The sequence below is a fragment of the Saccopteryx leptura genome, chromosome 3 (genome assembly GCF_036850995.1).
Source record: "Saccopteryx leptura isolate mSacLep1 chromosome 3, mSacLep1_pri_phased_curated, whole genome shotgun sequence".
Classification (NCBI taxonomy): Eukaryota; Metazoa; Chordata; class Mammalia; order Chiroptera; family Emballonuridae; genus Saccopteryx; species Saccopteryx leptura.
The window spans coordinates 279,191,111-279,263,199 of NC_089505.1; the positions used below are offsets into that span (position 1 = coordinate 279,191,111).

The 72,089-nt window shown below is 40.8% G+C and overlaps 1 long non-coding RNA gene across 2 annotated transcripts; it reads right to left on the minus strand.

Annotated features, from left to right (window-relative positions):
- Positions 1 to 10,989: 10,989 nt before the first annotated feature.
- Positions 10,990 to 49,941, minus strand: LOC136400985 (uncharacterized). 2 transcript variants are annotated; one of them, XR_010750443.1, is made up of 4 exons: positions 49,843 to 49,941; positions 15,182 to 15,222; positions 12,589 to 12,741; positions 10,990 to 11,202 (listed from the first exon to the last, which is right to left on the minus strand). It is a non-coding gene; the product is annotated as an uncharacterized lncRNA (long non-coding RNA). The 2 variants fall into 2 exon arrangements; XR_010750442.1 differs by lacking the exon at positions 12,589 to 12,741.
- Between the last annotated feature and the right edge of the window lie 22,148 nt (positions 49,942 to 72,089).

The window sequence follows — 72,089 nt, forward strand, 5'->3', positions numbered from 1 at the left end:
TGAAATAATTTTTGCTCTGAACAGTAGCAGAAAAAGCAATTTGTGCTGCTTCATTTGGCTAATCAAATAGTTCTCAAACATAAGACACAGACATTGATAAAGAAAGAGAAGGCCTATAGATTCTCAGCATTGTTTTGTTATGATATTGTTTAATAAATATAAAACTAGTTAGAGTCTCTATCCTTACAGGTTTTAGTCAACCATAAAACCAAAACAAATTTTAAAATCAGTACAAACAAAAGTACAAAAGCACACATTTATTAAATTATTTAGTAACAATAACAAATTGTTACACCTGATGATATTGTTTTAGGGACATGAAATGACCAAAATGGTTTAAGGCTTAGTTCCAGTTCTAGATTTTGACCTTGGCAAGCGATTGTAGAGAGTACTTATTAGTATAAGTATACTATAAAAAGAATTTTCTAGCTCACGATGAACAAACTTCAAATTTAAGAACAATAATAAGTTCTGTTGGTGAGCAATCCTCAGATGCCAGTTTTGATGATCTATCGCTTGATGACCATATAAAGTTGCCTTAAATGCTCAAAGAGGAGGCTACATTTGTGGTATGTTTGAAAACCTGCATTTCCTGGGAATCGAATAAAACTGTAGTGTGAATCAGAAACAGAAACATTTCCACTATGCATTTCCTCTTCATTGACTACAAGCTGGTATAAACAAAGATATTTGCTCATTTCCTACAGGAATAGAAGTCAGTGCTGCTTAGGCACGCCTATGTCATCATGGGGGTGTGTTAACTCAATGCCCTCACCCCACCCCTTTTTTCTGCCTTGCAAAACCTTCATTCAAACAGTGTGGCATGTCATTGTCCTATGTTTGATGCAAATATGAACAGAAAACAACATTGCAATGCAAGCACTGAATGTAGCAGTATTTCGTCATTATGTTGTTATGGCCTCAATGTTTGTGTCCTTCACAAAATTCATTCACTGTCCTTCACTGTCTGATTTCAGTGCCCTGAAAATCATTATTTCATTTAATTTATGGTCTTTTTTAAGGTTTTTCCTTTTTCAAGCAGGCAGATGATTTCAGTCCCTATTGCCCCATCTTAGCCAGCAATAGATATTCCCAAACTGTTTTAGAAAGTGGCTCTAGCACCTACACTCCAACCACATTGCACAGGAGTCCTTGTTGCTCTACAGCAGGAGTAGTTAACCTTTTTATACCTACCGCCCACTTTTGTATCTCTGTTAGTAGTAAAGTTTTCTAACCATCCACCGGCTTCGCAGTAATGGTGATTTATAAAGTAGGGAAGTAACTTTACTTTATAAAATTTATAAAGCAGAGTTAAAGCAAGTTAAAGCATATAATAATAATTACTTACCAAGTACTTTATGTCAAATTTTTGCTAAATTTGGCAGAATAAATCTTTATAAAACAACTTACTATAGTTAAATCTATCTTTTTATTTATACTTTGGTTGCTCTGCTACCGCCCACCATGAAAGCTGGAACACCCACTAGTGGGCGGTAGGGACCAGGTTGACTACCACTGCTCTACATCCTTACACTCTTGTGTAGAGCTTTCTAATTGTTTTAAATTAAACAAGTTCACATGAGGGATTTGATGTGATTTTGGTCACAGAAAAATCTAAAATTTAAAGGAGAGAGGAAATTTTTAACCTAAAGGAATGAATCTCTAATTATGAAATTTCAGGCAGATGGGGAAATATGTTAGTACTGAGGAAATTTAGTCCAATACTCTTTACCATTTGTTTATTTAAGGGAAGCAAAGTGGTTAACTCATTAAAGCTAATAGTTCTGTGAAAGGGAGGTAACATTTAATGTCTATTATAAATCACAGAATCTTACAAACATTTAATTCCATGAACAAGAGAACCCTAGAGATTTTTTTAAAAAATTTTTATTGAACATATTGGGGTGACATTGGCTAATAAACTTACGCAGGTTTCAGGTGTACAGTTCTATAATACATCATCTCTATACTGCATTGTGTGTTCACCACCCCAAGTCAAGTCTCCTCCATCACCATCTATCCTCCCTCTCCCTCCTCCACCTCCCCCATCCACCCCCCTTTCCCTCCTGCATCCCCACTCTGTTGTCAAAATTTTCTACTTAAATTCCAGAGGAAGACCCAAAGATTAAGTGTACGCATGCACACAGGGTATACTTGGTCAGGGGAACAGCGTCAGCTGGCCACTTCGGTCATTTTGGGATCCTTTCTCTCTCTGGGGACTTGATTGCCCCCACTAAAAGCTCTTATAATCGTTTCTTTGAAAAGGGCAATATTCTCCAGAGAAACTCTCAAAAAAGGAATCTAATTAATTATCTTGAGATTATTAAATTCTCTAGGTAACTTCTTCCGGGTAGTCAGTCTTTATTTCATTTTAAGAAAGGTTGTTTGCTATCACACATAATGGGCTGTTTTGTCCTCCCCCTCCCATCATGGTTTGGAGAGAGAAGCAGTGGAATTCATCAGTTCCTCCTCTACACCTGGCCCTCATCAAACTCTGCAAACATCCAACGCTGTGTAGAAGCATTTGGGTTCCAAAAAAGAAAAAGCACAGGCAAAGCTTTGGTACTCATTAAACTAGAAAAATGTCTCTATAATCTTCATTTCATTTCAGTTTTAGTATTTGTACATCCACAGTCCTCATTCTGCAATAACATTTGTTTTGTGGTTGCTGACGGATGTGATAAAAGAGTCCAAATTCTGCTTTCCACAGTTCTTTACAACAGACCAAAATAGCATTCTTGTTCACGCTAGGATACCCTAGTGTTGGCATGCATTCTGGCCAGCTAGCCAAGGGTGAACAGAACCTATGCAGTTAATTCCTTAGTGCTAGAATATCCTCTTTATAGTCACAAAATTGCTTCCTCCAAGGGAAGGAAAAAACAAAGCTGCTTTATGCTACTTTATTACTTGGTCTAACTCAGAGGGTACACGTCACAAGAAACGGGAGACAAGGGCAATCACAGCATTTGTTTCTGGAAATAAAATAGTCTTACTTCCTTGTAAATGTGAGTTCCAGGAGTTCACTGATGAAAATTAAGTAAATGTTTTCCATCAAAGAACTTTATTTTGGATGCTTTAAAAGTCAAACTGCCAACAAGTCTTCCACATAATAAACCATATTTTGACGTTTCTCAGGGCTCTTTTTTAAATGGTGATCTGCATCTTTTACATACTCCTCAAGTAATATGTGTAGCAGAGAGAGGCCATTTGCAGACATGATTAGAGTTTTGTCTCCCACTCACTACTGCTTAAACACAAGGAAGGAGAGAGGGCGGTGGGGGTAGTGGGAATAGTTCAAACCATCATTAGTTCCTATTCAGTATGCAATTTGCCTCTGAAAAAAAATCTTTTCATATTCAAAAACACAAAAGATCTTAAAAATGAGTCTCTAATCATGGCATTTTCCTTCTTCAAGAGAATCTGACACATTCCAAACTTGACTACAGGGTTCTCAATCAGAGTGAAACCACTCATTCTAAAATCAAAAGGAGCCATTCTTGTCAAATGGATCTGGAAGCTCCAGTATTAATGCTCGCCCCATCAGAAGCTGGAGGAAACTTCAGAATCACCCTTAATGCATCCTTTGCTTCCTCCCACAGTCCTACTTTAAAAATATCATCCACTCCCACCGTGAGCTGCTCTCTTCTGGTCCTACCTTTGCACATGTGCATATAGGCCCCAAATGAGTCCCTCTGCTTCCTGTTTCCCTATGGTCCCAACAGAGTGGCCACATTGGCCTTTCAGACACGTGCCCAGCGTTGGATCACTTCTGTGCATAAGTGTCTCCCTCCCACTTTGTCTTGCAGCTTGGCTTTTAGATAGTCTTTTGTAGGGAGCTCCTAAGAGCTAAGCCAAACGAACCCCAATCTCCTTCCCTCCAATTCAAAGGAGCTGCTCCTCCTCTATCTCTTGTATTTTGGATCTTGGCTGAAATATTTCATTGAAAAAGAAACATGTTCCTTAAACAAACAAACAAACCTACAAACCAGTGGCCACAGGATAAAACCCAACTTCCTTATCATGGCATAGAAGCTCCTCTACAGACAGCCCATCCTGTCCAAGGCCTCATCTCCTACCAGGAACCTCTGCTCCAAGTCTCATCAAGGGCATGATCTCTGATATGTCAGAGTTCCCATGCCCCTTGTTGGAAGTAACTTTCTGCATTACCTCCCTAGAGAACTCCTACACAACCTTGAAGACACTGCCCATTTGTTACTTCTTCAGTGAACTTTCCTCAACTTTCCCAGTTAATTATTCCCATCTTCATACTCCCATAGTATTATAAACCTTTCATCATTGCAATATTCTATATGTTATTGTTATTTTATTTGTCTTTCTTCTTGGGACTTACTGTGTCTCTTTGATCTTTGAATCACTGGCATCAAGCTCAGCCTTCTTGGCACATAGGCATTCTTAAGGTAATTAATGCTGTGATGGTATATAAAATCAAATCTTCTCATCACATTTATTAATGTCTGTGTATGAGACTTTCAAAATTCAAGTTATCAAATAAACAAAAAATAAATCCACGTATAATATTCTAGGAAAAGAAGAGAACGCTGGAAGAGGGGGGAAATGTGGGGTAACTGAACAAAACTAGAATCCAAACTGATAAACTTAATTTGAACAACCAACTGTGACCTTTGCAAAGGCCTGTGAGTAGTGCACATTTAGAAACTCCCAGGAGTTTGGAAGTACCGGAATGAGCCTCACTAATTCACACTAAAATGTGGGACTGCTGAAGCGATGAAAGTCTTGATTACAGGATGTTTCCAATGTAGTTGATGTTTTAACACTTTAGACTTAGTTTAATAAAAACATGGGACCATTTAAAATGTATGCATTATATGCAAATTAAGTTGTTAATCACTTAAGAAGAGTCTAGTCTACTATTTGTCTGTATCATTAATTCTATTACCAACATTATTTTTCAAAGATACGTCAGAGGGAAACGCTTCCTAACGCTTGTTCAGATGATCATGATTCTGAACTAGGCTCATATGAATTAATAAGATTTCAACGTAAATGACCTTTTTCAGCAAATATACATTAATGCATAGTATTTGCAGAGGCTAGAACGAACTGGGTTAGGAAGAAGCTGCTCTGTACTCACTTCATGTTTCCAAATTATTTTCATGGTGAATTTAGCCAGTTTTCCATAGCTCATGAAACTCCAGGCTGGCTTGAGTTTCCTGCTTCCTTCTTTGGCAAGACCATACCAAACCTTTTCAAGAGATGTGTTCTTACTTAGAGGAAAGGAAATATCAGATCCAGGCTATTTTACATGCACTAGATGCCAAGCACCAAACAAAGCAGCTCTCAGCTTTTCAAAGGTTTGATATTGTAAGTGTAGCCACTTCAGCAAAAGCTCCGTCCCAGGAATGGCCAAGTTAAATAAGGCAGAATTAGGGAGAATTAAATCGATCTCCATGTCTAGTGCTCATAAATCTGCATAAAGAAGTTCTGAATCAAAGAAAATAAATTAAAAAATGTTTAATACTGGTTCACGTCCAATGGGCCTGCGTGTTCTGGAGGAGAAACACATGGCTTGGTGTTACCGGGAGGACTGTCTCTTCTCAGTGCAGGTTGAGTTTCCGGCTGGTTGTTCAGGGGAAGCCAAGAAAATGCTGAATTCTAGAATGTAGCACCAAAGGAAATCACACACTTGGAATCCTTGCTTCTAAGTGAGGAAGAAGAAGGAATGGTCCCATAGAAGCCTTAAGAGCCATCATGGCATTGTGGTGGCTTTCAGAGAGGGAACACGGTAGCTCTACTGTCTCAGCTCTCACCAGATGTTCATCTCAGGCACAAGGACACAGCACTATGAAGAATCAGACAGGTGCCATAGGTCTGACACATTGGAGGAACTTCTGGCCCTTGAGCAGAGGACACTTACTAAGTCTGCTAAGTGAGAGGGAGTTGTACTGAGAAGGAGGCTGATTTTCTAGCAACTACAGTGCATTGTGCATAGTAAATGCCTTTTGGCTATCAGTAAGAACCTCCCACAGAGTAACACCACTGGACATCAGTCACATACAATTCAATGTGAAAAGTAGCCCTTAGAGTTGTGCATTTCAGAGTCCCCTCTCCACAACCCAGTCTAACATATGACTCTATCCCCTCGGCTGCAGTGGATTGGAGCAGTGATGAAAGCTTGACCATACCGAGCCTATCAGAGCAATCAGATTCTTTCTTTAGGAATTTGGACTTTAGACTGAAAATTTTCTAATTAATATATAAAGACAAAGTAAACTTTTATCTTCTGAAACAGGGTGTATGTGTTAAGTGGTGATTGGGAAAGGAAAACCTTCTCTCTGAGGCTGCAAGTTCTGCAGAGAGGAAAGAGAAAGTAGGCAATAATTAGAGAGGAGTATCAACAAGAGATGGAAAGAGGACCCCAACAAGGCTCCTCACAACTTCTCTCTTCCTGGCTGCAGACCTCTCCCGAGGTCCAGTTGCATTTCTGTTCTTAGGTTCCATGAGTTATCTCTGTCTCCTTAAAACAAAAAGTGTTACTGAAATTCACGTAAGTTGGTGGTAGTTACTAGTAACCAAAGAGTTCTAAGGAAGATATTAAACAAAAGTCACTTGTGTAATACCCGCTCTTGTTTCTGAAAGGGTTTATCCCTTTGTAAGACGCTAGGCTCTGAGAGAAATAGATGTAACCAAATAAGACTTTATATTATCAATTCATTCTTAAGAACCTAAAAGAGGCCCTGGCCGGTTGGCTCAGCGGTAGAGCGTCGGCCTGGCGTGCGGGGGACCCGGGTTCGATTCCCGGCCAGGGCACATAGGAGAAGCGCCCATTTGCTTCTCCACCCCCACCCCCTCCTTCCTCTTTGTCTCTCTCTTCCCCTCCTGCAGCCGAGGCTCCATTGGAGCAAAGATGGCCCAGGCGCTGGGGATGGCTCCTTGGCCTCTGCCCCAGGCGCTAGAGTGGCTCTGGTCGCCGCAGAGCGACGCCCCGGAGGGGCAGAGCATCGCCTCCTGGTGGGCAGAGCTTCGCCCCTGGTGGGTGTGCCGGGTGGATCCCGGTCGGGCACATGCGGGAGTCTGTCTGACTGTCTCTCCCCATTTCCAGCTTCAGGAAAAAAAAGAAAAAAAAAAAGAACAGCTATGATATATTAACTATAAAATTTGGATTCATAGTTAATAGGTCTTTCTATAACAAGTTTCTTTAAATTCAACCTGGGTGTTACTTGCTACAATTTTGACCTCCTTCTCCCTGGTTCTCATCTAAGTGGATTTGGAGAATAAATGACAACTACCTGCTCTTGGAATAATAACTTTAAGTGCTAGACATAGAAATAGGCAGAAATTTTAAGCTAACTTGGTTCAACCTTCTAATTTCACAAATGAGGAGTCTGAGACCACAGAGGCTTATGTGATTTGCCCAAGGTCACATGTCTAATTGCGGCTAGAACCCAGATTATAAACTGCCCCAAAGCCAAGTTTTATCCAAGAGAAATGCTAAGGGCAAAGCCAGTTATTTTTCTGGTTGTTAATTTTAACTTCCCAGTTATATGACCTGCATAGCTTCTAACTCTGGGACATTTTCATGGGTAAAACTCCTTGGCACATGACTGACTGGTTTCTCCTTTTAATTACTGACTCAATAATATATAGTAGTTAAGTCATTGAGCTTTTAAGGTCATTCTTGACAATTTTGTACTTGTTAGAAGAAAAAGAACCTTCTGAATTTTGAGTTTATAGATATTATTGAAGGAGTATGTAGTCAAGATGTTAGTCAAATTTCAGAAAAGTATACACCACATTTAGTTAAAATTGTTCTAAACCAAAAAAAAAAAAAAAAAAAAAAGGAAAAAGAGAAAAGGCATTTACACTCTTAACTATGTGTTAATGATGTGCTTGTGAGTTATGACCAAGTCAATTTTCAGTATGCATTACAAGTGGAAATGGCTCTTATTATTACCATTTCATATGATGTGGGTTTTAGATGAGTAGAGAAAACATATGTGAGGTGATCTAATTCTGTTAAGTCTATAATGCTTCTCTAACATTACATTATTCAGAGAAAGCACCAAATCCTGAGAAAGCAAATGCATTATTCTTTGTTCAAAGAAATAAATTAGGTCATTGAAACACAAAATCCTTATCTTTTCAAATTAACATAGAATATTGTATTAGCAAATACTTTTAACAAAGGAAAAGAGAGAAAACCTTTAATAATATTTAGAATCTAGGTTTAGTGTATAATAGAGGGAAGAGTCAGAATTGTGTGTGTGTGAAACTTGGCCTTCAGTGCATGGTGCTTTCCTTTATAGACAGGTGTTTGGGCTGGCTTGATCGTGGTTCTGATCAAGTAGGGAGGGAAATGGGATTTCTAGCATGAAGATAAGCAAAAACACATCCTAGATAAAGCTCAGCATGGTAAAAAATAAAAAGCAACAGAAATTTGTTTAACTCTCTCCACTTTTCCCAAAGCACAAATAGCCACAAACATGGGGAAAGCGATCCCCCAGTCTTGCTCTTATAGCCCATGCCAGGGTGATTAGTATGAGGTTACCCCAAACCAATAGGCCAGAATCAGCTGAGGAAACTGAGGAGACATGGGGAGGGGAACAGGGTAATCTAGAGATGGAGAGAAGAAGGAAGGATGGAAGGAAGGAAGGAAGGAAGGAAGGAAGGAAGGAAGGAAGGAAGGAAGGAAGGAAGGAAGGAAGGAAGGAAGGGAAGGAAGGAGGGAGGGGAGGAAGGAGGAAAGGAGGGAAGAAGGGAGAGAGGGAGGGAGGGAGAGAGGGAAGAGGGAAGGAGGGAAGCAGGGAGGGAAGGAAGGAAGAAAAGGAAAGTAAACAACAGATTAAAAAGCCTTGCCCGCCTGACCAGGCAGTGGCGCAGTGAATAGAGCATCGGACTGGGATGCGGAGGACCCAGGTTCGAGACCCCAAGGTTGCCAGCTTGAGCACGGGCTCATCTGGTTTGAGCAAAGCTCACCAGCTTGGACCCAAGGTCGCTGGCTTGAGCAAGGGGTTACTCGGTCTGCTGTAGCCCCACGGTCAAGGCACATATGAGAAAGCAATCAATAAACAACTAAGGAGCCGCAACAAAAAACTAATGATTGATGCTTCTCATCTCTCTCTGTTCCTGTCTGTCTATCCCTGTCTATCCCTCTCTCTGACTCTCTCTCTGTCTCTGTAAAAAAAGCCTTGCCCATTTTTGCCCTGCTGAGAATTTTCTGTGTGATCTCTAGCTCTTCACTTCATCTCTCTGGTGACCTTATAGAATATCACATTAGAAAACTTAAAGTTTCTACTAATTTGATAATTTTATGATTCTGGAATATATATTCTGAAAACAACAATGCTAGGTCTTTAAGATAAGCCATCTGATAAATAAAAGGTGTTACCCAAAAATACAAGTAGAATACTGTACGTGACAGAGAACAACCTTACGTATACTGTATACCAGGATAACATGTATTATACACATTGGACCTTAGTGTTCAATAAGACTCCTTGTCAATTTGACCCTTACTCAAAATGGATAATAGAAAATGAATGCAGATCAAAATGATATGAAACTTTCCCATGAGTAGCTTTCTTTATAAGAAACCTCTTTAAAGAAATCCTCAGTGACGGGGCAGCCGTCACTGTCCAGTGAGAACACCATCAAGCAGACTGCTGAATGTGGGCTTCCCCTCTCCTCAGGATGCCTGCCTCATGCAAGGTGGTTGGTTCTTCCACTCACTCCAGCCAGATAACCAGCTTCCATTCCTTCTGCCTGCCCTTCTTTCTATTTCCCACGACCAACCCCACCTCCCATTTACACACACACACACACACACACACACCACTTATTCTTCAGGTTTTGGCTTACTCATCACCATCTCTCAGGAGCCTCCTCCTGTATTAGGAGCCCCTCACAGACTTGCCTGCATTGGACCTAGTGGATCAGTCAGTTCTTGCTGTGCACATAACCAGCTGCAGAATCTCAGTGGGGTACCATAATAAACATTTATTTTCTCTCTCCTCCATCTGCAGATTGCCTGAGACAGCCCCTGCTCCATGCCTCATTCTGAGGGGTATGAGTTCACCAGGGCACTTATCTTTCTCATGGTGATAAGTAAACTCTAGAACTCAAGCCCACTGCTTGTGCCCCATTGACCAACGCAAGGCATGTGGACAAACCCAGAACCAATGCCAGGGAAGTACACTCCACCCAATAGGAAGCCATGAAAAGTGTGGATATATAACAGTAATACTACAGGGAAGGGAGGAAGTGTAGCCAATATATCAGTCTGCCTGATCTATAATAATAGTACCAATTATAATGTATTGTGATTATCTGTGTGAGATATCCCTCTAGACTGTTACTGTCTTAAAAGCAAGAACTATGCTTTTTGCCTCTGTATTTACAATATGGAATATCGTAGGTATTTGGAAATATTTAAATTATGGATAAATGAATGGAGACACACAGTACTATGCCGGGTTCTGTCCCTGGTCCTTCAGAATGCCCCTTCTGTGTGCCTACCAAGTGCCCTTACTACTGTCACTAAAAAAAAAAGAGTGAGAAAATCAGTATGGATGAGATCTGGGTTCTGTCGAGTGAAGAGTGAGGGAAAAGGGCCTTGCATCTTAAGTCACCTGACCTACTCTGGCCCATGTCCTTGACTGCCACTGGCAATCTCTCCAAAAAGAGTTCTCACTATGTTTAACCTAGTTGGGTCATGAGGTCTGACAGGGTCCCAGGCGAAAGTGGTGGGGCTCTAGAATACGTGGTTAAAAAGTATTTCAGAATCTGATCTGCTACTCAATAATTTAATGTGAAGAAAACAGAGGAAATGGAACACATTTCTAAGCAAATATTTCCCTGATTACTTACACATGCAAATTCAGGCACTAAGTTTAGATGTGTAATTAAGCATCCAGTGATTTTTTTTTAAAGATTTTATTTATTCATTTTAGAGAGGAGAGAAGAGGAGAGAGGAAGAGAGAGAGAAAGGGAGGAAGACCAGGAAGTGTCAACTCCCTTATGTGCCTTCACCAGGCAAGCCCAGGGTTTCGAACCGGCAACCTCAGTGTTCCAGGTTGACGCTTTATCCACTGCGCCACCACGGGCCAGGCCTAGCATCCAGTGATTTTTGAGCCCACACTCAGAGGCCAGAGCAGATGCCCACAGGAGTCACGTGGTTGGTATATTTCTGTGTTCCTGCTTGCATTCTCAATTCTGGGCTCTCACCTGAAAATAAATGAATAAATAAATAAAAAACATTAGCTCAGGTCTCAGTGACTCACTTGTGGTGCTAAAAGAACAAGATGATTCAAGGGCATGCCAAGTTTTGTGGTTTTAAAAGTTACATCTGATCAGAACGATGCTTCTCTGGGCAGAGAAGTGCAAGGTGATGATTTCCTCTTAGAGAATGGAAAGTTGGGGCGCAGGAGGCTCCCCCTCGGCACAGCTCTGACATTTGTGGTGAACAATTGGTGGTCAGCTAACCAAAGCCAATATAGGTTTCCCTCCTTGCAATTAGATTTTTATATACTTTCACAATCCGTATGAAAATGTTAGCGCTGTGCAGTTAAGTACTAAATGACATGCTCGGATGCCAGTTTTATACATGCAAAACAGATGAGTCGTTTGGAAAATGTGTACCCATTGTTTCTTTGCAAGCAAAAGGCATTACCTCCTCACCACCTGGTCACAGTGGCCAACATTCACCTATTTGCCTCTCCTAAAAGCCCCCTTTGCTTAAGAGTTTCTTCACAGAGCACCCACTTCACAATTTCATTACCTGCAAGGATTCTGTGACTGAGAGCTCGTCAGTGAGGGTGTGTACATACCTCCCTATGGCATCGATGGTCTACTTTGCCCTGACTTCCTACATCAGCACTGGGGAGAAAAGCTCTCCCTTGAGAGACCCTCAGAGACAATGCCCTGTGCTGTCTGCTCTGTTTTTAACTGTCTCCCCTACCTCTCTGACTCATCCCCCCCCCCCCCCCCCGCCGCCCTGGAAGCCTCCCATGGAGGATGATTCTATTGCCCATTCTCTGCTAACTAAGAAAGGAGGTTCTTTGTTTGTAAGAGAGTGTGAAGCCCATGCATGATGTATGTAATTTTTTTTAAATATCATTCAGTGAGAACGTACTACCTGCCAGGTATTTTGTTTACAAACATTAATATGTTTGTTCCTCAGAAACAACTCTAACAACTCAATAAGCTGGACATTGTTTTCTCTGTTTCACAGGAAAGGTGAAACAACTATTCCAAATCTCTGGTTAACAGAAGAGTTGGGATTCAATCCCAAGCCGGTCTGAATGCAAAGCTCTGCCTCTTTGCCAGTTATTATAAGCCTCCTCCCCCTACCCCATAGGTACCCAGAGAAACATTGCAAAGCCCAAGCCCGGTTTTGAATAAAAATAATACTTGTAAATAATGCCTTCCTTACAAGACACTTGATTTCTTCATTGTGAAATATTGCCATATCTGAAAAAACAGTACACTCAATTTGGTGGGCACTTTCTGAATGTATACTTTTTTCTGAATATCCAAAACCATGATTGTAGGCCTTTGCTTGCTTCTACTTTCCCCCAAGGTAAAAACCTTATGACCATGTAGAAATCTTACATTCTCTTATCCACTGCATTTTAACAGGTGGAGGCAAGTAATGAGAGCCTCAGACTGTAATCTCCACATGACATGGTGCATACAACTCAAACGCATCAACTGGCATGTTAAACAAGCCTTTGAAGAGTTACTCCTCATGCCTTGAGGATGACACTACAAGCAGAAAAACGTGGAGTTTATGACTTTTCAAAACACAGTCTCATTTCAGATAAGAAGGCTCTTTTCTCAGTTTGTAGTTAGTACCCCTTTGGGTCCATGATGGTCCCATTGTCTAACACAAGGATTCATTAGGTTTCCAAGGTGGTGGAACAGTGGGAAAGAGAGTCTGGCCCCACCCCACCGATGTGATGTGCAGAAGGGTTAACCAAGAAGGGGATGATGGAGACTGCTCATCTCAAAGCCTCCAGGCTCACTGAGAGCCTGCCTGTGTGTTTTGTACCCTATGCCTGACAAGTAGAGAATACAACATTAAGTCCATCACACTGGCAGAAGAGATGACAGGTGGAGTCAGGGGCTAATGTCCCACTAAAATGAGAAAGAAGTGTTTGTGCTAAAGGAAGCATCCTTTAGCCACACGAGTTGACAAGGTTTACTCTGCTTCCTTTTGTCAGAGATTTCCTTTCCTTTTGTCTCCTGAATTCAGGAGTTGGAAACAAGCCTGGTTGTGTAATTATTCTCGAAATCCCTGGGAACAGCTCGAACTCCAAACACCTTTTGCAGTTCCCACATTAACAACTCCTCTCCTTATTGAAGAGAAGTGAATTGTCTTAAACACTTCTTGGGTGAGTAGTTGCCATCTCCTATAAACAGAAAGGCTGAACCTCCCCAACGTAAACATGTGAGCAGCACAAACATGGTATGCAATGATCCGCAGGCAAAAATAATGAAAAAATTAAATTAACTTATGGAATAGACTATAGTCTAAGTTGGCCATTACACTGCTGCTGGGGTTTAAAATTTGTCTTCCTTTATCTTTGTTATTTTAAACTTATCTTTTAAACACAAGTCTTCTGTGCTTCAAATTTTATGTGCCCCCAAATCAATGGGTACAATGGAAATGAGATTAGCAAGGGTCCTTTCATTGGATGACACCTCTGCGGCCATGCTTGGATACAAAATACACAATATCAAGACTTGTTCTGCTGGGGCTTTAGCTGTGTGCTTCCACTGAAACTGTTTGCTCTGGAACACGGTCTACCTCTCAGCAACAACGTTTCCATCGTGGGCATCACAGCTGATAAAGGGAACTGCTCAGGCTTGCCTTTTCCCCTGGCACTCACTGGCATCTCTGTCGGCACCAAGGTGCTGATGGTGAACACGTCTCCAGATAGTTCAAGAGAGGGTTGTCACGGCTGCCATCACACTTATTTCTTCATCATGTGCCTTGCTAATCAGTTTCTCACATTTTCAGGAATTCGCTTATATAAGAATGGGCACTGGGAAGGAAATATCTTTTGTGGAATATTATTTCTCATTTATTTTCATTCAGAAAAATAAAATCCTGCATGTCCTTCAAGGTCCGGTTTGAAACGCCACCTTCATCATGAAGTCCTCACCAATATTAAAGTCAGAAGCTTCCCAAGTGCGCTGAGGGTATCTCAGCCATAGCACTCATCACATTTGGGCTGAACTTTTAGTTCCTGAGTGACAAATCTGCCTCTAAACTGTAAACTTCTGGTTGGCAATAAGTCCTGTTAAACTCTGGGTATAAACTGTACTTGTAGAGTGATCCCTTGCATGTAATAGGTTTTCAATAAATGTTTGCTCAAATGATTGAATCTTTGAATTTTTTTTTGAAATATCATATTACAATGATGCTAAGATGCATAGTTACGGTGGTTCTGAAAATTTTTATCACACATGAGAATCAATTGGAGGATATGTTAAACCTGGATTGTGTGGGTCCCACCTCAGAGGTCTGGGGTGAACCTGGATAATTTGCATTCTTAGCAAGTGTTCATGTGGTGCTGGTGATTTTGGTCCAGAGACCACTCTTTGGGGAGCACTGAACTATCTTGTTCCCATTTTAGTATCTCTAATATCAGGTTTGTCTTAAACTTGTTGACTTATCAGTTTAATCGACAAATGTTTACATTCATTGTAGTATACAAAATAAGTGCTTTTAAATTGACAGTATCTTAGATTAAAAGAAATGCAGTAGGTTTCTCATTACGGATTTTAATCTACATTATAAAGAATAACAATAAAATATTTAAAAATTTAGCATAATGTTTAAAAAAATGCATAAGATTGTGGCAACAAGAGTATATGGTTTTTAGGACCTCATATGAGATCCATAGAACAAAACAATAGCTCAATCTGGTTAGGGACATTAAGAAATGAAAGACAGGCATCTTCCCATTCATTGTTAGTGACTGGTAAGGCTAATGTCCTCTAAAGTTCCATGAGGTCAGGCTTATATCTGGTTTCACTCATCATTGTAGCCCTAGCTATAGAAAAATTCCTACAGAGCACTCAATAAATGTTTGTTGAATGAAAAATTTTGTTTAAAAAGGCCCGAGTTTCAGAGTTTCTTACCTTCTATAAATGAGATGAGTTAGAGTCATACCACGATTTCCTATAAAATACTTACCAACCAATGCCAGTACTTCTGATCTTTTCTTTCATCTTTTGCTAATAAAAACAAAACAAATCAAGAGCATAATGACCAAGAGACCTATTAAATTGAAAATATTTCAGTCAAACAAGTATCCCAAGGTTGTAGAGCAAAATAGGTTGTCCCGGGTTCCCTCCCTGCAAGAGTGGCCCAGGTTTACCCTCTGAAAGAAGAGCTGTTTCCTGGGAAGTGTGAACAGAGGGGTAAGAACTCCTTCCATGGATGCTTTTGTTAAGAAGACTCAAGCTCAGTCTGACCATCATTTCCATAGCCTTACTGAACTTGAGCCTAAAGAAACTTTGGTATTTAAGGCATGAGTCAATAAATATCATCATTTGGCCCTGGCCGGTTTTCTCAGTCGTAGAGCATCAGCCTAGTGTGTGGAAGTCCTGGGTTCAATTCCCGATCAGGGCACAAAGGAGAGGCGCCCATCTGCTTCTCCATTCCTCCCCCTTTCACTTCTCTCTCTTTTCTTCTCTCTCTCTCTCTCTCTCTCTCTCTCTCTCTCACTTCTCTTCCTGCAGCTATGGCTCAATTGGAGTGAGTTGGCCTTGGGCGCTGAGAATGGTTCCATTCTCTGCCTCAGGCACAAAGAAGAGCTCAATTAACCGAGTAATGGAGCAACACCCCAGATGGGCAGAGCATCAGCCCCCTAGTGGGCTTGCTAGGTGGGTCCTGATCAGGACACATGCGAGAGTCTGTCTCTCTGCTTCCCCTCCTTTCACTGAATTAAAAATAAATAAATAAATAAATAAATATAATCATTTTATCCCTTTTATGAATTGAGTAGATACAGGAGTCAGATAGGAAATACAAAAATACCTGAAAATGGGAGGAGTGCTCATATTGTTTCTCTAACTGAGATTCTCTAACATCAGAACACAGGGTGTTGGCACTAGTCTTCTCTCCTAATGAGAACTGTACTACAGGTTCCTTAAACTTAGAGAATTGGCAGTACTGCCCAAATAATATTACCTTATGTCTGCAAAGCATTGTAAAACTTAATTTATTTAAATTATTCCATTGACTACAATAATTACAAGGCACAGTAGTCATTTCTAGGTTAGCCTATAATTTTACACCAAGCAAATGAACCCATAGTCAAACGTTGATGCAAAGCATCATCAAGCACTACACATGTTCTTCAGCAATCCCAAGGGGCTACTGCAGTGGTGGACAGCACTCTGGGAGGGTGTTTGTGCCTTTCTGGTCTGGTGTCATTGTTGGGGGTGAGTTAGGGATGGGCGAGCAATAAAGAAATAAAGAAAAAGAGGCCCTGGCCAGTTGGCTCAGTGGTAGGGCGTCAGCCTGGCATGCAGGAGTCCTGGGCTCGATTCCCAGCCAGGGCACACAGGAGAAGTGCCCATCTGCTTCTCCACCCCTCCCCCTCTCCTTCCTCTCTGTCTCTCTCTTCCCCTCCCGCAGCCAAGGCTCCATTGAAGCAAAGTTGGCCCGGGCACTGAGGATGGCTCTGTGGCCTCTGCCTCAGGCACTAGAATGGCTCTGGTTGCAACAGAGCAATGCCCCAGATGGGCAGAGCATTGCCCCCTGGTGGGCATGCCGGGTGGATCCCGGTTGGGCACATGTGGGAGTCTGTCTGACTGCCTCCCCATTTCCAACTTCAGAAAAACACACACACACACACAAAGAAAAGAAATAAAGAAAAAGAAAAGAGCCTGACCAGGTGGTGGCACAGTGGATAGAGCATCTGACTGGGATGCAGAGGACCCAGATACTAAACACTGAAGTTGCCAGCTTGAGCGTGGGCTCATCTGGTTTGAGCAAGGCTCACCAGCTTGAACCCAAAGTCTCTAGCTTGAGCAAGGGGTCACTTGGTCTGCTGTAGCCCCCCAGTCAAGGCACACATAAGAAAGCAATCAATGAACAACTAAGGTGCCTCAACAAAGAATTGATGCTTCTCATCTCTCTCCCTTCCTATCTGTCTATCCCTATCTGTCCCTCTCTCTGTCGCAAAAAGAAAAAGAAAAAGGAAAGAATGAAAGGATGGTTCCTACACTTCACTCTCTTTGCAGACGAATCAACATGCATGGACAAAAAGAGCAGAGGAAAAAGAAAATCATGAAGAAAAGCTGGAGTGAAACAGAGAAAACCAAATAGACCAGAAAAGAAAATAGTAATTCTCAGGGGAAACGTAGTTCTTTCTCAGTGACTTACAGCCTGATGCACCGAAATCAGCCTTTACACTCAGGTGATTGTCATTTGCTTTTTTTACAGTGTCCCTATTACAAGGGGTCTTCAGTCCAGAAGAGGACTGGCTTTTCCAGGTTTTGGTACTTGCCCCTGTGGGCAGACTGATTCTTGGTTTAAAGGACATGATCAAAGGCAAGATATGCCACTGCGCTGGTAACTGCCACTGCGCCACCACCCCTGCAGCTTGCTGTCAGGGTGTAGTTTGTTAGCTCCTCTTACTCAGCAATGGGTTCTCAAGGTTTGGGAGGCTCTGCCTTCAGCTTCACAATTACATGCGCCTCCATGGCAACTGTGGTTCTGGGGCATGTAGTGATTGTCCCATTTGGAAGCAACTCTATTATTGTGTACTATTGGTGAGGTTGCACCACTTTGTAACAGGAAATGAGGAAATGGTTGGGCAGGAGGGGTATAAAAGTCTAATGAACACCACCCCTAACAGAGAAAGGCCTTGAGAAGACAACTTCTTGTAAGGGCTCTACTGTTTGTGTGGTTTTCCATCTCTGGGCAATGCACTGTTGCCTGCAAGGGTCATGCCAAGCAACCTAAGCCCAAACACCTGCATACATCATGACATGGAAGATTTGTAAGTCAAGACTTCATGAGAATAATAGAAAGGAGTAGTAAAAAAGGCTTAACCTCCACTGTGGAATGAGAACTGTATGTTATTTAGTTAAAGCGAGTTGTGATTTTTTTTTCAAAAAATTTATTTAGAAAGTTACAAGGGTAAAAGAAGTGAGCCAGCTGGGCTGCGTGGGCTCAGGGAACAAGGTACAGAGGCAAAGGAAGGGTCCTTGGATCTTAGGACAAAATGTGAAGGAGACATAGAAACAAAGTACATGGATAGATGAGATAGTACAGCTCCGTGTAGGCCCTGAGTATGGAGTGGGGCATTAGAGAAGCGACTAGGAGGACATCCTCAGACTATGACAATTTAAGGTTGTATATTTTAGTATTTAAAACAACTCCAAAAAAAAAAAAAATCATGCAGTGGCATTACAAAGAGGTAGAACTTAAAGACCAATACAAGAGATTAAATGAAATATTAGAAAAATTAACTGATTCATCCAGAAGAAGGTAGAAAAGACAGAATAAAGGGAGGGAAAGAGATGGGAGAAAGAAAAAAACAGCTTCAAAATACATAATGCAAAATCAGAAAACAGGAGAAATGAGAGGAAGGTAGTTTTCCAATCATACTAAATATTTTAACATCACCTTCTCAGTAACTGATAGAAAAAGTATGCCTGACCAGGCGGTGGCGCAGTGGATAGAGTGTCGGACTCGGATGTGGAAGGACCCAGGTTCAAGACCTCGAGGTCGCCAGCTTGAATGCGGGCTCAACTGGTTTGAGCAAAAGCTCACCAGCTTGGACCCAAGGTTGCTGGCTCAAGCCCGCTGAGTGCCTGTGGTCAAGGCACATATGAGAAAGCAATCAATGAACAACTAAGGTGTTGCAACAAAAAACTGGTAAAAAAAAAAAAAAAAAAAAAAGAAAAAGAAAAAGTAGAAAAAGATAGTGAAATTGCAAAAGGTTGGAATGCACTATCAATCAACTTAACCTAATTGACGTATTAGAACAAAATTCCCTACAATGGCAGAATATACAGGCTTCTTAATTGCACATGGACCATTAACCAAGACAGATGAAGTACACTGAACTATAAAACAAAACTTACTAAAATGAAAAGAATTAAAATTAGAGTACATTTTATGACCCTAATGATATGGTAAGCCAGTAGCCATGGCCACCATCACAGCAGCCTGGACCATGCAGGTTCGCATTAGATTCAGACAGATGGTAATGAAACAATGGAGCCAAGAACTGGTGGGCCATTAGCTTTAATCCTAGCTTTACCCAGTAGGCAAGAAATACTCACAGTGGAAAAACACTTCCCTTTCCATTCAGGGCTCCCAAAGCCAATGACTTATCCGAGTTTCCTAGAATCAAAGGTTTCTAACCTCACCAGTCTCATTCACCTCAGTTCCCCATCTCCTTCTCTCTGCACAACTCTGCACAAACTGGCTTCTCCTTCAACACTCCACCATCTTGGCTGCTTCTCTTGTCCCCCTCCATGTGGCTTTTCTCTGCTCTCCTACAGCATGGGTTTCTCTGTTCTCTCCTCTAATGCTAACCTCAGGAACCAAGATAGAGCAAGCTCCCAGTCTGCCCCACTTTATAGTATAGAAATCAAAACCCTTAATCCAATATACAAACAAGGAAGTCTCTGATACAAAGTCATTTATCTGAGGCATAATGGGATTCCTCATGAGAGTGCACCACCCCACATCAAGAAGGGTGGGAAAGACTTAGTCTTAAAACTAAGCCTTAGGCTATAAGAATCCTGCCTAGTTACAGCCTGTTCCCCACATCTAATGGAAACTATAAATGAGCAAACATATATATCATATTTACAAACTTATTTGACCAACATGATATTAAATAAAAATCAATAACAATGAGATATCTGAAAAAAATATTTGAAAGTTAAACAATATGTGTCTAAATTTTTAACATTACTAATCATCACAGATATGCAAATTAAAACCACAATGAAATATTATTTTACACCCATTAAAATGAGTAAAATATAAAGTATGATAATACCAAAGTTGATGAAGATAGATATGGTGAAGCTGAAACTCTCAAATATTGCTAGTAGGAATGGAGAATGGTACAAAAATGTAGGAAACAGTGTTTCAGTTTCTTATAAAATTAACTTCTACAACTATTCAATGACTCGTATTTCCCAACAGAAATGAAAGGCACAAAGAGACTTACACAAGAATATTCAGAGGAACTTTATTCATAATAGCCCTATGCTGGAACTAGTCCAAATGTTCATCAACAGGAAAATGGATGAACATATTGTGGGATATTCACAAACTGGAATACTAATCAGAAATAAAAAGAAAAAAAATAGTGATGATGCGGAAACATGGATGACTCTTAAGACTTCCATTTAGGCTAAGTAAAAGAAGCTAGACAAAAATGTGTAAACTGTACTATTTCATTTGTATGTTGTCCAAAAATAGGCAAAACTAATTCATGGTGAAAAAAAACACATGAATAGTAATTGCCTCTTGTTTGTTGTACTCAACTGTCGTGTTTTATTTGTTGTCAAAAGTCGTTGAATATTGAATCCTTTTAGATGGATTGTATGTAAACTATGCTTCAATTTTTAAATAGAAACCACATCTGGCAGGTATCAAATCAACTCCATAAGGTAAAGTTTGATCATAAAAGAAAAAAAATCAGTAACATTATGTTGGGAATACCAAGCTCTTTAGACATGATTCCAGCACCGAAGAATGAATTGATTTGGGGGAGAGAAAGACAAACGATTCCAAAATATTGGAAAAAGTGCTTTAATACAGCTATTGACTAGGGGTGTATATGAGAGCACCAGAGAGCAAGCGAGACGTTACAGAATAGGATAATGGCCTCTTGTCTGACCACACTGGCTGAATCATTGCTTGAGGAAAGAGTGAGACGTTGACTCTTATTTTGGGCTTTGGGGACTTGAGATGACATTTTAGCAGGTGTAAGGACTCTAAATAACAGTTTGCCAAAATTTAGGGATAATCTCCTTTCACAGTGAAAGATTGAAGAGATATTTTTTATCTCAAGGATAAACAGAAAGGGATCAAGACTTCTGAGTAATAGATTGAGAGGGAAACAGGTCTCTCAAGGCAGGGTCCCTGTGCCACGCTGCAGAGCAGCCCACAAAACACCCCAGAGGATGTGGGTTGCTGGCCACACCCCTTGGGTCATGACAACCCTGCCAAAGAATGTAGAGCCCCAACAAAGAATGTTCTGAAAGCCATTTAAGAGCCTTTCAGGAAAACCACAGCCGACAATCCACCACTTGCCATGTGTGTGGGTGGGCTCCTGTTTCTCCCTTTCTTCCTTGGCTCCTGTGAGCTTCCACTAAATCCCACCTCTGCTCAAAAGGAGGTCATGGCCAGGTACAATTTGTGTACTGGTGATGTAGAAGACAAGGTACCTGCTTGCAAGTCTCCAAAGATAGCACTGGGGGGCCTTCCTCAGCGTGCCTTCAGAGTTTTCCTTCAAAGCTCTGGCTCCTGAAGGTTTAGGGCTATGAGTCTTCACAGATGGGCCACCTAGAAAGACATGGTATTGAGGGAACTCCAACACCTCCTTTTCAACCACACCTGTATTAGTTTCCTGATGCTGCTGTAACAAATGACCATGAAGTTAGAGGCTTAAAACAACACAAATTTATTATCTTACAGTTCTGAAGTTCACAAATCTAAAACAAGCCCACAAAGCTGCAGTCCTTCTGGAGGTTCCAGGACAGAATCTGTCTGCTTGCCCTTTTCAGCTTTCAAAGGCAGCCTCATCTTTCGGCTCATGGTTCCCTTCCGCCATCTTTAAAGCTAGCACTTTCAATTCTTTTCTCTCTGACTCTCCGCTCTGTTGTCACATAGCTTTCTCTCTGACTCTGACTCCTTCTGCATCCTTGTTATAAGGACTCTTGTGTCTTCCTAGAACCCACTTGGTAATCCCGAATAATCTCCCCATCTCAAAAACTTCAACTTGATCACATCTACAAAGCCTTTCTGGTCATGTAAGATTATATCCACAGGTTCCAAAAATTAGGATGTGGACATCGTTGGAGATTGTTATTCAATCTACCACAACAACTCTAAACCGATCTTTCCTTGAGAACTACAATCATAACAAAAGGCATCCAACCATTGAGTGTTTACTAGGTCATGTAAATGTAGATATGAAGATAGCGATAAAGATAATTTTACACATATGTGGGGATTTTTTATGGTATTTTTTTTTTATTAAATTTAATTCAGTGACATTGATAAATCAGGGTACATATGTTGAGAGAGAACATCTCCAGATTATTTTGACATTAGATTATGCTGTATACCCCTCACCCAAAGTCAAATTTTCTTCCGTCACCTTTTATCTGGTTTTCTTTATGCCCCTCCCCTCCCCCACCCCCTCTCTCCTTCCTCACCCCCCCACCCCCCACCCCCCACCCCCCCCCCGTTACCATCACATTCTTGTTTATGTCTCTGAGTCTCATTTTTATGTCCCATCTATGTATGGATTCATATAGTTCTTAGTTTTTTCTGATTTACTTATTTTACTTTGTATAATGTTTTTTTTTTATTTTATTTATTCATTTTAGAGAGGAGAGAGAAAGGGGGAGAGAGAGACAGAGAGGGAGAGAGAGAGGAGAGAGAGACAGAGAGAGAAGGTGGGGAGGAGCTGGAAGCATCAACTCCTATATGTGCCTTGACCAGGCAGGCCCAGGGTTTCGAACCAGCGACCTCAGCATTTCCAGGTCAACGCTTTATCCACTGCACCACCACAGGTCAGGCGAGCTTCATATAATGTTATCAAGGTCCATCCATGTTATTGTAAATGATCTGATGTCATCATTTCTTATGGCTGAGTAGTATTCCATAGTATATATGTACAAAAGCTTTTTAATCCACTCATCCTCTGACAGACACTTGGGCTGTTTCTAGATCTTTGCTATTGTGAACAATGTTGCCACAAACATGGGGGTGCATTTCTCCTTTTGGAGCAGTTCTATAGTGTTCTTGGGGTATATTCCTAAAAGTGGGATAGCTGGGTCAAAAGGCAGTTCGATTTTTAATTTCTTGAGGAATCTCCATACTGTTTTCCACAGTGGCTGCACCAGTCTGCATTCCCACCAGCAATGCAGGAGGGTTCCCTTTTCTCCACATCCTCGCCAGCACTTATTCTGTATTGTTTTGTTGATGAGCGCCATTCTGACCAGAGTGAGGTGATATCTCATTGTGGTTTTAATTTGCATTTCTCTAATGATTAGTGATGTTGAGCATTTTCTCATTTGCCTATTGACCATCTGTATGTCCTCTTTGGAGAAGTGTCTATTCATTTCTTTTTCCCATTTTTTGATTGGATTGTTTGTCTTCCTGGTGTTGAGATTTACAAGTTCTTTATAAATTTTGGTTATTAACCCCTTATCAGACGTATTGTCAAATATGTTCTCCCATTGTGTAGTTTGTCTTTTTATTCTGTTCTTATTGTCTTAAGCTGTGCAAAAGCTTTTTAGTTTGATATAGTCCGATTTGTTTATCCTGTATTTTATTTCACTTCCCCGTGGAGATAAATCAGCAAATATATTGCTCTGAGAGATGTCGGAGAGCTTACTGCCTATGTTTCCTTTTAAGATGCTTATGGTTTCATGGCTTACATGTAAGTCTTTTATCCATTTTGAGTTTATTTTTGTGAATGGTGTAAGCTGGTGGTCTAGTTTCATTTTTATGCAGGTAGCTGTCCAATTTTCCCAACACCATCTGTTAAAGAGGCTGTCTTTACTCCATTGTATTTCCTTACCTCCTTTGTCAAATATCAGTTGTCCATAGAGCTGTGGGTTTATTTCTGGGTTCTCTGTTCTGTTCCATTGATCTATATGCCTGTTCTTATGCCAGTACCAGGCTGTTTTGAGTACAATGGCCTTGTAGTATAACTTGATATCAGGAAGTGTGATACCTCCCACTTTATTCTTCTTTTTTAAGATTCCTGAGGCTATTCCTGAGTCTTCTTTTTTGGTTCCATATAAATTTTTGGAATATGTGATCTATATCTTTGAAGTATGTCATTGGTATTTCAATTGATATTGCATTGAATTTATAGGTTGCTTTGGGTAATATAGACATTTTAATGTTTATTCTTCCTAACCATGAGCATGGTATATGCTTCCACTTGTTTGCATCTTCCTTGATTTCTTTTATCAATGCTTTATAGTTTTCCAAGTACAAGTCTTTAGTGTCCTTGGTTAAGTTTACTCCTAGGTACTTTATTTTTTGGTTGTAATAGTGAAGGGGATTGTTTCCTTAATTTCTCTTTCTGACTGTTCATTGTTGGCGTATAAAAATGCTTCTGATTTCTGAGTATTGATTTTATATCCTGCCATTTTGCTGAATTCATTTATCAGGTCCAGTAGTTTTTTGACTGAGACTTTAGGGTTTTCTACATACAGTATCATATCATCTGCAAATAATGATAGTTTTACTTCTTCTTTTACAACTTGAATGCCTTTTATTTCTTCTTGTCTGATTGCTGTGGCTAGGACTTCCAGGACTATGTTGAATAAGAGTAGTGAAAGGGGTCACCCCTGCCTTGTTCCTGATCTTAAGGGGATTGCTTTTAATTTTTGCCCATTGAGTATGATATTGGCTGTGGGTTTGTCATAGATGGCTTTTATCATGTTGAGGTATGTTCCCTGTATTCCCACTTTGCTGAGAGTTTTGATCATGAACGGGTGCTGGATTTTATCAAATGCTGTTTCTGCATCTATTGAAATTATCATGTGGGTTTTCTCCTTTTTGTTTATGTGATGAATCACATTGATTGATTTACGAATATTGTACCAGCCTTGCCTCCCCAGAATAAATCCCACTTGATCATGGTGTATGATTTTTTCAATATATTGTTGGATCCAGTTTGCTAATATTTTGTTGAGGATTTTAGCATCTATATTCATCAGAGATATTGGCCTATAATTTTCTTTCTTTGTGTTGTCTTTGTGTGGTTTTGGAATCAGAATTATGCTCGCCTCATAAAAGGAGCTTGGAAGTCTTTCTTCCTCTTGAATTTTTGGAAATAACTTAAGAAGGATAGGAGTTAGTTCTTCTTTGAATATTTGGTAGAATTCAGTTGTGAAGCCATCAGGCCCTGGACTTTTCTTTGTTGGGAGTTTTTGATAACTGTTTCTATATCATTTGGTATAATTGGTCTGTTTAGGTTTTCTGATTCTTCCAGATTGATTTTTGGAGATTGTATGTTTCAAGGAATTTATCCATTTCATCTAGGTTATCTAGTTTTTTGGCATACAGTTTTTCATAGTATTTTCTTACAATATTTTGTATTTCTGTTGTGTCAGTTGTTATTTCTCCACTCTCATTTCTAATTTTGTTTATTTGAGTCCTCTCTATCTTTTTCTTGGTTAGTCTAGTTAAAGGTTCATCGATCTTGTTTACTTTTTCAAAGAACCAGCTTCTAGTTTCATTGATCCTCTGTATTGTTTCTTTAGTCTCTATGTCATTTATTTCTGCTCTGTTTTTATTATTTCCTTCCTTCTACTACATTTGGGCTTTACTTGCTGTTCTTTTTCTAGTTCTTTTAGATGCAGGGTTAAGTTGTTTATTTGAGCTTTTTTTAGTTTCTTAAAGTGTGCCTGTAGTGCTATGAACTTCCCTCTCAGTACTGCTTTTACTATGTCCCATAAATTTTGAGTTGTTGTATGCTCATTGCCATTCGTTTCTAGGAATTTTTTTATTTCTTCTTTGATCTCATTCTTAATCCATTTGTTATTTAACAACCTGCTACTTAGTTTCCATGTGTTTGAGAATTTTTGAGCTTTTCTGTTATGGTTCATTTCCAGTTTCATGCCATTGTGATCAGAGATATTGCTTGATATGATTTCAATCATCTTAAATTTGTTGAGACCACTTTTGTGCCCTAACATGTAATCTATCCTAGAAAATGTACCATGAGCACTTGAAAAGAATGTATATTCTGCTGCTTTAGGGTGAAAGGTTCTGAAGATATCTATTAAATTGAGTTGATCTAGTGTGTCCTTTAAGTCTGCTGTTTCTTTGTTAATATTTTTTCTTGAGGATCTATCTAGTGATGTTCATGGGGTATTGAAATCTCCTACTATTATAGTACTGCTGTTGATCTCGCCCTTTAAATCCATCAAAGTCTGCTTTATATATTTAGGTGCTCCCATATTAGGTGCACAGATATTTATAATGGTTATATCTTCCTCTTGTATTACTCCCTTTATCATTATGTAGTGGCCTTTTTATCTCTTACTATATCCTTTGTTTTAAAGTCGATTTTGTCTGATATAAGTATTGCTACCCCAGCTTTTTTTGATTTCCATTTGCATGAAATGTTTTTTTCCATCCTTTTACCTTCAATCTATGTGCATCTTTTGTTCTAAGGTGTGTCCCTTGTAGACAGCATATGTACGGGTCCTATTTTCTTATCCATGCACCTACCCTATGTCTTTTGATTGGATCATTTAATCCATTTACATTTATGGTTATTATTGATATTTAATTGTTTATTGCCATTTTATTCTTTAAAGCTGTAATCCTTTCTTGCTATATTCTTTTCCCAGTTTGATCTGTTTACAATAGGCCCCTTAACATTTCTTGCAGCATTGGTTTGGTTGTAATGAATTCCTTGAGTTGTTTTTTGTCTGGAAAGCTTTTTATTTCTCCTTTGATTTTAAATGATAGCCTTGCTGGATAAAGTAGTCTTGGTTGTAGGTTCTTGTTCTGCATTACTTTGAATATTTCTTGCCATTCCCTTCTGGCCTCAAGTGTTTCTGTTGAGAAGTCGGATGTCATCCTTATGGGGGCTCCTTTGTAGGTGATAGCTTTTTTTTCTCTTGCAGCTTTTAATATTTTCTCTTTATCACTTAGCTTTGGTATTTTAATTATGATGTGTCTTGGTGTAGGTTTCTTTGAGTTTCTCTTTAATGGAGTTCTCTGTGCTTCTTGAACTTATGAGAGTTTCTCCTGCATTAATTTAGGGAAGTTTTCAGCTATGATATGATTGAACAAAGTCTCAATCCCTTGTTCTTTCTCTTCTTCTTCAGGAACCCCTATGATGCGGATGTTATTTCTCTTCATGTTGTCACAGAGCTCTCTAACAGTTTCCTCAGACTTTTTGAGTTTCTTTTCTTTTTTCCTTCTCTGTTTTCTTGTCTTCATTCAAGTTATCCTCCCAACTTGCTGATTCGATCCTCAGCTCTATCCATCTTGTTTTTAATTCCTTCCATTGTGGTCTTTATTTCTGATATTGTATTTGTCATCTCCAACTGATTCGTTTTTAATATTTCAATATTCATTTTTATACTTGCTAGTTCTTTATTTCGGTGTTCATAATGACCACCCATTGTTGTTCTAAGATCCCTAAGCATCCTTACAATCATTATTTTGAACTCCGCATCTGGAAGTTTGATTATTTTCATATCACTCAGTTCATCTCCTGAAGGTTTCTCTTGTGGTTTCATTTGGATTGCACTTCTTTGTCTTCTCATTATCTGCATTTGGGTGTTTTGTTTGTAGAGTTGGTTAAGTCTAGGCTTGGTGTTGTCTGCCTTCAGTTTTCAATTCTGTTATTTCTAGGTCTTCTTGGGTTGGTATCAGCTATTATTTGTAATCCACTTTCGGGTTTGGGCCACTTTGAAGTCTTGATTTATTTGTTTTCTTAACAGGTGATAGTCTTGTTTACTGATCTCAGCAGGGGGCTTCCTTGAAACTGTATCCAGTAATGCGGTGGGTGTAACCTGAGACTCTGAAGGCCTCTTCCACCAATTAATCTCTCTGGGGGCAGGGTGTTTTCTCAGCTTCAGTAGGAGAAGGTGTAGACCATGGAGACCTGAGTTACTGCCCCTCCTCCCCACTTCTTGTTTTCAGTTGTGTCTTGTTGTGCTGATTGGAGCTGAAGAGATGTCTGGAGATTTCTGATCTGGAAGCAATTCGGTTCTGTTTTGTGGAAGGATCAGTCCCTCCCCCAGCTATGGCTGCCTCCAGCATGGATGAGTCAGCTTTTTTAGGTCCTCTCCTGCATTCCTTTGCCCCTCACAGTCTGTCCATCTCTCTCTCCTTTCCACTTGGGAGATTAGCCAGTCCTTTCAACACCCCTCGCTCCCTGGTCGCCAGGCAAGTGGCTGTGAGTAGTATTTTCTGCTCTTTTCCCTGGAGTGAGATCCCCTCTGGGCTCTCAGCCTCACCCGTCTTCCCTCCCCCCCCCCCCCCCCGTTCCTATAAGCAGGGGAGATTCAGGCACTCCCTACCAGGTTTGTTGTGGCTTCTTCTTTGCTTCTTGGTTTTTGAGAGCTGTTCTTGTAGTCCAGAGTTGGTTTTTCACACTGATTTTTCCTAAATTGATTTGTATTACAGTTTGGTGGTGAGAGCTGGGCGTCTGTGCATCCGCCTACTCTGCTGCTATCTTCAAAATGCTTCACATGTGTTTATTCATTAAGACTGATAGATGATAATATATATACATTACATACACATAATCATCTATTAATCTAATTTCCAAAGCCAATACTCTTTACCCCATGTTCTCCCATTTCTGTTCCACATTTCAATGAGAAACTCAGACTAAGAATTCTTGCATGTAATAGCTTCAAACTAATTATTTTTCCTCTAGTTAGGACTAGTCACATCTGTTTTTGGGAAGACTAAGAATGGGTTAATTGCCTGTTGGCCACATCCACTGAAAGCACATAAAATTACCCATGTGTCTCTGTAAACAAAATTGTTTGCTACTTATCCACAATATCTTGTTTCTGGTTCTTGCTTTAACTTCCTCAATGTTTTTACTTTTTCTTATCATTCTTATCATCTCAATGGAGGGAGGATGTGTTCCCAAGCAGAACCATTCACAACCTAAACTCTTCCCATCATTTTTGAAATCACTTCTTTTAAAAAAAAAAAACCACAAATTATTCAAGTATCCTGGAAAATGATGTTCAGAACTATGACAGCAAAGGACACAAAAGTGGGACCTGAAAACTTAAATATCACAATTTAAAAATAAAATAAAGGAGAAATCACTATCCCTTAAAATGAAGATTTATTTTAATAATGTCACCTGGACAGCACCATCTTCAGTACTCATTAGTGGGGCTTATTTTTAATTATTTTAAAGTGTGGATTAAATTAGAATCAGTAAAGTTTTAGAAGACAAGATTCTCTTCTCAGAGACAATCCTTAAATGGTAATAGCTGATCTGTGTTTGTGAGAGTCTGTTTGTCTCCATGAAAGTTAATGTCACTCTGTTGAGACAAGAATGAAATATGCTCCTGATTTTTATATGCCTCTGACATTGTCACATTATACATCTTGGAGATTCTGGCTCATATTATATATTTATTTTATTACTGTCCCCCAATAAATGGTCTTGAGTAGTTATCGATAAATATAATCATACTAAAAATATGGGTCAGGTAGCTTGACCAGACAGCGGCGCAGTGGATAGAGTGTCGGATTGGGATGCAGAGGACCCAGGTTTGAGACCCTGAGGTGTCTGGCTTGAGTGTGGGCTCATCTGGTTTGAGCAAAGCTCACCAACTTGGACCCAAGGTCGCTGGCTGGAGAAAGGGGTTACTTGCTCTGCTGTGGCCCCACGGTCAAGGCACATATGAGAAAGCAATCAATGAACAACTAAGGTGTCACAAGGAAAAACTAATGATTGATGCTTCTCATCTCTCTCCCTTCCTGTATGTCTGTCTGTCCCTGTCTGTCCCTCTCTCTGAATCTCTTTCTGTCTCTGTAAAAAAAGAAATATATATATATATATATATATATATATATATATATATATATATATGTCATGTATAAATAAATAATTTTGAGTGAAATTGGGAAAAGCTGGAGCAGTAAGGGAAGGAAGGTAATGAGTGAACTTTTGAGATGTAAAGACCAACTGTATCCTGCTGAACTTCTTTCCCTTCCTCTTTCTTAGCAAGGACCATAGCAAGACTGCCGTAGGTTTACTCCAAAAATAGTAGAAATGATTGGGTGGTAATATGAATCATCATAATTGAGAAATAATTATTTTCAGGTTTTTATTCTAAATAATACTTAATGCTCGAAATGGATTTAATTGTCAGAGGATTAGGTGATAGATGAACATTTAAGAATTTAAAAAGAATATGTCATTTCAAGATTATCAGAGGCTGTTCAACCTCATAAATTACTCTGTTTTGTCTGACCAGAAGGTGGTGCAGTAGATAGAGCGTCGGAAGACCCAGGTTTGAGACCCTGAGGTCACCAGCTTGAGCGTGGGCTCATCTGGTTTGAGCAAAAAGCTCACCAGCTTGGACCCAAGATCCCTGGCTTGAGCAAGGGGTTACTCGGTCTGCTGAAGGCCCGCGGTCAAGGCATATATGAGAAAGCAATCAATGAACAACTAAGGTGTTGCAACAAAAAACTGATGATTGATGCTTCTCATCTCTCTCCGTTCCTGTCTGACTGTCCCTATCTATCCCTCTCTCTGACTCTCTTTCTCTGTCCCTGTAAAAAAAAAAAATACTATCTGTTTTTATATGAATTCTTTGAAACTCGTCTTCCTATGTTAACAGACAGGAACCGGGCTGGAGCGGGTCTGCCTGAGGTCAGCAGTATATGGGTTCTTGACTTCATGCAAGAAAAATTTCACATAGCGAGTTCAGATGATTTTGAGGGTATTATCTATTACTTACTTCCTTGAAACAAGGAAGGCCTTAGGATAGAAGAAGCAACAGGAGAGAGCCTAGGCGGGGCTGCTTGGGCTCACTGAAAAATTAAAGTCACAGTGACAGGAGTGAACCAAAGTGGGGCTGCTATTGGCCCAGTGAAAAGTCAGAGAAAAGGGGGCCTTGGAAACACGCTCGGGGAGTTAGCCTGGGACTAGCTGCTGCTGCCCACTGCTCCCCTGTCACGAGTCTCCTGAGGACCTTAGAGTTTAGGAGATGGGTGCCTGAGAGGGAAGAAAGGGGGCAGGGGTGCTTCTGGGAGGGAGAGTGTGCCCCAGGTCCTTGGTCTTGAGGGTTTTAAAGGCGGGGAGTTTAGAGGAAGTCTTAGGGGAGGGACCCAAAGGAATATTCATTTGTTAAAATGAAATTTATTCCCTTGATTTCACCCAACCTTGGGTGTGGTTGGCACAAATGGCCCTAATTGGATTTCTGCTATCTCACTTCCTGAGTGACTTGGAAGGAGAAGTATGAACCATTTACTCTTAAGTGTCCTTTGTTACAGCAGATAGGATTTTGTGATTTACTAAATGGCTGTAACTGCTTGACCTTTAACTATCTCAGTTTCCCTATTTTACTTGTCCTGATAAGGTGACCAATCCTCCTCCTTTAGGGAGGACAGTCCTTCTTTTGTAAGTTCCCTCCTCCCTCAAAAAGTGTCCTCCTACATGTCCTCCTTTTTGATATTGGAAGACTAATCTGTAAATGTCCGTATTTGATCAATGCAGTTAATCCACTGCATGTGATGTGACGTATTTGTATTTGACATGACGATTTGTCAAGAATCAGTACAGTGCGGTGAGATGTGATTATGAGATGCATGCGCTCTGTCTGCATGGGAGACCTTGAAAGAGAGCGTGATATACCGAGAATGCAAATGGCTTTGTGTACTTCTTACTGAAACACAACATGGCACATACAACATTGTAGACTCACGATTATTTCTTTCTCAGTAGATATTCAATCATAGACAGGTAAGCACAATTCACGTTTTATTAATTCATTATCTATTTAATACTTTCCAAATACGTATAATTTTATTTACAAGTATTTTCTCAAAGTTCAAGTTTTATTTATTTTTTTATTTTTATTTATTTATTATTATTATTTTTTTTTTTTTTGCATTTTTCCAAAGCTGGAAACGGGGAGGCAGTCAGACAGACTCCCGCATGCTCCCGACCAGGATCCACCCGGCATGCCCACCAGGAGGCAATGCTCTGCCCCTCTGGGGCGTCACTCTGTTGCATCCAGAGCCATCCTAGCGCCTGAGGCAGAGGCCACAGAGCCATCCTCAGCGCCCAGGCCATCTTGGCTCCAATGGAGCCTCGGCTGTGGGAGGGGAAGAGAGAGACGGGGGGGGGGGGGGGTGGAGAAGCAGATGGGCGCCTCTCCTGTATGTCCTGGCCAGGAATTGAACCTGGGACTCCTGCATGCCAGGCCAACGATCTACCACTGAGCCAACTGGCCAGAGCTCAAAGTTCAAGTTTTAAAATGGAAATCTAACCTCAAACCGTATCTATTAATAATGCATTTTGATTAAATAGTTGCATAAAACAGACATTTTTTAATTAGAAAATGATAAATACACCCGTATATCACTCCAAATTAGTGGTTTTGTTTGATATTTAGTTTTACTAAATGAGTACTTTTTTCTTAAAATTATTATTAAAAATTAATAGGCATGTAAGCATAATTACAATATAAAATATTATAAATGTTTTTATAATACATTTATCATAGTACAGTTTATTATTGTTGCAATGAATAAAATGTTTCTTTTATTTACGATATTGTTTTCTTCCATTTATTTTTGTCCTCCTTTTCATCGTAAAAAGTTGGTCACCTTACTTAGTAGCCTATCTCACCTGTAACATGTTTGCACCCCTTCAACTTGTTTTTTGTTTTTGTTTTTGTTTTTTTTTCTGAAGTCAGAATTATTGTATTAAAATACAAATCTCATCAGACCTGCCCTTCGACCACATCACAAGTACACACTGATTGCCTCCTCCCTTCTCGGAATTCAGGTCAGCACTTCCTTGGGGAAGCCTTCCCTGATCCCTAACCTGGGTCAGGCCCCTGACACATGCTCCCACAACCGGTGGTCCGTGGTGTCTGGCACAGAGCAGGCACAAGAGAAACACGTTAACATGAAAGGTAAATTAGCAAACAGACATTTTCATTGATTCAGATTTATCACCAGAGTCAGACAGAGGGCCAATATTTTTTAACAGAGTGAGTAGATTCAGCAGGAGCCAAAGAGGGAAGATTTTCCCTGAGGTAACGCTGAAAGAATGTTGGAGGAATTCAAAGGTAGATTTAGATTTGGGAATCAGAAGGGCGTTATCTGAGGTAAAAGTCACTCTCTGAACTTGGAATGACCCAGAAAAATACTGAGGGCAAGGAAGTGGAGGGAAGGGTTGTTTGCTGCTATCCGCTTGAGGGTTCGTTTAGAAAAAACAAAGCAGTCAAGGGAAGGAAGGGGGAAGCAGAAGTCACCAACATTTGATAAGTTCTTTTATGTCTCCCAGTTTTGTTTTTAAAGATTACGAAGATGCATACACAACAATAAATTAAAAATATATTTTTATTTATGATCTAACTGGCTTTATTAAATGATTCATGAATCAGGCAGCATCCTGTCTAGCAACTAGCAGGGCCTGTGAGGGTTTGTACAAAAGGAAGGTTTTTATAGGAAGAAGGGTGGGGCAAGGTGCTATTAACAATAAAAAATAAAGGCTTATTTGGTGGCTTGGTGATCTTCCCTTTGGTGGGGGGCAAGAGAACAGAGAAGGGTTTTTATCATCAAGATTGCCTCTTCTTTCCATTGGGGGGAGGAGCAAGGGTAGAGAGGACCCACGTGACAGATTACCTCATTGGCTGTCTTGTTCCCAATCTTAAGGGAAACCCTTGTAGTTTTTGCCCACTGAGTATGATGTTGGCTGTGTGTTGTGTATATTTTTAAAGTATGAAATGGAAAGGATACACACCAAGTACAAATGTGGTTACTTCTGAGGAGAGAGATAGGTGAAAATTGGGATGTAATAGGTTTGATTTGTTTGCATTATATATGTCTAAACTGTTTATAATTAGCTAACATTCATATATGACTTTTGAATATAATAATAATAATAAAAATAACAATACCTCTACAAAGAAACCAATAATATTCAATATAGATATTATAAAGCCAGAAGCCATGGCCAGGGCCACCATCACAGCAGCCTCCTGTCCATCAGGTTTGCATTGGATTCGGACAGTCGGTAAAGAAACAATGGAGCCACAAACTGGTGGGCCATTTTTTTTAATCCTAGCTTGCACCCGGCAGGCAAGTAAAAACACACACTGGGCTCCAAAACCCACTCACATTCAGTGCTCACAAAGCCACTGACTTATTCGAGTTTTCTAGAATCAAAGGTTTCTAGCTCACCAGCCTTATTCTCCTCAGTTCCCCATCTCCTTCCTTATCCCAGATACAAACTCTACACAAACTGGCATCTCACTCACTCCGCCATCTTGGCTGCTTCTCTTGGGCTACTCCACATGGCCTCCTTCTGCTTTCTGCTCTGCTCTCTCTGCTCTCTCATGCTAATCATCCCAGGAACCAAGAGCCCAAGCTCTCGTTCTGCCCCCATTTTATAGTGTAGCTTCACAACCTTTAATCCAATATACAAAATAGGGAAGTCTCTAATACAAAGTCACTTCTCTGAGGCATGATTGGATTGTACTGCCCCACATCTTAAAAACGGTGGGAAAGGCTTAATCCCAAAACCAAGCCCCAGGCTACAAAGATCCTGCCTGCCCCCCAACACACATTAATATCACCTGGGCAACGGCCTCCACGTGGGCAGCGTTATTTTTAACAAAGTGAGCATAATACATTTTATCTGCCCAACAGATATTTTATTATTATGTACCTAGCTATTCATTTACTGAGATAAAATAACATTCAGAGCACTGCCCAGTGTTCATAAGGGCCAGGTCGGCACAACCCAATTTATTTCTCCCACTGGAAAATGAATAAGCAGAGGCAGCGAGCCGCTGGGCGACCAGCCCCGGCCACGAGCTAGTGAGGAGCAGAGTTTGCAAACGAGCCCAAGCCTTCCTACTCTTTCCTCTGTGTTCCTTTTCCTCCTTGGATCACAGTGTGGCTGAAAAGTCTTAGCATTTTAAAGCTGAAAAGGGAAAAATCGTTCGGCTGCTGCATTTGATTGCTCATAAAAATGTTTCATTGTAAACTGTCCTATAACTTCTGAATTACGTTACATAAATGGTTTGAGGGTTTCTCAAAACTGCAGAAAAGGAAAATTTACTGTTTTCATTTAAAAGCCCAGTAATCTCTAAAGAAAAATTGCAGTAGCTGAATATCTTATTATTTTCTTGCTCTCAGAGCTAATATCTGGAAAAACTCTACTGGGTGCAGACAATAGTGACACTTCTTGATTCAGAGACTTTTAAGGTGATAAAGCATGCATAGCAGCCTTATTGGTAATCTGAGCAAATCATATTTCAGTTTATTTGCCTCCTTAATAATCTTGGACAGCTACCTTTGCCTTCAAGATAGACACTTGTCTAGATATCTACATTTTATGTAGCTACTGGTACCTCAGTCAAGGTACTAAATAAAGATTGCCTTTCTTCTTCTCTTTGTGGTTTGTCTGTAAACGTGGGTGCAACAATTTCTTGCAGTCCCTTATGCATGCCACCACTTCCATCAAAAGGTGAACTCTCCCCACCCTCCTTGAGCTGGGCTGGCCTTGTGACTCACTTTGATCAATAGAATGTGATAGACCTGACCAGGTGGTGGCGCAGTGGATAAAGCGTCAGATGAGGATGCAGAGGACCCAGGTTAGAAACCCCAAGGTCACCGGCTGAAGCACAGTCTCATCCAGCTTGAGCTTGGGCTCATAAGCTTGAGCATGGGGTTGTCGGCTTGAGGCCAAATGTCACTGGCTTGAGCCCAAGGTTGCTGGCTTGAGCACAAGGTCACTCGCTCTGCTGTAGCTCCCTGGTCAAGGCACATATGAGACAGTACTCAATAAACAACTAAGGTGCTGCAACAAAGAACTGATGCTTCTCATCTCTCTCCCTTCCAGTCTGTCTGTCTCTATCTGTCCCTCCCTCTCTCTGACTCTGTCTCTGTCACAAAAGAAAAAAAAAAAACTGTGATAGAAATGACACCTTGTCAGTTTCAAACTTAGGTCCTAAGAGCAAGCAGTTCTACTTTTAAGCCTCTACTTAACAGGAGAACCTAAGAACAAGCAAAACTGTCTGCTGTTAAGCATGCCATCATAATTGATCATTTCAGGAAATGTGACCAGTTTAGTCCCCAAGCCGGTGAGCCTGGAAAGCAGTGATTATACCAGGTTAAAGAGTCTGGACTTTCTCTATAGACAGTGGAGGTCAGTGAAGGTTTTTCTGAGTAAAGGAGAGTGACTCTCAAACCAGGATGTCTGCTCCATCCCTGGCCTGTTGAATGAGGCCAGCAGCCTTCCCAAACACCATGCAGATGTGTAGAAGCAGCAGGCCAACAATGCCTGTTCCAGGTGATGGTCTACTCTCTGTCCTTCATCTTAATCTATCAGGCATCCCGAGTTTAGTCCTCATACTCCAACTTTTATTATCTGTCTTGTCTCACTTTATCTTGAAGATTGACTTGGATAGCATTCTCTGGTCCCTGCATCTGTCTAGACTTTTACACCTGCACAGTACTTGATGACCGTATTCTAGCAGCTTTGGGTAAGGTAATTTTTCCGTTAGACTCAGATCCCCAGTACCCTCAAAGCAAGGCTGTTTCACAGGAAAGAAGGATTCAGATATACAACTTGTGTGAAAGTAAAATAAGCCAGGCCAGGAAAGGCCAACAGAAATCATTGTTTTTGTTTTTAAGGAGGCTGTGGATTTGTTAGTCTAGACTCAGAAAAATGGGAGAGGAAGTTGAAGATGGGTCTGATGAACAGAAGCCAGTTTATAAAGACAAGGATATGCTGATCTTTAAGAACCATTGTTTGGTCTAAGATAGAAAGGGAGTATTCAGCAGAGGTGGTGCTGGTCATCAATAGAGATTGGGTTGGCAGATGGGAGTTACCAAATATTAGGGATCCTAGGGTTTAGGGAAAAGAAATCCTGGCACTAAAGGAAGGAGGATAAAGCAAAAGCATAGCCATGAAGGACTTACCTTTTAAATATATACTATAACATTTAGATCATTCCAATCACTATCACGTGTATTATTTCTTTTGTCTTGACCAAAAAAGAACCTGTGAGATAAATAGGGCAACTATTATTCCTGTTTGACAGATAAAGATGAAGCCAGATTATTGAAGGCTTTGAAAGACAGAAAGAAATGCTGAGATTTTGATGTGAGGGCTATAGGAAGTCATTGTGAGAGGTTAAGTATGGGAGAAAGATGTGGTGAACACTAAAGAAGATTCACCTTTTACGCCTTATGACTTGGATCTTCCAAACACATTAGTCCTGTGCCAAAATGGCTTTCTATTTTAAAGCATTTATCTGTTCTTGACATTTTTAATTAGTCAAATGCCCAAATGCAATATCCATATCAGAACCACTTGGGAAAAAATTCTGAAGGCTTGTGAAGTTATTGAGATTTGGAGTGTATGAGGAAAAACTTCTAGAAACTTGTTTTACTACTGCAAATGACTTAGAAAATTATTTCTGAATAACAAAACAAGAATTGATTCAGTTTAACTTATGTACTTCTTAGCATTAAGTTCTCTTGACTTCTCTGTTTTTCCCTACCATGTCCATTACCAATGTAGAAGAAAATTTGAAATGCTCTCATTAATTAAATGAGTATCTAATAGCTAACTTCCTGGTTGGTGTATACTTTTAGATAAAATCATTTACACAGATATCTTGGGGCCATTTTTTGCCAACTTGGCTTTCACTTAGCACAAGGCTTGTCGAATTCATAAGGGCCACCACTTCTATACCATACTCACAGGTTCCATTGATACCATTGTCACATGAAACCAAAAATCACAATCAATGTTGATTACTCGATAGAAGCAGCCTGAGACCAAACTCAAACAATGCCCTGCCTTAAATCCTAAATTCCTTCAGGAGAAATTCTGAAGGCCAGAGAATACTACCACGCCTGAAAGCTATATCATCTTTGGTTACTGCAATATTATGATTTATAAAATACTTGGTCTGCATCCACAGTTCTTGGCTCACAGCTCCCAAAAGTCTTGGAATTTCCCAAGTGTTGGGAGTGATAAAGTTGACTTCTGTTATGTGAATGAGGTGACTTGGAAGCACCTAATCATGGGGGCTGGTTGCCAGGAGAGTCAACCATGTGATTAGAAAGATAGAACTCTACCTCAGGAGGGGGGAGAGGAGCTGAAGTTTGAATCAATGACCAATAGCAATGATTTCATCATGCTGGGTTGGTGAACACATGGGGATTCAGGGACAGAGGCATGCCGGAAGAGGGCATGGAGTCCCTTCCCACCTACCTTGCCCTATGCATCTCTTCTACTTCGCTCTTCTTTTTACAATAAACCAGTGACTTAATAAGTAATCTGTTTCTCTTAGTTTTTGTGAGCTGTTTTAGCAAATTAATTGAACTCAAGGAGAAAATTGTAGGAACTTCTGATTTTTGCCAGTGTGGGTCAAATAAGTTTGCAAATATGATGTACATGTTTGCTCGTCTATAGTTTGCATTGGGTGTGGGGGACAGGCTGTAAGCAGGCAGTGTCATTATAGCCTAAGGCAAGGGTCCCCAAACTACGGCCCGCGGGCCACATGCGGCCCCCTGAGGCCATTTATCCGGCCCCCCGCCACACTTCCGGAAGGGGCACCTCTTTCATTGGTGGTCAGTGAGAGAGCACAGGATGCATCCTGTGTGTTGTATGTGGTGGCGCCACAAAGCGCAGCGATGCGGGACGCACGCATCAGGGCTCCGGAAGCACGTCATATCACTTGTTACGGCTAGCATTGACAAATATGGAACCAGACACTGACCATCTCATTAGCCAAAAGCAGGCCCATAGTTCCCATTGAAATACTGGTCAGTTTGTTGATTTAAATTTACCTGTTCTTTATTTTAAATATTGTATTTGTTCCTGTTTTGTTTTTTTACTTTAAAATAAGATATGTGCAGTGTGCTTAGGGATTTGTTCATAGTTTTTTTATAGTCCGGCCCTCCAATGGTCTGAGGGACAGTGAATTGGCCCCCTGTGTAAAAAGTTTGGGGACCCCTGGCCTAAGGCTTAGTTTTTTTTTTAGAATTAATCTTTTTTTTTTATTTTATTTATTCATTTTAGAGAGGAGAGAGAAATGGAGAGAGAGAGACAGAGAGGGAGAGAGAGACAGAGAGAGAAGGTGGGGAGGAGCTGGAAGCATCAATTCCCATATGTGCCTTGACCAGGCAAGCCCAGGGTTTTGAACCGGCAACCTCAGCATTTCCAGGTCGACACTTTATCCACTGCGCCACCACAGGTCAGGCCCTAAGTCTTAGTTTTAAGACTAACCCTAGCCCTGGCCGGTTGGCTCAGCGGTAGAGCTTCGGCCTGGCGTGCTGGGGACCCGGGTTCAATTCCCGGCCAGGGCACACAAGAGAAGCGCCCATTTGCTTCTCCACCCCCACCCCTCCTTCCTCTCTGTCTCTCTCTTCCCCTCCCGCAGCCAAGGCTCCATTGGAGCAAAGATGGCCCAGGCGCTGGGGATGGCTCCTTGGCCTCTGCCCCAGGCGCTAGAGTGGCTCTAGTCTCGGCAGAGCGACGCCCTGGAGGGGCAGAGCATCACCCCCTGGTGGGCAGAGCGTCACCCCTGGTGGGCGCGCCGGGTGGATCCCGGTCGGGCGCATGTGGGAGTCTGTCTGACTGTCTCTCCCCGTTTCCAGCTTCAGAAAAATAAAAAAAAAAAAAAAGACTAAGCCTTTCCCACCCTTCTTGATGTGAGGTGGTGCACTCTCATGAGGAATCCCATTATGCCTCAGATAAGTGACTTTGTATCAGAGACTTCCTTGTTTGTATATTGGATTAAAGGTTTTGATTTCTATACTATAAAGTGGGGCAGACCGGAAGCTTGCTCTCTCTTGGTTCTTGAGATTAGCATTAGAGAAGAGAGCAGAGAAAGGCCACGTAGAGGAGAAGAGAGGCAGCCAAGATGGCAGAGTGCTGAAGGAGAAGCCAGTTTGTGCAGAGAGGAGATGGGTAACAGAGGTGAATAAGGCTAGTGAGCTAGAAACCTTTGATTCTAGGAAACTTGGATAAGTCAGTAGCTTTGTGAGCACTGAATGAGTGGGTTTTGGAGCCCAGTTTGTGTTTTTACTTGCCCACCAGGTGCAAGCTAGGATTAAAGGTAATGGCCCACCAGTTCTTGGCTCTGTTGTTTCATTACTGTCTGTCCGAATCAAATGCGAACCTGCATGGGCCAGGCGGCTGTGATGGTGGCCGTGGCTACTGGCTTTACAGCCAGTTAGTCAGAAGTACAGATAACAACCTGGACTTGAGATTGGCCACTGGGTGGGGGTCAGTGGAACCTCTAATCTGTAGCCTATTTGTAAGAAACTCTGGTAACTTGAGCTTGAATCTTGCATCTTAAGTGTGGATGGGGATGGGGTGAAGCAGGCCTACAGGACTAAACCCTTAACCTGTGGAATATGATGCTATCTCTCAGTAGACAGTTTCAAAACTGAATTAAATTCTCCAACACACTGCAGTTGTCTGAGAATGGTTTGTTGGGGTGTATGTGTGCATTTGTGTGTAGCCAGGAGCCACCATCATGGCCATTCACATGCAAGTTCCCATTGGATTCGGGTAGACGGTAAAGAAATGGCAGAGTCAGAGGATGATGGGCCATTCTGTTTATTGGTGTCTCACCAAGACAGGCAAGCCACAAGAGAAGACAAGGGCAAGGGATCAGGGAGGCCCCTGCAATGGTGATAGCAGGAACCGAGAAAGCGAGCCCCCCCATCTATCCCCATTTTATAGTGTAAAAATCAAAAACTTTAATCCAATATACAAATAAGGATGTCTCTGATACAAAGTCACTTATCTGAGGCATAATGGGATTCCTCATAAGAGTGCACCACCCCACATCATGCAATCAGTCAAGTGTGTGTGGAAAAGCTTAGTTTTAAAACTAAGCCTTAGGCTATAATGATCCTGCATGTTTACAGGCAGCCTGTTCCTCAAACCCAATGCAAACTATAAGCGAGCAATCATATATATCATATTTATAAACTTATTTGACCAACGGTGTGTGTGTGTGAAGGGACCCCAACCACAAGTCAAAACTACACCCAAGAATTTAATTTAGTAACCAGAAATGTCACCAATGTTCCCCTGACCCTCCCACACATCATCTCATAGGACTTTAAGCCTCCTGCAACTGCCTAACCATTCCTTCCGCCTCCTGCCTCATAGCTATCAATTGTACCCTTTTGAACTTCATTTCCATGATAATTCAACCATCCTATTTCTTCAACTTTTTTAGAGATTCTCCCTCCACTTATTGCTCTTAACTGGAACTAGACCAGGGGTCCCAAACTATGGCCCGTGGGCCGCATGCGGCCCCCTGAGGCCATTTATCCGGCCTGGCCGCGCGCCGTGCTTCCAGAAGGGGCACCTCTTTCATTGGTGGTCAGAGAGACCACTCCAACACAGAGCCGACATGTAATTCCTCTGCCTGGACTGGTTCCGTGACTCTCCCGAGCCTGGCTGAGCTCCCTTTCAGGGAATGCAGGCCCTCTTCCATCTGTTGCTATCTATCTCTCTATTCTTATCTCTCCCAAACCACTGACTCTCACTTGATGCCTTAAACAATTGGTCCCTCACTGTACTCTCCATTCTAAAACACTCCTTGTGTTCTTCTTTGCATAGCCCCTCTTGCTGAAACTCCCTTCCTAACTGGAGTACTGTATGTGGCAGGACCACAAAGCTTGGCATCGCTCATGTATAGTACTACTTTCGGTGACGTAGGACGCATGCATCATGGCCCCGGAAGCACATCATATCACTTGCTAGCAGTGACAAATATGGAACCGGCCATTGACCATCTCATTAGCCAAAAGCAGGCCCATAGTTCCCATTGAAATACTGGTCAGTTTGTTGATTTAAATTTACTTGTTCTTTATTTTAAATATTGTATTTGTTCCCATTTTGGTTTTTTACTTTAAAATAAGATATGTGCAGTGTGCATAGGGATTTGTTCATAGTTGTTGTTTTTTATAGTCCAGCCCTCCAATGATCTGAGGAACAGTGAACTGGCCCCCTGCGTAAAAAGTTTGGGGACCTCTGAACTAGACTCTCCCTTCCGTACATGGCTCTCTCAAGCACCCTCCTCTAGTTGAAGGAATTCTTACATCCCCTTGAATATCCCAATGGCTACCTCAAAGTCAGTAAGGACAAAATTGAAATTATCATTGTCCTTACATTATTCATTTAATTCCTTGCTTCCATAAGACAATGACACAGAAATTACTTACCCAACCAAGAATCTGAGGGTCGACCTAGAGTCATTTTTCTCTTTTTTCTCCCAAATTCTATCACTCACCAAGCCTTGCCCAAATGTCCTGCAAAATAGTTCTCTAACACATTTCTTCTCCTATGTTTCTATTATTAAAGTATAGTTCAAGGCCTCAGTTATCTCCTGTTTAGTTATACATACTCTTTTTCTGCTTTTAATTCACTCAGGAAGTCCATCCTCCACCTGGCTGTCAGAGAGACCACTCCAACACAGAGCCCACATGTAATTCCTCTGCCTGGACTGGTTCTGTAACTCTCCCAAGCCTGGCTGAGCTCCCTTTCAGGGAATGCAGGCCCTCTTTCATCTGTTGCTATCTATCTATTCTTTTTTTTTAATTTTTCTTTTATTAATTTTTAGAGAGGAGAGAGACTGAGAGAGAGAGAAGGGGGGAGGGAGGAGAAGGAAGCATCAACTCCCATATGTGCCTTGACCAGGCAAGCCCAGAGTTTTGAACCAGCGACTTCAGCATTCAAGGTCAATGCTTTATCCACTGGGCCACCACCGGTCAGGCATATCTATCTATTCTTATCTCTCCCAAACCACTGACTCTCACTTGATGCCTTAAACAATTGGTCCCTCACTGTACTCTCCATTCTAAAACACTCCTTGTGTTCTTCTTTGCATAGCCCCTCTTGCTGAAACTCCCTTCCTAACTTTGCCCCATTCTTTGTCTGCTTGTCTCTCACACAGTAAGCTTTGATTGGTTGCTTACTTAACCAGGAGCTGCCATTTCCTAAATAATTATTCCTAGCTCAGTAATCACCCTATGCTCTCCCAGCATCCTCTGCTTGGTTTGTATTAACCATATGAGAGAGAGAGAGAGAGGGTGTGTGTGTGTGTGTGAGAGTGTATATATCTTTCCCTGTCTTTTCCTAGAGGTCAAAGACTCTGAATTTTTTACTTTTTTTCTTTTTTAACATTTCCATCTGTGGGTCTAGCAAAGTGACAGGAACATATTAGGTGCTTAATAAATATTTGATGCACCAGAATAATTTCCACTGAAAATGGATTTACCAAGTCCTAGAGGCTTTCAGGCATGTAAGCATTCATTTACTCATTCAACAATAGAACACCTGCTAAATATTTATAACCTATTTATCTAGCATTCTTGACCTCTGCTGTTTAGATATAACTTCTTGAAATGCCTCAAATTCAGTTTCACTCAGCACTGCCTTCTGAACTAAAACTCTGCCTTGTGCAAAATAACTGATACAGGTGATCTGGGAAGAAGCAAAGCTATCTGACCTGACTATACAGATCTGTAATATTTGGCAATACAGAGTTTTTAAAATCCTCTTAGCAAATATAAATCAATAAAACACAAACTGAATACCTAAATGTCTAGAGAACTCAAAGAGAAAAAAATCAGACCTAGGTGAATTTAATAATAAAAACTGGGTCCAGAAGTTAAGGTTTGTTTTTAATGTAGAGACTCAGTGAACATGCATGGCTTAAGGGGGAGGAAAATTGTATTTCTGGTCTGCCTTATCTATTAGTGTAGAAATTAAAGCCTTTAAGCCAATATACAAATAAGAAAGTCTCTGATACAAAGCCATTAATCTGAGGCATAAATGGGATTCCTCATAAGAGTGTGACACCCCACATCATGCAATAGTCAAGGGTATAGGGAAAAGCTTAGTTTTGAGAAGATCTTAGTATTAGATGGATGTTGAAAAGATCTTACTATTAAAAGGGTGGGAAAGGCTTAGTCTTAAAACTAAGCCTTAGGCTATAAGGACCTTGCGAGCTTACAGCCTGTCTCCCATACCCAATGCAAACTATAATCGAGCAAACATATATGTCATATTTATAAACTTATTTGACTAACAATGAGCAAAAGCAAAAACATAAAAACTACTGAGAAAACAGTAAGCTCATTTACTTGGCTGAACTACAAAATCTGAGCTAGGATATGAGAACAGGACATTATGTTAAAAGGAATCAGTAAAATTGATAAGGATTAGATCTTAGATGTCAAAAAGCTGCTAAGTTTTTATCCAGGGAACCAGAAAAAGCCAAGTAGTTCTCTTGATACTAATTAAAAAAAACAAACATACACACACACTATGAAAGGTGACTATTAGAAGAAAACTACATGAATTTACTTAATAAATTAAATGCAATATATAAAGACATTCAAATAACATTGTCCTTCAGACATACTGAGATGTAGGATTAGAGAGAGGGTATAAGATAAAAGTCACCTAAACAGTGATGTAGTGGGTATTAGAGGTGAGGACAAGCTCCTCAAAGCAAAGAATCATTCTAGATATGGGGTCTTTAAGACTGGATTAGGGTCCTGTCCTCCTCTCCAAGAAGAGGAGATTTTGATGGAGTTGAACTCATGTGTGAAGCTAAATCACTTCATTTTCTCAGGCCAGTGGAATAGATGGAGCAAACCCAGCAGAAACTTAAATCAACATTTCAAATGGAATAAAAATTAAGGCCAATTCCCAGTCTTTCCCCTCACCTAACCTCCTTCTTAATTACATGATATCATTGGAAGCATTGCCAAAACCTTCTTCTAACTCCGCAGTGACAACACTATCTCAGGCTCTGTTTCCTCTTCCCACATGCAAAACTGTTAACTCTTGCTTCTTCAGGTATCTCATATCAAATCCTTTGAGACTTCCACAGCTACTGAAAAATTCCTCATCTAAGTGTAACACCCACCACAATAAATCCTTCCACAAGGTCTCCAGGTAATCAGTTTCATAAAATACTGCTTTTGCTGGAATATTCTGCCAATAGTCCCAAGTTGCCTAGTAATGAAATAAAGAACAAGTGTTTTTCTTGCCAACTCTCTCACCACAACATTATTTTAATACAAGTTTAATTAATAGGAAGCAACACACAATAAATAATGTCCATGAATGACGAATGAAAATGGCAATTCCTACTCCTGCTGAAATTCTACACCTTTATACAGGCATTTATTTCCACTTCACCATAGTGACCGATGAGGTGAAAAGATTTCCTGACTTGGCTTCCCCACTGACTTCTGTTAGGGTCCCTCTGATGGATTTCCCCTGGCTCCCACTTTCTCCATCTTCAACTCTTCTAGAATACATGTATAGCATTTCTGAGAAAGCCTCAGCCACATATGTGCTCAACTGCCTAGGATCCTGAGAAATCTGCTCTTCCAACATCTTAATGGGAGAGCAGATGAAAAAAGTCTCCATTCTTTGATTATGTAATCCCAGTGGACACTTTCTTCATTGAAGTTCTCTCCAATTCTCATCTGCTCTTGAAACTGTCCAGCACCATGGCTTGCTTCTGCCAGCGCCACCTCTGCCTCTGGCTACTCACTGCTATTTCTTCATTTAGATTTCCAAAGGTACTTTCCCATCCCTAGAACTCTTGTGCTGTCAGAGTGACCTCAGCAGAATGTAACATTGCCCTCTATTATCACATCTCTTAAATTCACTCCATTCTATCAACAACACTAGGCTATAGTACTTGACAAAGGATTTGGAGATAAAGATAATTATCATTTTAATATTAACAATGACCTTAAACATCACTGTTCCCAGGGTTTATAAAAAAACTAAAGAGCAAGTTAAATGTTTCACATAGATCCTGTCATTGCGCCTGACCAGGTGGTGGAGCAGTGGATAGATCCTGTCATTGGGTCCCCTGGTTCTTAACCTTACTGCCCTGTCCCTCCTCAGAAAAAAAGAACATTCTTCAATTCATTGTGCTTCAAATCTCAACCTTCCCCTAGGAAACTTTATCCTTCCACTTAAGGGGATTGGTCTTATCCTAAAATATGATCCTCCACCTCCAAATCCTCCAATTAGGACAATCCCTGAGACATAATAGTTCACAGCAAAATCTTCCCCTAATGTCAGAGTTGTTCAATGGGCAACAACATTTGGATTTTTATCTAAACAATAAGCACACTCTACTTTCCCAAAATAAATTCACTTAAATCCCTTTTAAAGAAGAGAAACATTTCCCTAAAGACCACATAACATGCAGAGTTTGCCCCAGGTCAAAAAGGAGATAGCAGTTTTATATTATTGACAAAGAGCTATCAATCTCCCTTTCCTATTCTTTTATTTCCAGACCTTATCTAGGTTTTTGCAAATAAACAAACCAACAAAGAAACTCATTATGACATCTTTGAGATAACGGTACCATCAACTTAATTGCCACTATTTAATTCCTTTTCTTTACCTTGGACCAAATCCTATTCTAGTCCTTTTCCTCACATTCGAATGTTGGGAAGAGGGCAAAGACTAACAGGGAGGTACACATTCCACTAAAGCCATTCTCTTTTTCCCCGACTTTTCTTGGCTTAGCTTCACCACAGGGCCCTTTCCCATCAGTCCTTAGCCCTCATGTCCTCCTAGGTTGTTCCTGACGCCCCTTGGTAAGAATCCATGGCTGACCTGGCAGCCCATTGGTTTTACTTAGTTAGGGTTAGGTGACATAAGCTTTATTATATAGCTATTTGTTAAATACATTTCTCTAAAGCTGAGCTTGCTCTATCCAAAGCCATTCAAAATTATCTTCTGCCAAAATCATCTTCTGTCTCTCACGTTATAAATCCTTAACCTTCTAAATCTATACTCTCTAAGTCCTCTTATTTGTTCTAATTTTCTTGTCAGATTTTATTTCTCATCCTTGGATAACTGATTTTTTTCCAACTTCTTTGCTCTCACCTTTTGGTTGTTGTTCTTGTTCCTGGAGTTTCTCCTTTCTTGCCCTTTTTCTACTCCACATCTGCACTTTTTTTTTTAAAGCCACCTGACCTCTCTCTGGAAGACCTCACTTTTTCTCATCAGACAAACCAACTCCTGGGTATTAAAATTTGAGATATTTCCCAACCACCCTGACACACTCTAGAGACAATAGTGACAGCATCACTAATGTCAGGTGACAGTTCTAAGAGCTCAAAATAAACATTACTTCATTGATCAGGGCCTTGATGATTATGTTGCAATGGCATAACACAAGCATTACTTCACTTACCTTATGAACTATAAATATGTACTTCAGCTACATTATTAGTCAGAAAACCTTTGTGGGATAACCCAATGATCTAACCACCACTTATATCATTCTCTGTTTGGGAAAAGGAGGTCTCTTTTCTAAATAACCACAAAAAATTTTTGAAGCATAACTGGTTCACACCTGGCATCTGTAGACATTGTCATAACTTCCCACCCACCTGCCAATTGCATCTGCTGCAGGAAGGAGCAGCTTTTCTGTTTCAAAGATCTGGATAGATGCTGAAAAAACACATTGCTGCAAACTCGTAGGAGCCTATTTGCTGATGATAATGACAACAAAATATTTATTTCTGTATATTTTCATCTTTTTTATCACAGCTAAGGTGGGTTTTTGTTGTTGTTGTTTTTTATCACATCTTAAAATTTTTAGAGTAAGACCCCCAGTCAAGATGGTGGCATAGGTAAACACAGTACTTGAATCCTCACATAACCACATCAAAATTACAAGTAAACTAAAGAACAACCATCATTCAGAGTTCTGTGAAATCTAGCTAAATGGCTTCTCTTTAAATCCTAAAACTAGGGATTTAAAGAGAAGCCATAATGAGATGGGTAGTAGGAGCAGAGATGTGGAAAGGGATGATCCCACACCCATGTTTGGCAGTTTAAAATTGAAAGGGATATCTCAGATGCAGAGGCTCCCCCTGAGGAGCAAGGGGTCCCAGCCCCACACCAGGCCTGCCAGCTCAGTATTCCAGTGCAAAGAAGACAAGTCCTTATAATTCCTGGATGTAAAATCCGATGGGGATTGTAGCTGAGGGAGACGGAGGACTGCTGCAGTCCCAGGCAACTCCTTTTAAAGGCCCCTGCACACTCATTCTGAGCTCCAGCACTGGGGCAAAAACCACTCAATCAAAATAGAAAAAAAAAAAAAAGAATCCAAAAAAATGAGGATCATGTAAAGAACGTCTGGGACAACTTCAAGCATACCAATACTTGTATCATGGAGGTGCCATAAGGAGAAAAGAGAGAGCAAAAAAATAAAAAAATAAAAAACTATTTGAAAAAAATGACAAAAAAATTTCCTAACCTGGTGAAGGAAATATACAAACAAGTCCAGGAAGTACAAAGAGTCCCAAACAAGATGAACCCAAATAGGCCCAAACCAAGACACAGTACAATTTAAATGCAAAAAGTTAAAGACAAAGAGAGAGTAGTAAAAGCAGCAATAGAAAAACGGTTACCTACAAGGAAACTCCCATAAGACTGTAAGATGATTTCTCAACAGAAACTTTGCAGGCCAGAAGGAAGTGGCAAGAAATATTCAAAGTGATGAAAAGGAAGAACTTACAACCAAGATTATTCTACCCAGCAAAGCTATCATTTAGAATTGAAGGACATATAAAGAGCTTCTTAGGCAAGAAAAAGTTAAAGGAGTTTATCATTACCAAACTAGTATTGTATATAACGTGAAATGTGAAGAAGAGAAGAAGAATAAGAAAAAGAAGAAAAAGAAGAAGCAGAAGAAGAAGAAGAAGAAGAAGAAGAAGAAGAAAAGAAGAAGAAGAAAACTAAAAATGGAAACAATGAAATGGCAATAAACACATATCTATCAACAATTAAATCTATAAAACAAAATAAATGAAAAAGCAGAACAGAATCAGACTCATAGATAGAACATTTTGATGATTGCCAAGAAAGGGGGGTTGAAGGAATAGGTGAAAATGTAACAGGATTAAAAAGTACAAATTTATTGTTACAGAATAGTCATGGAGATATAAAGTACAGCATAGGGAATATAGTCAACAATATTCTAATAACAATGTATGGTGTCAGATGGGTATGAGGCTTATTGGGATGATCATTTAGTAAGCTATATAATGTGTAATCACTGGGTTGTACACTTGAAACTATTGTAATATTGTGTGTTAATTGTAATTGAAAAATAAAAAATAATTAAAAGAAGATTTTTAGAGTAAATAGCATGGACTTGAGCAAGGAATAAACTATTTAGAGACAGAGTACATGAAATAAAGCCTGGTTCTCTTATGTATTATATATCTAGTTGACCAAGTCACTTAATACTACTGGACTTCAGTTTCCCTAACAGTAAAGCAAAAGTAGTAACAATGATTGTCCTCCCAGTCAAATTTCATGATTCTTTAGTGAGGCATGAGCAGGGTGGAGTTGCTGAAACAGGTTGAGGTTAGGATGACAACAAAAATTCCAACAAGCAGGTAGGGCATGGTAACCAAGGGAATTAAGTAATGTTCAGACATAAAGCAGGCAAACATCAGGTTAAAGGACAGAAGTAGCAGGATGTCCCCAGTCATGGTTAGAACCTGGTGAACAGAAAGGAGTGGATGGTATCCACCCACTCAGTATTTCATGAGTGTATGACCAGTGGCCGCCGCCATCATGGGCATTCACATGTAGGTTCCCGTTGAATTCAGGCAGACAGTAAAGAAACAGTGGAACCAAAAAATTGTAGGCCATTCCTTTATTAAAGTCTCACACTAGCCAACTAGCAAACACACAGGGAAAGCACTTCCCTTTCCATTCAGGGCTCCCAAAGCCACTGATGTATTCTCCAGTTCTACAACCAGGAGAATCTTCTCCAGTTTCTCCTAGAATCAAAGGCCTCACCAGTCTCAGCCGAGCTCACAAAGCTCCTCACCTCTGGTTCTCCATCTGCACACCTTCCCTCTCTCTGCCAAACATGGCTCCTCTCTCACCACTCTGCATTCTCTCTGCTCCTTCTGCTCCTCTTTGCAAACATGGCTTTCTTCTCCTTCTTCTCTGCTCTTTTCAAAACTTTCTGGTGTAAAAACCTCTCCTCGAGCAAACATTAGCCAAACAATGGCCCTTCCCAAGCAGGAAGGTAATTTGATATTTCACAGACCACATATACCTGGTGCTGCCCAGCCCCCAATGCAAACTATAAGCAAGCAAACATAAAAATCATATTTTACAAACTTATTTGACCAACAATGAGGATCTTGGCCAAAACCAGTTTCCATCTCTTGGGAAGAGAACATGTCATTAAAAATTAGAGAAAGATAGACTACATACCAAGAATGAGAATCCAGGGAAGCTCTGATCTCTGAAATGGATACAGAGGACACTCAGAAACAAGTGGTCAACTATCATAACACTCTAGGGCAGGGGTAGGAACCTGTGGCTCGCAAGCCAGATGTGGCTCTTTTGATGGCTGCATCTGGCTCGCAGACAAATCTTTAATAAAAAAAAATAATAATGTTAAAAATATAAAACATTCTCATGTATTACAATCCATTCATTTCCTACCACTCATGTTCATGGTTGTGGGTGGCTGGAGCCAATCACAGCTGTCCTCTGGGACAACACCAAATTTTTATTGGATAATGCGTAATGTACACGGTCGTTATATGGCTCTCACGGGATTACATTTTAAAATATGTGGCATTCATGGCTCTCTCAGCCAAAAACTTTCCCGACCCCTGCTCTAAGATGACTTAACCATGATTCAAGACAAATCAGTAATTCTAGTGATCATCCCTGAGACCCCATGTCAAGCAGCAAAAGAACCTTGGGACATGTCATTGAAGCTCACGCATTATCAAGACAAGGTATAGGTTATAAGACTGTACTTTGAGTTGGCAGAAGATGATTTGACAAAAAAAAAAAAAATTACAATAGAATTAAAGTTGACTTATCAGTTAACTCAGCCTGTTGGGGCTCTGTGTGCTCCACCAGGCCCTCACTTCCAAAGCAGTTGAGTCCTTCTCACTGCTTCGTGGGCACAGGCTTCTTTGCTCCTGCCAGTTACTCTGTAACTGCCAGGTGCCAAGACCCCATGGAGGTGAGACTAATCAGCACATAGCAGGTAATCAGCAAATGTCAGATGAATGGACAGAGGATTGAATAATGAATACAACAAGTTAAAGTCCATGCATGACAAATGAGGAATCAAACGCAGTAGCATTCTGTACAAAGAAGAGCCTGTAGTTTTTCTCATGCAAAAGAACCATAAAGATGTTGCCTCATTCTTTATAATTGGGCCTGTAGACATCCTTAGACCTCTGTTCTCTGCACTTTGAAAGGTAAAATGCAGCCCTCAAGTGAATTTTAAGGGCTATGCAAGAAAAACCAAACAAGCTTAGAAGTCAAAAAAGATGAGAAGCCAATTATCAACAAATTCAGAGTTCCTATTTGAGGTCAATCAAAATTAGTAAACAGAAAAATGTGTTAAGCAGAGTTAACACTTAGTTAATACCTTAAACGACTATCAGTCCCAATATAACTCTTTCGCAATGCATTTGCGGAAGAGTGTAGAATAGGATGGAATTTAAGGTGTCTGAGCTTAGCTTCCTGGTGATTATGTAAGAAATGTGAACTAGACGGTGAGATCTGCCCTTGAGCTCCGCAGGATCCAAACCTGCCTGTGAACCTCAATGAGCCCACACCTCTGGAGAGGCACGTGGACCTTTGCTTCCCGGCATTCATCCCCAGCAAATGGACTGTCACATTTCCTAATTAGGTTATATTCAATGCTCACAGGCTGGTGATGGATGAGATACTGAAGTGTAATCACAACTGATATTATTCATGGCCCAGGAATGTGCAGCCCAGGCTGCTCTGCTAGCTCCAGCAGAAAACACTGGTGCAGCTGACAAGTGGCCTTTCTACATTTCAGATTCTGGTCTGGATTTATTCTTTCTGTTTGCTCATGATTGCAGAACAGGTATCGGGAGAAGAAATAAACACGCTGTAAGTTACACTTCCTGGTTGCGTGAGGCTCATTAAGTCATGTAAAGACTGGCACAGCCTGCCCTGTGAGAATGTCCAGAAATGGAGCCAACTGGGCAGCCTCTGCGTCTGCCTTGAGACGTTCGGTTGCCTAGAGGCCCAAGTAACCACAGAAAGGGTAATTAACTTAATCAACAGGTGTTGTGCCAGACATTGTGCTCAAATAAAAGATGAAGATAAGCTGCCTATTCTGAAATGGTTAACAATCAGGCGAAAAGCCAGACAAAACAAGCCAGCAACTAACACAAGTCAGATGTGACTCAGAGCTATAATAGAAGGATAAATAGAGGGAAGATTAACTCTGACTAAAGGGAGGAGGGCTACCAAAGGGGAGTCTTGGAGGACAAGTAAGAGTATATAAAGGAGGTGGGGGTTACATTTCGGACAATAAAAAATGGGATGCAGCCATAGCCAACAAGCTATAATAACACAGAGGAGGGACGGTAGACCAGCAGAGAGGACCTCCCTTTCTCACAGGAAAAGTGAGCCTTGAAGAATATGGAGGTGGTAGTCAGATGGAAGGCAGGGAGAAGAGCATTCTAGAAAGAGGAGGCAGCATTGCCCACACAAAGAGGTGAAAGAACATGTTTTAAATACCTTGAGTAGCTCAGTATGTTTGGAACCTGAGGATGGGTTAGAACAGCAGTTCTCAACCTGTGGGTCGCAACCCCAGTGGGGTCGCCTAAAGCCATCGGAAAATACATAATGCATATCAGGTATTTACATTCCGAATCATAACTGTAGCAAAATTACAGTTATGAAGTAGCCACCAAAATTATTTTTTGGTTTGTGGTCACTGCAACATGAGGAACTGTATTGCAGGGTCACGGCATTAGAAAGGTTGAGAACCACTGGGTTAGAAGATGAGATTGGAGAAATAGGCAAGGGCTAAGGCTTGAAAGTTTTGGGTTTTTTGTTTATTGGTTGGTTGGTTGGTTGGTTTTTTGTAGCCAGCTAAGTACTCTCTATTTTATTCTGATCACTATGAGAATCTGCCTGAGGTCCAATCTGTTGACTTGGTGACCAACTGGAGCTGGTGAGAGGGTATAGATGAAAAACTCGGACGAGACATGAGAGCTAAAAACCAAAAGTGTGCCTGACAGCCAAATAGCCTCAGGTGAGCTTAGGTTTTACTAGGCAGGAGGGGGAAAAGTGGAATAATGCTCTTATCAACTCAGAACTATTACTTTCCAATGATCACTCTACCTTGTTTCATAATTTATGCAAATGTGTGATCACCTTCGTTAGGTTGTCGGTTCCTTGAGAGAAGATCAGAGAGATTTATGTCTAATTCAGCTTTGTGTTATATGTTCTAGAACAGGTTCCACATGTATTAATCATTCTCTAAATGTATGTATGGAGTGAACAGAGAACACAGACTTGTGGGGGAGAGGGGAGAGGGCAGTGGTGCCAGGGTCAGTATTTAAACCAAGAGAAAGGCCCTCAACTGCTTGGTGTGCAGACAGATGACTTTTCCTGTCATCCTGCACTTCCTCAAGACAACTGTGACCACCAGAGACACTCAGAGGACGTCACAGCATTCTTGCTGCCCACCTTCTTAGAGACAGTGGGCACTAGAGTCTATATAATTTCTAGAAGATTCCAAAGACTACCAGACATACACTTGCCAAAGTTGGCAAAAGTAAGCAGGAGTTTCTTGTCAACATTTCAAGGGATCCATTCACCTGTTTATTGATACCTACGGGATCAGGTTCACTAGAATTCTCTCAAGTCATTCATTATTTTTTCCCAAACCCTATTCCTAGCCAGTGGTATTTTGTATTCTGAAGGTATATAGCAATATAGACTTTAGCTAAATTCAAAGTTTACTTTTGTCATGGGACTTTCCACTTTCATTTCAGTAATGTGAATGTGCAGTGATCAATGCTTTTTGTCAGCATGGAAAACATATAGAGTCCTATACTTTTGTATGCATATGATTTAATCATTTACTTCCAATTTTCTAAAAGATTTTTAGCTTTTTATTTATAATAAGTTAAAACTTATTATTGTTATTAATTAAAAAGTTAGATTTCCATAATTTAAATGATAAAATAATGAGTTAAAGATAAAAACCAGCTTTAAGAAAAATAATTAAGACCAGATCCTCATCCAAGAACTTTAAAAAAAAAAAATAAGCCTTTTCATTTTAACATAGTTCTGGACTTTCAGAAAAATTGTGAAGATAATACAGTAATATCCTATATACTCTTTCTCTGTTACTAATATCTTACATTAATACATTAATATGGTCCATACATTAATATATAAATTTCTGACAATTAGTGAACCAATATTGATACATTATGTTTAACTAGAGTCTGAATAAAATACTCTATTTAGATTTCTTTATTTTTTCCCTAATATTCTTTTTCTGTTGCAGGATCCCATCTGGCACAGCACATTATATTTAGATGTAATTTCTTCTGGGGCTCTTCTTTTTTTTTTTTTGAAGTTGGAAACAGGGAGATAGTCAGACAGACTCCCGCATGCGCCCGACCGGGATCCACCTGGCACGCCCACCAGGGGCCAATGCTTTGCCCATCTGGACCATTGCTCTGCTGCAACCAGAGCAATTCTAGTGCCTGAGGCAGAGGCCATGGAGCCATCCTCAGCGCCCGGGCCAACTATGCTCCACTGGAGCCTTGGCTGCGGGAGGGGAAGAGAGAGACAGAGAGGAAGGAGAGGGGGAGGGGTGGAGAAGCAGATGGGCACCTCTCCTGTGTGCCCTGGCTGGGAATCAAACCCAGGACTCCTGCACGCCAGGCCGACGCTCTACCACTGAGCCAACCAGCCAGGGCTGGGGCTCTTCTTTACTGTGGCACTTTCTAAGGCTTTCCTTGGTTTTGACAACTTTGGCAGTCTTGAGGAGACCTGGCTAAGTATCTTGTAGACTATCCATCAATTAAGAATTGTCTGATGTTTTTCTCATGGTGAGAATGTGCCTGGGAGTTAAAGGGAAGAGGATCACAGAGGGAAAGTGCCATCCTCATCTCATCACATCAAGGCTGCGCATTGTCAACATGATCTGTGACTGTTGATGTTGACCTTGATTATTGTGGTTGAATTAGTGTTTGTCATGTTCTCCATGGTAAAGGTACCTTTCCCCTTCTTTTTCATACTATATTCTATGGAAGATAGTCATTCTATGCAGCCCACAACTAAAGAGTGAGGAGTTAGACCTGTGTCTTTGACAGTGAAATAGTTACATAAGTTATTTGATTATTCTACAGGGGAGATTTGTCATTGTCCCCATTTGTTTATTTATTCAATTATTTATTCATATCAGTATGGATTCATGGATGTTTACTTTTATGCTTTGGGTTAAAACCCAATACTCTTTCATTTTTTTGCTCAAATTGTTGCTTTGGCCATTGAGATCTTTTCCAGTTGGCTCCTGTGTTCTATAAACTACTCCAGTCATTATGGGGTTTTGTTGAGCACTCCCTTACTTTCTGGAACTATAAGATGCTCAGGCTCATCTTGTCTATTCCCTGCCTCAGTCCTAGAAGCAGGAATTAGATAGAGGCTAGGGTCTAGGTGTGCTGGATGCTCCTGTGGTATTGTTACATCTAGGTCCTCTCAGATGACAGAGAAAAAATATATGTGTGTGTATATTAACACACGCATACACATATCTGTAAATATTTCTAAAAACTATCTGTATCTATATTAAGCTATATATGGGTCCATACTGATGTCTCCAACTCTAACCTGGTACCACATGGACTATTCTAGCCTTCTCCCCTTGCTTGTCTATATCCTCATCCTTACACTGAGAAACCTGGCTCCCACCACCAGCCATCCATTACTTAAAAGCTCAGTTTCAGTGTGCTACAAAGGAGTGGTTTTCAAACGTTTTACCCTTGGAGACTGGTGAAAATAGGAGAGTTATTACAGGGACCAGTAAGGCAGAAATCATCCTAAGCATAAAAAAATTCTACTAAGATCATTGGGTCTGTAATTTTTATACACCGTCAGGGTGATTAACTCTTTCACAGACTGGCACGTAATTTCTGGCTGTTATAAAACACTGCTGTACAGTGTTTACATGATTGTAACCTTGTAGAAAATAGCTTTATAAACTAGAATGCTGATATACAACTTCTTCTGCCTTTAATTTTACATACTCCATTTATTTCTAGATTTACTTAGGTCGGCACTTTTCCCCACCCCCATCAATGAAATTATTCATTTGTTTATAATACAGTTAGATTCTTTTGTCATATTTTGCATTCCATCATGGGGTCTTACAACTTTCAAAAAATTTTTTAAATATGTGGAATTAAGACTCCCTTTTTGTGCTATAAATTTACACAGAATTAAGATACCCCTTTTGTGCTATAAATTTCTCCGAGTTTTGACAACTATGTAGTGTCATGTACCTACCATTTTTATAACACCATAAATAATTGTGTCATAACCCTAAAAAAAATCCCCTGTAGTTTACTTATTCAACTCTTCTCTCACTCTGAGTCCCTGGCAACCACTAATTTATTTACCATCTCCATAGAGTTTTGTCTTTTCCAAGATGTCATATGAGTAGAATTATACAAGAGGTAGCCTTGTAAGACTGGCTTCTCTCATTTAACAATATGCTTTTAAGATTCACCCTGTCTTTATGTGATTTGCTAGCTCTTTTTGCAACATGGATATACCACACAGTTTGTCTAGCTATTCACCTATTGAAGGTTTCTCCCAATTTTTGTCAAATTATAAATAAAGCTGCTACAAACATTCTCATGCTGGTTTTCGTGTGTACATGAGTTTTCAACTCAGTTGGGTAAATACCGAAGAATGTGCTTGCTAGATCCAATGGTAAGACTATGTTTGACTTTGTAAGAAACCACCTAAGTGTTTTTCAAGTGGCTTTTGAATTCACACCAGCAATTCGATGAGAGTTCTTATTGTTCCCCATCCTTGCCATCACGCAATATTGTCCATTTTTTGGATTTTAACTAATAGGTGAATGATCATATTTCATTGTTGTTTGACTACTTTTTAAAGTATTAAAAGTTGGTCAGAGATGACAAATAAAACTTAAAAACTTAAGAAACCTGAGTCACTGGCACTAAGAATAGTTTTGACATAGTACTGGCTATGTTACAATGAATGAGAGAGAGAGAGAGATGTGGACACAGAAAAGACTGTCGTGAAGAAAGAAGTTTTTATACTCACAGATCCCTGAACACAGGAGACACAGCACACCACTTAACCACATGGGGAGGCATTTGAAGGGGAAAATGTGAGCAAGAGACTATATTGAGGTTTTCATGGGAAAGGTGATGCCCGGTAGGCAGGTTTAGGATTGGCTAGTTTAAATAATTTTGGTTGGCTCTGAGGCATTGGGGGGAGGAGGATGGTCTTTTGTTGTCTACTGGCTTTCAGACCATTAAGGCAGGGAGTTTATGATTCCCACGTGAGAATTTTCTGAGACCCCCATAAAGGAGGTAGTTGGGGTATGGGCTTGGGGTTGGTTGGTTTACATATAAAAAATTGGGCTCCCAGGAAGGTTGTTTGCTATCTCTAGAAACTAGCTGACCCTGGGGAAAGGAGGGGGCGCAATCCCTTTCAGAATCAGCAAGATCCCAAGATATCAAGGCATCAGAATAAAAAGACATGCTTAATACACACCACCTTGCATGATCTTTTTTGTTGGGTTTGTTGTCACTGACACCCCCCGAGAGTGTCCTCTGTACCTTTTCCCTTGACCTCCCTTGTTCCTGAGGTATGAGCAGTGTCAGTATCCCTGGATGCTTGAGGTGACCTTTTCTTCTTCAAATCCTAGTAAGATGAGGCTGCAGATAGCTCCCGCATACCTGTTATATACTTCATGCTTTTCAAATTATGTTGAGTGTACTTGTTGTATGGTCCCATGTGACCAGCTGCAGGTAGGAATTCCTCTTTCCTTTTACTGCCCTTTAACATTGCTCAAAACTTTCTGCTTACCTGAGAAACTGAATATTTACAGATACCCCTTATACATTATTTATACATTATATTCTGTTTCCCTTTTGCTTCTCCCAGCTTTATTGTTTCTGTTAATGCTTCATTCATTCACCACACATTTGTTGCATGTAAACACTGTGACAAGAATTATGGCAAGTCCCAGGGACACAAAGACAAATAAAACTATCCTTGTGGAATAAGAAAACTGATCTGAACATTTTGAGGTTTAATACGTACCAGTCACATTTATAAGAACTATTTTACTTATTCTTCATGACTACTTTTAAGATGCATTCTGTGTAGCCTTATAAGAATTCCAGTTATATTAGATTAGAGTCCAAATGACCTCATTTAACTTTAACTGCCTTTTAAAAAGTATTCTCTCCACATATAGTCATATTCTGATGGGTTGAGGGTTAAAACATTAACATATAGATTTTGAAAGGATCAAATTTAGTCCATAACAGTGTTGGAATCCTACCCATTCTTCTAATTCCCTCCTCGTATGTTTTCTCTTCAAGAAGACTGAAATTTAACCAATTAGAAGCTCTCCTTTCTTGTGATATTCTTGCTCCAGGCTACCACTTAATAGAAGGCCCTAATTTAATATACCTTTTTTGAACGACCAAACAATGTCTTGTATTTATAAACTATGTCTTATATTATGTCCCTTAATTGCATATAACTAATGCTTTATTCAGAGTAAACACTCAACAACTGTTCACTAGGTGAATAGATAAAGGAACTATGGCACATCCAGATAATGGAATCTTACTCAGTGCCAAAAGGAAATGAGCTATCGAATCATAAAAAGACATGGAGGAAGCTGAGATGTTTATTAGTAAGTAAAAGAAGCCCATTTGAAAAGACTACCTACTCTATGATTCCAAGTATATGACATTGTGGAAAAGGCAAAATTATGAAGACAATGAAAAGAACAGGGTTACCAGGAATAATGGAGAAAGAATGGATAAAAAGGCAGACCACAGAGGATTTGTTTTTACAGAGACAGAGAGAGAGGGATAGACAGGGACAGACAGACAGGAATGGAGAGATGAGAAACATCAATCATAACTTTTTCATTGCAACACCTTAGTTGTTCATTGATTGCTTTCTCATATGTGCCTTGACCGCGGGCCTTCAGCAGACTGAGCAACCCCTTGCTGGAGCCAGCGACCTTGGGTTCAAGCTGGTGAGCTTTTGCTCAAACCAGATGAGACCACAATCAAGCTGGTGACCTCGGAGTCTTGAGCCTGGGTCCTTGGCATCCCAGTCCAACGCTCTATCCACTGTGCCACCGCCTGGTCAGACGAGGATTTTTAGGGCAGTGAAACTATTTATATAATACAGGCAGTCTCCAGATTATGAACAAGATATTTTCTGTAGGTTTGAAAATGTTAAAGTATTTATATGCACAGAAAGGTAAAAATAAATACAATGTTAAGACAAACATCTGTCTAAGTTGCATTTAATAGGTAAAGTTACCTGTTCTGACTTACATACAAATTCAACTTAAGAACGAACCTACAGAATTTATCTTGTTCATAACATGAGGACTGCCTATACTATAATGATGGATTAATGTATATAATGTATAATGATGGAAAATGTATACATCATTATACATTTGTCCACACTCACAGAATGTATAAATATAACACCAAGATTGAGCCTTAGTGCAAACTAGAAACTTTGGGTGATTAGGTGTCAGTCTTGATTACAACAAACGGACCGTTCTGCTGTAGGATGTTGACAATGCAGGAGGCTGTAGGGGGTGGAGGATACATGGAAACTCTGTACTTTCTGGTCAATTTTGTTGTGAACCTAAGCTTACTCTAAAATTATTTTTTTAAATCAACAAATACTGCATAACTACACATTTGTCAATCTGATGTAACTTCCATCTTTGGGTTTTCCATAAACCCTGATTTCCTTTATAGCCAGTTAGTTAGGTCATTAGTCTGACAAGGGATAATAAAGCAATCAAGGGAGAGAATGGTGTCTGAGCCCTGGTCGTTTCTTGATCTTAATCTTAATATTTGGATATTGCAAGACATGAACCTCAGATGAGGCAGTTCACCTCCCAAGCAATGTTAACTACACTCCAAGGTGGTATAAAACCTTGATTAACCAAAATGCTAGGCTTAAGAACTAAGATCCTAGTTTGTTGGTCCTATGGCTCTTGAGTGTGTCCTCCCTCCCAAGCCTGCCCTCCTTGGAAGAAAGCACAACATTCCCTGAGGATGGCCGTGTTCATCCGTTGTTGAAGTGACTTAGGTGCACTTCTGGGGTCCATTGCTGAAGAAATAAATGTCAGAATCTGCTGTACATGCTCTGCTGGAAAAGGATAGATATCCAGAGTGCTGGAGCTCTGGGTTTGTAAATGGACAGCAGGAAGTCCCTTAGAGTGGGATAGAGAGGAAGAGGAGGTGGAGTGAGGAAAGTCAGAGGAAACCAGAGGTAAATCTCTGATCTTTCACCTCCATGAAACTTACAGCTCAAGTGCTGGATCCTCAGTGGCACCCTCTGTGGAGGCCATTTACGGGTTATGAAGATTTGTGCCTAGTATGGGTAGACTCAGACCGCATGTCCCAGCCCCAAACAATAAAAACTCCAATGCTCACCCTACACTAACGCCTTCTTCAAATGCTGTTTCCTTCTTCAGGTCATCCTGATTACTCTAGCCTGAAGCAATCTCTCTGCTTACTGACCTCACCATGATTTCAACTGTGTTTCTTGGAGCCCATGAGAGTCAAAATGGAGTTTCAAGAAACTCCTTGGTGAAAGGGTAGAAGGCTGAGAGGGGAAGGGCTTCCCACTACCAGCTCAGCCAGAACAGCTGTACTTTCACTCCTAACATACATTAGGACTTTCTTTAAATTTCAATTAAAAAGGGAAAAACCTCAAAACCACTAATGTATAATGCAGTGATTTTCAACCAGTGCACTGCAAGGATTATTAAAACATGCGATACCTGACTATGTAGTCAGGGGCACTGACACTCTTCCCTTAGATTGTCAAATAAAAGAATGACAACAGCCAACATAACAATAGTCTTCCAATGTGAATGAGTCAAAGTTATACCTATTTTTTGTCAGATCTGTAAAGAATATATTTTTGGGTATGCTGTAGAATTTTTCTTTTCTTCTTCTTCTTTTTTTATTTTTTTACAGAGACAGAGAGAGGGATAGATAGGGACAGATAGACAGGAACAGAGAGAGATGAGAAGCATCAATCATCAGTTTTTCGTTGCGACACCTTAGTTGTTCATTGATTGCTTTCTCATATGTGCCTTGACCGTGGGCTTTCAGCAGACTGAGTAACCCCTTGCTCGAGCCAGTGACCTTGGGTACAAGCTGGTGGGCTTTGGTCAAACCAGATGAGCCCACACTCAAGCTGGCGACCTCAGGGTCTCGAACCTAGGTCATCCACATCCCAGTCCGATGCTCTATCCACTGTGCCACCGCCTGGTCAGGCTGCCGTAGAGTTTTTATAATTAGTAATGTGTACCATGAAATGAAAAGAATTGAAAATTGCTGGTTTAGTGAAATATCACTATTACTGAACCATCTATCCCAGACAATCCAGATGGTCTTAATTTAGGTACAAGTTGTCTCTCTGTCAGAGAACAGATCAGAATATGTGTTACTATTTGACATTTGGAAAATATCGTGGAGTTGATGACATTTATCATATGCTGTCTTGTAACAATACTTGTGTGCTTACTTCATCATCTCTGAAAATGTTAAACTGCCCAAGTGCAGGAACTGTATACTGTACTTCTTTGCATCTTTTAGAGTACCTGTCATGGTGCTTTACACAAATGTAAGTTGAATAACAATAAGAATGTTAGGTCATATTCACTAGACAGCAGATCTGCACAGCAGGTCCTAAGATTTACAACATAATGGAATGAATGTGTAAAATTCTTATCTTTACTTTCTAGGCAGACACATAATAAGAAACAATTGAAAGAAGTCTTAGATCACTCTAGGAACAGAGATTTTAATATAGGGTCACAAAGGAGACAACTACCTTTGAACAAGTTCAGCATTCAGTGTTTATTTGTGTAAATTTCACAGCATTTCTGGGTGAAGGAGCAAAGCTTAGAGTTACCAAGTGTTGACTCTTGTATGTGTGGCTAATTCGCATAACATGTTTTGCTCAGACCAGTGGCCAGATCGCAGTCAGGGCACCTGGAGGATTAAGATGTAGGCTTATGGAACACAGTTTCCACATTCAGTCAAGCAGGATTGGAAAGATAAGAGAAATATAGGTCAGCCCAAGAGGAGTACCAACGTTATTGGTCCAACTTCTTGGCACAGAGTGGGCATTCAGTAAATATGTTTTGAATGTGTGAAATGGCTCCCCTCCCCTCCTGCTCCAACCTGTTCAGTCAGTAGTCGGGCAGCTCAAAGCATTCTCAAGGCCACACACCTACCTACCTACCTACCTACTATTCTTCCTGAGGAAAATCCCACAACCATTGTTTCTAGAGAGTTGACAACCAAGATGAAGAAGTGGGTTTAGGAGTATCCACTACACCTGCTGGGACAGATGTGTTTGAGAGTTTGGTACGTCGCAGGCTGAGGGGCAGCAAAAGGTTACAGCCCTGAGCCTAAGTGACCTTGGGGAGACGACTGTCAGATGTGGTTTTCAAACATCCTTATGGAATGTTCTCTGTGAACTAAATATAAGGACACTTTTGGGTGTCCCCCAGTGCACACTTGCTGGTTTTCTTTGTGAGAGTCCAAGTTAAATGGCCCATAATAAACTTCTGAGAAGATGCTCTGTCCTTTGTGCACATAAACATCTGACTCTGGATAACACAATAAAGATGACACAAGAAAGGCAGAGGCAGCGCAGATGGGAAGCTGTAGGGTAGGAGCAGGTTTTATGCATGTGGGGGGTTATGGGTACTTGTTCTTCCATATTTGTATAAATGTATGTAAAGGAGCAAAAGAAATGAGGGAAGTTGTCATTACAGACCTCTCTCTTTTTTTCTTTTTCTTTTGTGGCAGAGACAGAGAAAGTCAGAGAGAGGGACAGATAGGGACAGACAGACAGGAAGGGAGAGAGATGAGAAATATCAATTCTTCGTTGCGGCTCCTTAGTTGTTCATTTATTGATTTCTCATATGTGCCTTGACTGGGGGGCTACAGCAGACCGAGTGACCCCTTGCTGGAGCCAGCAACCTTGGGTTCAAGCTAGTAAGACTTGCTCAAACCAGATGAGCCTGCGCTCAAGCTGGTGACCTCAGGGTCTCAAACCTGGGTCCTCCACATCCCAGTTCGATGCTCTATCCACTGCACCACTGCCTGGTCAGGATCCTCTCTCTTTTTTCATGTTGTTTCTCTCTAACCTAGAACATTAACTTAAATAATCATACTTCCTGTATAGCTCTATAATGTTCATTTTGACAGGTACTTAATTGGATGAACAAAGAAACTTGGACATACAATAGTCTGGATTTGCTACCAGGTATACAAATGAAGAAGCTTCAGAGAAAGAATTAGTAGAGGTTGAAATTTATATAAACCAAGTTATTATTCGAGTGACCTTGAATGCAGATCTTTCCCTGGTTCATTGATTAAAATACTGATGTGCCACAAGAATTTTTAAAACATTTGATACCTGACTCTTTAGTCAGGGGCACTGACCTCTTTTCCCTTAGATTGTCAAATAAAGAAATGACACCAACCAACACAACAATAGCCATTCAGTGTGAATGAATCAAAATTATATCTATTTTTTGGTCAGATTTGCAAAAAATATATATATTTTTAGTGTGCCACAGAATTTTAGTAATTAGTTTGTGTGTGCCATGAGATGGAGAAGGTTGAACATCACTGATGTATACAAAGCACTGATGAGTCATTCATTCATTCACTTACTAAATATTTATTAAGTCCTTACTGTGTGCCTAGCACTGATCAAATTGTTGGAATGCAGCAGTGAATAAAATAGGCAAAGTTTCTGCCTTCACAAAGCTTACCTTCTAGTGATGTGGGGTGGAGGAGATAAAGAAATAAATATACAATATGTTGGGTGATAAATATTATGAAGAATAAAGGGGGTAAAGAGATAAAAGGAACCATGGGTGTTATTTTATATAGGTTGTTTGGAAAGGTCTTTGGAGAGCTAACATTTAAGCAGATGCCTGTAAAAAGCTAAGAGAGAAGATATACAAGTATCTGGAGAAAGAGTACATTGTAGTGAATATAGTAGGAAGGACTTATTATACACAAAAGTTGCCTCAAATCCCTTCTGGAAAGAGGCAAAGAGTAAATCACTCAATAGGACCTTATCTACCAAACATGGACAGACAACCCAAGAGATAAGAAATGAGATCAATATAAGGGTTTTTTCAAAGCTTGGAAGGCTATATAAGCATAAGGTAACGCTATTTACTAGTTACTGGTTTCCAGTCAACAATCAGCATCAAGTATGCATCCATATTTGAAGGCTCTATCCACAAATAAATTCAGTGCTGCCTCAGTTCAAAACTAATTCAAATGCCAAGAGTCCTAGGATTTGGTGCTTACTAGGAGCACCTGGCTAACCTGCTCAGAACTACAGTGTGTCCGTAAAGTCATGGCGCAATTTTGACCGGTCACAGAAAAGCAACAAAAGATGATAGAAATGTGAAATCTGCACCAAATAAAAGGAAAATCCTCCCAGTTTTCTGTAGGATGATGTGGCAGCATGTGCACATGCACAGATGATGATGTAACACTGTGTATACAGCAGAGCAGCCCACGGCCATGCCAGTCGAGATATGGACGGTACACAGGAAAGTTCAGTGTGTTCTGTGGCTCGCTAAATTCGAATTCGTGACCAAAGTGCAACGTGAATGTTGGCACGTTTATAATGAAGCGCCACCACATAGGAATAACATTACTCGGTGGGATAAGCAGTTGAAGGAAATCGGCAGTTTGGTGGAGAAATGCCGTTCTGGTAGGCCATCAGTCAGTGATGAGTCTGTAGAGGCTATACAGGATAGCTACCTAAGGAGCCCTAAAAAAGTCTGTGCGTGAGCCCACATCGAACTGCACTGAATAGGTATGAAACGGGAGAGTTTTCCTTTTATTTGGTGTAGATTTCACATTTCTATCATCTTTTGTTGCTTTCCTGTGACCGGTCAAAAGTGCACCATGACTTTATAGACACACTGTATATGCTAGGCTTGCAGTCCTCATGCTCACATAGTCTCATATATGCCATTTCCTGCTGCATTTGATTAGGCAAAACTGAAATCTCCTAACCAACATGTGACCTGAAGTCCTTTATTTATAAGGAAGTCACTGCTTAGAAAATTTCTTAGGTTTTGGCAATTGTTCAACCAAATTCATTAGAACAGGTTCACTTTATTGCCAGAACCAGTGAAATACTCATTGGGTAGCAAGGAAGGGAACCTTCCAGTTACAAGGCCATTCTTGTTCAAAATCTTCTAACCATCCAACCTCTCTTTACATTTTTTCCTTAAGTCTGACTTCAGGGGATAATCGAGAACATGCACACACAAATTCAGTCTGAATGTGGCATTTTGGAGGAAAACCCCAGCTGAGTACACATGAGTGTGTTTCAGCTTTGCCAGAAGAGAGTTATGCATTATACATGGACTATAAAGACATTTTTTGTAAGCCTTACTTTAAAATGTTTGAATTTTAGAACTTAAAATGTTCCATGTGTTTAGTATTTCTTGTTCAGCTAGACTAAAGAAAAGTGGTTGAAAATTCAGTCTCAGCATACATGTGGTATATTTCAGGAATGCTTAATATATTATTATTTCTGGAGCAATAGAGTTTGCGAACACAGCTTTTACACTCATTGCAAGTTGTAGTCCAGGGGTCTATTTATTAAATAAATATTTATTGAGTATCTACTATGTGCCAGGCCTAATTTTAATATGAAAGATTCAATAGTACACAAAGTCCACATTTTACAAAAACTGGCCAAAAATGAATTTAGAAATAAATATAATGTCAGGTGCATTATATTCTCCCTGCTTCATGCTGGGAAAGGGAATGTGGGAAGGGCGGTTTTAGAATAATAGCCACTCTCCTGAAGTCTCATTTGAATAAAGACAATGGATTCTTTTGGTTATCTGAGGAAGAAGAAGCGGCCAGGCAGATGGCATGTCCCAGGCACTGTCAGAGTTTGGAAAGACTTGAAGGCCATACGGCCAGAGCAGAATGAGAGAGGGAAAGTGAGTAGTTGGATATGAGGTCTTACATAAAACCAGATGTCAAAGGGCTCCTGGTGCTCCTGAAATGGAAGGAAAGACCACGGAGTTCAAGGTGCAGCCTTATTTTTTGGAGGTTTAAACAATGACTTGTAAAGAAAGCCTTCTATCAAATTGCAGTCACGTTACTCCAGATAAAAAATTGTATTTCTTGTTTTATCACCTGGGCCCATTTACCTATGCACTTCTCCTGCCCTTCCTGACTCATCTCCTCATCCTATTTCTCCCATATTTCAAAGCCTAATTTAAGTACTGCCTCCTATAAGAATCCTCCCCTCAATCCTCTGGCTGACACTATGTGGCTCTGTGACCCGAGGCTTATACAGAGGACTTCCTCCCCATTGATAGATTGGTGTCCAGGAACACCATGAAAGTGAATGCGAAAGATTTTATGTGTGATTCTCTGAGTTTTTTCCTGACAGAGTGGCTGAAAGTCCCAGGAGATTTAAAAATAAGTCTTTATTTTAGTGTAATCTAGGAGACACAGGGAGAAACACTTTGAGGGACAGCCACCCTAACCCCTGGGCTGAGTCACTTGCCAAATCTAAAGTGAATATTTTTCCTAGAACCAGCAATACCAGCAAAAAGAAGCAGGTCACCAGCCAAACAGAAGCTCTTCTGCTACACTCAGAGGAGAGTCGCTCAGAAGGAGGGAGCCATCAGGGATACAGTATTGAGTGCTGAGGTCTGAGTTGCATTGCACTCCCCACACAGCTGAGTGCTCACGGGAGGGCGGGAGTGGCAGGACGCGGAAGTGTGGTCCTGTAGGTGGGGGCTGCAGCCTGGGCACGAGTGCAGTCCCACCTGGCAAGGGTGGAGGCTGAGGGCGGCTGCAGTGGCAGAAGGGGCACTCAAAAGCAGTCCAACCCATGGCTGCAAGCAGGGTGAGTGAGAGCAGTCCCGCCTGCAGGGGCAAGGCAAAAGCCGGGTAACAGATTGAGACCTGCAGCTGAGCGCAGGAGCACAGCCCCATCCGCGAGGCCAAGGCTTGTGGCCCGGGTGCATGAGCGCAGTCCTGCCCGCAGAGGTGAGGTGGAAACCGCAGTAACCACCACAGCTGGCCAGCGCCTGCCACGCCCATGCCCAAATGCCCGAGGTGGCAGCAGAAAGGGTAGCGAGCCTGAAGACAGACCACACCTAGGGAATACAGAGGCCACACCCATCGAACTCCTGTGGTCACACCCTTCTTATACACAGACAAAATGGGAAGACAGAGGAATGCAACCCAAATGAATCAAGAGAAATCCCCAGAAAAAGACTTAAACGAGACAGAAATAACCAAATTACCAGATGCAGAGTTTAAAATAATGATTGTTAGGATGCTCAAAGATGTTAGAGCAACAATGGATGGACATAACAAGCACCTAAATAAAGAGCTAATAAGTATAAAAAAAAAGACATTGAAATAATAAAAAAGAATCAGTCAGAAATGATAAATACAATATTAGAAATGAAGACCACACTGGAAGGAATTAAAAGCAGGATGGATGAAGCTGAGGATTGAATCAACGAGTTAGAGGACAAGATAAATGAGGTCATGGATGCAGAGCAGCAAAAAGAAAAGAGGCTCAAAAAGTATGAGGAAACTCTAAGAGAGCTCTGTGACAACATGAAGAGAAATAACATCCACATCATAGGGGTTCCTGAAGGAGAAGAGAAAGAACAAGAGATAGAGAATTTGATTGAAAAAATCATAGCTGAAAACTTCCCTAAATTAATGAAGGAAAAAGTCACACAAGTTCAAGAAGCACAAAGAGTTCCATTAAGGATGAACCCAAAAAGGCCAACACCAAGACACTTAATTAAATACAAAAATTAAAGGATAAAGAAAGAATACTAAAAGCTGTAAGAGAAAAACAGCAGGGTTCGGAACCTATGGCTCATGAGCCAGATGTGGCTCTTTTGATGGCTGCATCTGGCTCACAGACAAATCTTTAATAAAAAAAAATAATGTTAAAAATATAAAACATTCTCATATATTACAATCCATTCATTTCCTACTGCTCATGTTCATGGTTGTGGGTGGCTGGAGCCAATCACAGCTATCCTCTGGGACAACACCAAACTTTTATTGGATAATGCGTAAGGTACACAGGTCGTTCTATGGCTCCCATGGAATTACATTTTAAAATATGTGGTGTTCATGGCTCTCTCAGCCAAAAAGGTTCCTGATCCCTGGTCTATTACCTACAGAGAAGCCCCCATAAGGATGCCATCTAACTTCTTCTCAACAGAAACATTAGAGGCCAGAAGGGAATGGCAAGAAATATTCAAAGTAGTGCAAAACAAGAGCCTACAACCAAGACTTTTCTATCCAGCAAGGCTATCATTTAAAATTAAAGGAGAAATAAAAAACTTCCCAGACAAAAAAAAAAACTCAAGGAATTCATTACAACCAAACCAATGCTGCAAGAAATGTTAAGGGGCCTGCTGTAAACAGAACAAGGGTGGGGAAATCTAGTAAAAGAGGAATGTAGATTTAAAGAATAAAATGGCAATAAACAACTACATATCAATAATAACCTTAAATGCAAATGGATCAAATGCTCCAATCAAAAGACATAGGGTAGCTGCATGAATAAGAAAACAGGATCCATACATATGCTGTCTACAAGACACCCACCTCAAAACAAAAGATACACATAGACTGAAAGTGAAGGGGGGGGGAATATTTCATGCAAATGGAAATTAAAAATAACTGGGGTAGCAATACTTTTATCAGACAAAATAAACTTTAAAACAAAACTATAGAAAGGGATAAAGAAAGTCACTACATAATGATAAAGGGAGCAATCTAATAGGAAGATATAATCATTATAAATATCTATGCACCTAATATAGGAGCACCTAAATACATAAAGCAGATTTTGATGGGCATAAAGGGTAAGATCAATAGCAATACTATAATACAGGGGTCGGGAACTTTTCGGCTGAGAGCCATAAACGCCACATATTTTAAAATGTAATTCCATGAGAGCCACACAATATGTTAACAATAAATACAAGTAAATGTGTGCATTTTATGTAAGACCAACACTTTTAAAGTACAATAAGTCTCTGAATTCTTTTTAATAACATTGTTATGCTGTTGCTAACCAATGATGAATAAAGTACTTCTTATGATTAATGCGACTTCTGGTGCTGCATGGTTTTGCTGATGGCTTTGTAGTCTGGTTGATACGTGGTGAGGTTAAGCTTCATGAAGGCGTTGAGACTTCCATTTATTAAAGGGGATTGTAGGTTGGTCTTAATGTTCTTTAGATGTGAGAAAGACTACTCACATTGTCAGTACAGCAATACTCACATGCTGCAGTGTGTGGTATGTGACAGGAAGCGTGTTCCAAGTTTTGACAATCAGCTAGTCCATGGGTTGAGGTTTTTTCATTTCTCCTCACTTGTGTTTGCTCACTAACTCTGCTTGCTGTCGTGCAAGTCTTTCCAAATCTTCATTCAGTGACTTGAACTTATTCCCTCTCATTTCTGAGGCATTCAGGTCAGCAACTTATAGCTCAAAATCTCTGACGGAGACACCAGGGATGTAACTCAGGTTGGCGCTGTCCACTGCACACTTGTGTGGATGGGTGATGAACTTAAAAAGATGAGTGCGAGCCCTGGCCAGTTGGCTCAGTAGTAGAGCATCGGCCTGGCATGCAGGAGTCCTGGATTCGATTCCCGGCCAGGGCACACAGTAGAAGTGACCATCTGCTTCTCCACTCCTCCCCCTCTCCTTCCTCTCTGTCTCTCTCTTCCCCTTCTGCAGCCAAGGCTCCATTGGAGCAAACTTGGCCCGGGTGCTGAGGATGGCTCCAGGGCCTCTGCCTCAGGCGCTAGAATGGCTCTGGTCACAACAGAGCAACGCCCTAGATGGACAGAGCATTGCCCCCTGGTGGGCGTGCCGGGTGGATCCCAGTCAGGTGCATGTGGGAGTCTGTCTGACTGCCTCCCCATTTCCAACTTCAGAAAAATACAAAAAAAAAAGACGAGTGCGCTCATGAAATTCTCCAAAGTGCGCTTTGAATGACTGCTGGAGATTAAATGTAAAACCCGCTAGCTGCCAGAGATCAAGATGTTGAGCAGGGTCACTTGCTGTGGATGCATCTTTAAACTCTCCCAGTTTTTCGAAGTGTAGTAAACGACCTGTTTCAATGTCGGCGATGAAGAGTTCCAGCTTGTTTTCAAGTGCAAACACTGCTTGTTGAAGGGATAAGACTGCATTTCCCATGCCTTGCATTTTCACATTGAGCTGGTTCAGATGTTCAGTCATGTCCATGAAATAGTAGAACTTCAGGAGCCACTCAGTGTTAGCTAACTCAGGATGCTCGACGTTTTTCATTTCAAGAAAAGTTCAGCCTGACCAGGCGGTGGCACAGTGGATAGAGCATCAGACTGGGATGCCGAGGACCCAGGTTCGAGACCCTGAGGTTGCCAGCTTGAGCATGGGCTCATCTGGTTTGAGTAAAAGCTCACCAGCTTGGACCCAAGGTCACTGGCTCGAGCAAGGGGTTACTCAGTCTGTTGAAGGCCCGTGATCAAGGCACATATGAGAAAGCAATCAATGAACAACTAAGGTGTCGCAATGCGCAACAAAAAACTAATAATTGATGCTTCTCATCTCTTCGTTCCTGTTTGTCTGTCCCTGTCTATCCCTCTCTCTGACTCTCTCTCTTTCTCTGTAAAAAAAAAAGTTCGGATTTCGCTCAGACAAGCCGCGTAACAGCTGAGCCCCTTCCCTCTTGACAACCAATGCACATTGCTATGCAGAAGCAGACCAGGATAATTATTCCCAACTTCATCCAACAGTATTTTATTTTTTTATTTTTTTGTATTTTTCTGAAGTTGGAAATGGGGAGGCAGTCAGACAGACTCCCACATGCACCCGACCGGGATCCACCCAGCACGCCCACCAGGTGGCGATGCTCTACCCATCTGGGGTGTTGCTCTGTTGCAACCAGAGCCATTCTAGTGCATAAGGCAGAGGCCACAGAGCCATCCTAGCGCCTGGGCCAACTTTGCTCCAATGGAGCCTTGGCTGCGGGAGGGGAAAAGAGAGACAGAGAGGAAGGAGAGGGGGAGGGGTGGAGAAGCAGATGGACGCTTCTCCTGTGTGCCCTGGCCGGGAATCGAACCCGGGACTCCTGCACGCCAGGCTGACGCTCTACCACTGAGCCAACCGGCCAGGGCCATCCAGCAGTGTTTTAAACTGAAGATCATTTATAGCTCGGGCAACAATAAAGTTGACCACCCGAATGACCAGCGACATCACCTCACCAAGCTGCTCGTCACATATCTGAGCACAAAGTGCCTTCTGATGTAGGATGCAGTGAAAACTCAGAATGGGTGTCTTTTTATGTTCACGAAGAAGCGCTATGAATCCTCTGTTTTTCCCCACCATGCACAGAGCACCATCAGTATACACTGAAATAAGTTTATCAATTGGTAGATTTTTTTCTTTAGCGAACTCAGTGATGACTTGAATAAATCCTCCCCGCTTATTGTCTCTTTCATAGGCCAAACAGCAAGACTTTCCTCACGTAGTGTATCACCGACAGCATACCTTGCAATCACGCTGAACTGGGATAAATGGCTTACGTTTGTTGATTCATCCAAAGCGAGAGAAAAGAATGGTGCTGCATTTATGTCCTTCACTTGTGTTGCCTCAATTTGATTTACCATTGTGATGATACAATCATGAACAGTTCTCACCAACAGAGGCATGTCTTTTATTCATTTGATTGTCTTGTCTTTATCCGAAAAGTAGTCAAAAAGTTCATTGGCAACATCAAGCATGAATGTTTTGGCATACTCTCCATCTGTGAATGGCTTTCTGTTTCTCACAATTGCTAAAGCACCAACATAGCTAACCGAATTCCAGTCACCTTGTTGGGACCAAACACGGAGTTGCTGCTGACTAGCTTGCAGTCTGCACAGTAGCTCTTGACAAG